This window comes from Falco peregrinus, chromosome 7, assembly GCF_023634155.1.
Source record: "Falco peregrinus isolate bFalPer1 chromosome 7, bFalPer1.pri, whole genome shotgun sequence".
NCBI lineage: Eukaryota > Metazoa > Chordata > Aves > Falconiformes > Falconidae > Falco > Falco peregrinus.
Window position 1 is genome coordinate 27,644,215 of NC_073727.1, and position 72,089 is coordinate 27,716,303.

The following is a 72,089-nucleotide window of genomic DNA, read 5'->3' on the forward strand; positions in this document are numbered from 1 at the left end:
CATGCTTAGATGGGTGTACTTTACGCTGAGGTACAAAGCTGGCTGGCTGGCCAAGTCCAAAGAGTGGTGGTAAATGCAGTTCATCCAGCTGGTGGCCGGTCACAGGTGGTGTTCCCCAGGGCTCAGTACTGGGGCCAGTTCTGTTGAATATCTTTATCAATGATTTGGATGAGGGGATTGGGTGCACCCTCAGTCAGTTTACAGAAGACACCAAGTTGAGCTGGGAGTGCTGGTCTTCTTGAGGGTAGGAAGGCTCTGCAGAGGCATCTGGACAGGCTGGATCATGGGCCAAGGCCAGCCGTATGAGTTTCAACAAGGAGGACTGCTGGGTCCTGCACTTGGGTCACAGCAACCCCGTGCAACGCTACAGGCTTGGGGAAGAGTGCCTGGAAAGTTGCACGGTGGAAAAGGACCTGGGGTGTTGGTTGACCATCGGCTGAAGATGAGCCAGCAGTGTGCCCAGGTGGACAAGAAGGCCAACGGCATCCTGGCTTATATCCAGAAGAGTATGGGCAGCAGGACTAGGGAGGTGATCATTCCCCTGTACTCAATGCTGGTGAGGCTGCACGTCAGATACTGTGTTCAATTTTGGGTCCCTCGCTTCAAGAGGGACATAGAGGTGCTGGATTGTGTCCACAGAAGGGCAAGAAAGCTGGTGAAGGGTCTGGAGCGCAAGTCTTGTGAGGAGCGGCTGGGGCAAGTGGGGTTGTTTGGCCTGGAGAAAAGGAGGCTCAGAGGAGACCTCATCACTCCCTACAGCTACCTGAAAAAGGTTGTAGACGGGTGGGGGTAGGTCTCTTCTCCCAGATAAGTAGCAATAGAATAAGAAGAAATGTCTTCAAGTTATGCCAGGGGAGGTCTAGATTGGGTATTATGAAAAATTTCTTCACTGAAAATGTTGTCAAGCACTGGGACAGGCTGCCCAGGGACATGGTATTGTCAGCTATTCCTGGAGGCGTTTTAAAACAGCATAGATGCAGTGCTTATGGATATGGTTTAGTGGTGGACTTGGCAGTGTTAGTTTAACCGTTGGACTTGATGGTATTACAGGTCTTTTCCAACCTAAATGATTTTATGATTCTATAAATCTTGCTCTGGCCTCAGATCCAGATCTTCCTCAGCTGTGGACAGGACCACTGCCAGACCCTCACCCCTTGGAGGGTGAAGAAGGGCTGGACTCCTGTGTACACTTCTTAAATCCTCAGCAGTACTGAAAGCATCATGCTAAGACACTCCACAGATCCAAAAGCGTTGGGATTGGCTTCAGCTGTTGCAGTCAGTGGCTGTGACCAGACAGTCCTCAAAGACTTTCTGAGCCACCAGAGGAATTTGGCAAGTGTCTAATGAAGTGATACTTGCCTCTAAAGCTTACCTAAAATGGAGTTGGTCATCTGCCAGTGGAGAAAGCCAATAAATGTGTTCCTCTCCAAAGCTTTTCTATTTATATATTTTCTATTTATATATTTTAGGAAATATATCTATACTCTTCTCATTGTATATGATTATTTAGATTACTAAAATACTCACTGTGATCGTAACTGGTAGCTATTTCATTATGATTCCAGATAATATAATGAAACGAATCAATGGTTCACTGGTTTGTATATACTGTATGTGGGTGACATCAACGGCTGTGAATAAGTCTCCTGCAGTTACCATAGAAACAAAATTTCCTCAAGTAGTGCAGCAAAGTGGTGTGATGTTGAGTGGGAAGTTCTAACACTTAATTTTTAAATTAAACTGTACAGATAACCAGTAGGAAACAGCACAACCACCAATTTAGTATTTAAACCATGATGAGCTCTATTTTTTCTGTATTGAACGTCACCTCAGCATTACCTGACCTAGCAGCTAGAAAGATGTATGTTGTGAGTTCTCAGCCTGCAAAGATGCAAGCTAACGAATACTTTTCATACTTGCAAACCAATCTATAGATAGATACCTGTGAGAAAGAGACCAGCTTCCCACATAGCAGTACACTAGCACTGTAAATTTTAATATGGGCTTTTTCCAATTAAAATAAAATTTTAATATGTTAGTAAGCAAGGTATTTTCAATTAACAATAAAATACAATTTTAGTTCAATATGAAGTATTTCTGAAAGCTGACGTTAAGGTATATATCATATGAATGACAATGACTTTCAGGGCAAATGGGAGCTGCTAAGTGGATCACCATGGTAACTGTGGTTATAGTATATACTTGACTACGGTATTAGTTTTCTAAAATCTGGTGTATGGGCTGGCTTGTAGATTCATTGCATAATCATTTATTCTTTTAATCAGGAAAGAAAATTGATTAGTTTTGCAACCCTTCTCCCCAGGACTGCATCAGGATTTTGCAATGTGTCAGAGAGCTTACTGAAAACTTATCCCAGGAATCTTTATCTGAATTAAAAATCTCCAGGAACTGAAAAGCAAACTATCACGGAGGAGTTTTTCTTTCTCCTGAGTTCTTCTAGTGAGTCTCTGTTCCTTTAATCACATTAATCACATTAATATCAGATGTGATTAATGTAAGGACAAATCTGGAGTGACTTACAGCACACATAACTATCTCCACATCACCGCCTCCCTGATCTGTCTGTTTTTCCCCTGTAATGGGAACTCTTACAAGAGTGTCATTTAATTCAGGACTTGATTCTGCAGCCCTGCTTCCTTCCAATAGCTGTAATAGGAATTGTCCATGTTTGTTTACTTCTGAGACTTAAATGCATCCTCAAAATGAAGTCTGTGTAAGGGGGCAGCACATAATTTGCTGTCCCAGAAACACTGCAGGGGCCGAATTGTGACCAAATGATGAAGTTCTTGCTCCATGAGACAAGTAGGTAGAAACAACTTTTCTTCAGGTATAGACTCACATTTGAATGCAAAACCACCTCTAAACCACCATAATGCACATGGAATGAAAATTCAGTCCTGCTCAAACTGTTTAGTGTTTATAGAAAACAGTGGGTGGAAGACAAACTGTATGTTAAATAGGAGAGTCTAAGCTGCAAACACTGCTTAATGGGGATACTGTCCTTCACTTTAGCTGCTCTGCTCAAGGTGAGCTTGCTGGTTAGGAAATTGAAGTAACCATGAGGAGGCACCCTTTAATTAAAATTTTGTGGGAACCATATTATTTATTTCTGTGATGGGGAAAAAAATATTTCCTCCAAGACCCCCATCTGATTTTAAGATGATTGCATATACCCCTTAAAAGGATATGCTTGCAATCAGTCGTTCCCTCCCTTTGAAATCCCTAAGGAAATATCTACCTGCTCTACTGTCTTCAGTCACTTATGAGCAACCTGATTTTACAATACATCACATGGCTTAAGCTCCCACACAGTGCAGGCTTCTGCCCCTGGGAAGGTAAATAACCCTGTGAGGGTGTGGGCTGGGGGCGGCCGGGCTGGGGAGCATCTCTGCGGGATGTGCTGGTGCCCTGGAGCGCAGCGAGCCATGCAGGAGCCAGCAGCAACCAGGCAGCAGGAGCACAGCCCGTCCTTCAAAGGACAGGGTTATACCCCTCTGCTCAGCACTCATGAGACCATGGCCAGACACAGTGTGTGGTTTTGGGCCCCCACTTAACACAGAGTTCAGTGAGGGCTCCAGGTCAGTCAGGGCTGGAGCAGTTGCCCTGTGAGGAGAGGCTGAGGGGTGGGCTGGCTCAGCCTGGGGCAGGGATGGCCCCAGAGGGGTGGGTAGCAGACCAAAACCTAACTGTAGGCAGTGGAGATAAATCTCTTTGGTATCTGAGGATGAAGCATAAGCAAGGAATCGTAACCTACAGGGCCGGGTATGGAGCTCAAGGGTCCCTTTTAGTTTGTTCTGGTTTTGCAGGAGGACCCTGTGCTTGCATTTCTTCATCAGATCTTAGGTATGCAACACTAATTTGTAATGATCCCACCAGCTGCTTAGCCAGTGTAACATCTGATGGGTGCTCAGGTTCTCATCTCAGAAGTATTGCGTATTACTGTATGTACCATATATGAATTACTGCTTTCTTGTCTGAGCTATGCATTTTATAGCCTAGCTTCCTCCTAACCTTGTTTAGGATTAATAAATTAAGCCTCACCCTCTGCCTAAGGGCCATGAATGGCAGTGGTGCATGCCCTCACAAGCATTGCTGAGCTGCAGAGAAGAGGTGCAGCCACCTTCGCATGGCCTCCTGCCAACCTCAGTGGCTCCCTGGGAAGTAGAAATTGGAGGGACCATCTTACTCGGTATGTGGCTGGGCCAGAGGGGATGCTGAGGAAAGGGTAACGAGACAGGGATAAAGAGAAAGTGCTCTTTATCACACAGTTCTTGATTACAACAAGTTGTCATGTGGCTACTGAAGAAACAAGTGCAAGGCAATATGAGGCAACATGCTGCTGCAGTTTGCTGCAAGATCCAGGCAGCATCTGGGATTTAGCCATTAGAGAAATGGCAGCAATGCTTCAGTATATGATGAAAGCTTTTAAACATTGAATTGGTTTAGGAAGACATAAATGAAAAGTAATATCACTTTTACAACTCACATCCCCTCCTTATGATAGCTGACCACCTCTAAGAGCAGTTATAATTTTAGCAAATGGAAGCAAAACAGTTTTACAAAAGCTTTCATATCTTTCCCACATTTTCAGATGGATCTAATGTTACATAAAATTGTTACTTTAAGAAATGAAGATTAGTTCACCCTATTACATGGAGAAAAAAGAACATAAAATTCAGGATTCCAGAACAAATCAAAATATAGGTATGCCCAAACTGAAGTTTTCTCCTTTTAGTTTTTTCAAAAACATTACTCTTGAGTCAGAACTTCATTTCAACTCCCATACTATTTATCTCAGAGGCATAACAATGAAGCATCTAACATGCACTTTAATTAGCAGTTCTTGAAAGACATTGTATGAGTGCAGTCAGAATGCTATTTCTACATAATCAGCAGTGGTTGCTTTTTAAAAGCTTCTCTAAATTATATCTTTTGCATTGCAATGAGGGCTGCAAATCACACTCAGAGAGGACAGGTGGCAGCTGTCATTAGAAAGTGGGATCAGGTGAAGTCACTGCAAGTATCTTATTCACAGTGACTCTCCTGGTGGTGCCTTGCATATCCTGTTACAGGTTTCAGCTGATTTTCAGTGGAGTTGGCTGCTGATTTCATTTAATTCACAAATCACACCTGACCCAGCTCCCGTTCACCTCCACAAAGATCTTTCCACTCTTTTTTGAGGCCTGGAGCAGCTTTTGCAGCTTCCCATATAGCCAGAGATGGTAAGTGTACATTATGGAGAATTCAGTCCAAGGAAAACACTCTGTAGTGTAAGCTTTGGTACAGATCTGGTCCAGCTGAGGCTGCTAAGCCTGTTAAGACCTCATAGTGAGCTCATCATCACTAATGATTCAGGCAGAAAAAAAGCAGCAGTGCAAGGGAAAGCATTGGTTGCCAGATGTGTGTGTCTTGTAGAGGTCAGCAAAGCCCAGGGCAGATCAGCAGGAGTGGAGGGGAAAAGATACCCTGGCAAACAGGGAGGGTCTGTCTGGTTGAGAGCAATCAAAAGATCCCCTGTACCCTCTGGTGTCCACCCAGTATATAAATGAGGGGAAGGAAGACAAAGGCGTGAGTGACTATCTGAACTTCTGACCCTTTGACTATTGTACATATTTTGAGGCATTTCAAGGATTTCTTTGACTGATAATGAATGTCTGAAGATATGGGCAGTATACTGAGCAAAGTGGCTGAACATAATACTGTGAGTTGTAGGAAATGTAGTAAGTCGTAAGTAAAAATAGTGCCAGTCTTTCAAGAAATATAAGGAAAATGCAGTTTTTTTTAAAAAATTTGCTCTGTTAATTTTGATGCTCTAATATGTTTTAACAATATTCTTGGGAGACAGAAATATCTAACCATCATTAGAGATCCTAGAAAGATTAATTGTGCCTTCTGATTAGGTCTGAAATAATACAATTATATCAAATATATACACCCCCACCCCCCACCCCCCAAGGAATAACGCAAATCTCAATTCTTGGGCAAACAACAAAGAAACTACTTTTATTGATGTATCAATAATCCCTGTTTTGTGCTGTTGCAATTCAAAATGTCAAATGTGTTATGAATGATTCCATTTATATTACAGGGCTCATCTATTTTAATCCTTGCAAACAAGTTTAAAACAAGTTTTTCATGACTTTAAATAGCTTTATATTTCATAATCCCTTTACTCCATTCAGTTGCCCCCTATTCAATCAAAAATTTAGATCTATATTTGCTCACTTCCAGTGTTCACATGATTCTCTTACACTATTCTTTCTTTAATGAACATTAAGGCAGAGATCCCTGTAATTCCCCCTCCTTTGTATCTATGGGTATTGCTTTCTGTGTGCTGTAGGACCAAATTTCTCCTTGAAGAAATATTGTTCATATATTTTTTTAATTACTATCATTAAATAATATCTTTTCAATCTTCTTGTCAGAAAATAAATACCTTTTTTTTGGCTTCACCTGTTAAAAAATATTGGAAGTCCATTAGATACTACAGCAGTAGATTTATTTTTAATTATTTATATCATGCAATATCATGGTGAACCTTATAACTGCTTTGGTTTACTGCATTTTAATAGATTAAAATACCTTCAGGCACTGAATGATCCTGTAAGATGTGTCTGATCCAGGCTAAGGTCTTTTTGTCTGATGTCTGAAGGCATGTGCCTCCTCAGTTTGCTTCCTATAAGTAGTATATTTAAGGTTCATAAGACTTATTTAGTGTTAGTAGACAACTGTTTTACTAGCTCTTTATTCAAAGATTGAATTTTAGTAGAGTATAGCTAAGATTACAGAGGAACTTTCATTGCAAGTCCCCTTTTTCAGACGACCATTGCAAAAGCAGAAAAAATATGATTCAGGAATGCTCCGGTATGAAATGAGTTTCCTTTGACTCATGCTATGTTCTTTTTCATTTTTGAAAAAAAAAAAAAAACGGCCCTCCAATAAAAGGCTCTAACAGTTGACAATAATGGTTTACGTACTTTTAAAAAATATTAGACTAGGAAAATTTTAGTTTAAGAATTAAGATTGTCCAGTAAGGAAGAAAGCATACAAGATGACCCATTTATACAATCCAATCAGAATAGATTCAAAATCTGTAGTTTTTACAACAGACTTCTAACAGCTGAAGTCTCAAACTAATAAAAATATATTTAGCAGAAAATTTCAGAATTTCAGAAGGGGGAATGTTTCTGAACTGAGTGCATGATGGATAGCTCCTAAATCGAAGACGAGGTGAAAGTCAATGGGCAAATGACTATAAATAATTCAATCTGCAGTTCTTAATTTATGAAAAGAACACAGCTTTGGGGTTGAAATTACTTCTGCCTGCTTTGAACTCACATTGCTAAGTGTTTTTTTTTATTTTCAGAGTTGAACCGGACTAGCTGACTAACCATTTAAAAAAATTAGAGACATCTGTTTTTCTCTCAACTCTTCAGCAAATCTCTGGGGACATGTTTTTTGCATCAAAACCCCATATGAAATTCTGTATACAAGATGCAGTGTAATATGACAGATGTCCATGTGGACAATGCTAATGAAATGTGATTTTGTCATGACCAGTGAAAACCTGGACATCAGCTACAGTGACAGAATAGATGCTGGTGTGCAGTAGACAATGTGAACAGCTAAGCATCTGAAATGCAATATGGTAACAAAGCAGGGAAGCAAACTTTGGTTTATGTATGCAAAGAGGGATTTTATAATGAATTCAGGAACAGTAGGTCTCTCTGGGCAGGTTTTTTTTTCTGTCTGATGTTTAAATATTTAGTCTAAACTAATAATCTATTCCTTCATTGTATTTCAATGAAAGAATTACGTGCCTTGTGAGTGCGACTCAGTCTTCCAATCTTAGATATGTATCTCTATGAAATAGTCTATTGAAATGTCAGTATCACAGAACTGGAGGAGACCAGCAAATTAGCACAGTCCATACCTGTCTAAAACTCTAAAATTAATCTCATTTGTGCATTTATGTCTCTCTAGGTCTGGAATACTTTGTGCTGTGAAATTTAGCTCTGCATTTTGGAGAAGTCACTTTGTTTAGGTGTATAGGCATGAATGTAAGCACTAATGTTTGGGTATTAAGCACTGGAAATGTGACAGTTTGTTATCTCTGGAATTCTCTACCTAGCTAAACAAGGTCTATGAATACAGCACATATAAAATTCTATCATCCCCTGCTTTTTTCAGGGTGAATTTCTGTTCTACAAAGAGCTGTCAAGGTGGTCATTGAAGAATTTTGGTTAGGAGCAGTCTTTTATTTGCACAACTATCCCATTGCTACTGAGTTTTCTCACTAGCATGTTTTCCAGATGTTATTTTCCATGTAGTTTTAATAGAAAGTGAATACCTTAGTAGGGATCATGGACGACATAGAAATTAATCCTGTTCCTAAGGACAATGCAGGCATATTTTTTTTTTGACATCCGTTTCTTTAACATGTGTGACGCTTGACAATTTCTCTCCATCGTGTATCTGAAGATAGATCAATGGCTACCAAGTAAACAAAATTAGGTCTGAACATATATAGAATCATTTAGGTTGGAAAAGACCTGTAATACCATCAAGTCCAACGGTTAAACTAACACTGCCAAGTCCACCACTAAACCATATCCATAAGCACTGCATCTATGCTGTTTTAAAACGCCTCCAGGAATAGCTGACAATACCATGTCCCTGGGCAGCCTGTCCCAGTGCTTGACAACATTTTCAGTGAAGAAATTTTTCATAATACCCAATCTAGACCTCCCCTGGCATAACTTGAAGACATTTCTTCTTATTCTATTGCTACTTATCTGGGAGAAGAGACCTACCCCCACCCGTCTACAACCTTTTTCAGGTAGCTGTAGGGAGTGATGAGGTCTCCTCTGAGCCTCCTTTTCTCCAGGCCAAACAACCCCACTTGCCCCAGCCGCTCCTCACAAGACTTGCGCTCCAGACCCTTCACCAGCTTTCTTGCCCTTCTGTGGACACAATCCAGCACCTCTATGTCCCTCTTGAAGCGAGGGACCCAAAATTGAACACAGTATCTGACGTGCAGCCTCACCAGCATTGAGTACAGGGGAATGATCACCTCCCTAGTCCTGCTGCCCATACTCTTCTGGATATAAGCCAGGATGCCGTTGGCCTTCTTGTCCACCTGGGCACACTGCTGGCTCATCTTCAGCCGATGGTCAACCAACACCCCAGGTCCTTTTCCACCGTGCAACTTTCCAGGCACTCTTCCCCAAGCCTGTAGCGTTGCACGGGGTTGCTGTGACCCAAGTGCAGGACCCAGCAGTCCTCCTTGTTGAAACTCATACGGCTGGCCTTGGCCCATGATCCAGCCTGTCCAGATGCCTCTGCAGAGCCTTCCTACCCTCAAGAAGACCAGCACTCCCAGCTCAACTTGGTGTCTTCTGTAAACTGACTGAGGGTGCACCCAATCCCCTCATCCAAATCATTGATAAAGATATTCAACAGAACTGGCCCCAGTACTGAGCCCTGGGGAACACCACCTGTGACCGGCCACCAGCTGGATGAACTGCATTTACCACCACTCTTTGGACTTGGCCAGCCAGCCAGCTTTGTACCTCAGCGTAAAGTACACCCATCTAAGCATGAGCAGCCAGTGTCTCCAGGAGAACGCTGTGGGAGATGGTGTCAAAGGCTTTGCTAAGGTCCAGGTAGACAACATCCACAGCCTTTCCCTCATCCACTAGGCTGGTCATTTTGTTGTAGAAGGAGATCAGATTTGTCAAGCAGGACATGCCTTTCATAAAATCATGTTGATTGGGCCTCATCCCTGGGTTGCCCTGCAAAAATGTTAATATGCAGAATATATGGCATAATAAATAATAACATTCTTTAAAGTCCTCCGAGTACAGTTATGAACAGTAGAAAAATGTTTGGACTATTTCTAGACTAATGTGAGGCTAGCAAGAATTTAAGATTAGGTATGTCATATCAATGATAATTTAAATAGGTTCTGGGAGTGTGTTTAAAAGGCAAGTTTCAAAGAGGAGGTAAGCTATGGGTTGACATCTGTCAGGGATTAACCTTAGGTTTGATCTTATTTATGTGTAATATTTCAGTGAAAACTGGCACTGATACTTAAATGAAAAGAGCCCCTTATAGGCTGAAAAAATGTATGTATCAGCATTCCATTTTTAAATAAGAGCAATAATTTCTTATTGGCAAAATGAAGTGTTCTATTTTTATCCTAATTTACCTTAAAAGCTTAATTATTGCTTTAAAATGTGTGCTGTGCATCCCCATGTATCTCATCAGAAATACTCAAACTCAGTGACAGTGCAGATCACTTATTTATAACTGAAGTGGTAGTTGGTGCTCTTCAGTACCTCCGTATGATTTCAGATGAGCTGGAAACAATATCACCAAAGGAAATAACGATAATTATTCAACAGATTGCATAGATAGGACTGCAGTGCTGAACTGCAGCTGACCTATAGATAAGCCCAACTGGTCTACTCAATTTTCTTCTGTCAGAAGAAAATGTAACTAAAAATTACTGATGGATTGAAAACATAGTTCAGTATCAGGACTATGAATTTTAGCACTGTGACACAAAAGGGCCATAGCTGGAACTATAACTGCAAGAACATTGGGGACAAAATAGTACAGTCTATTGATACATTTCAGCATTATTTTTTTCAGCTGGCCTGGTAAATCTTCTGATTTTGCATGTGGCAGTTTGACCAGATGCGATTACATTGCTATACACAATTATGCTTCTGTTATCTTCAAAATTGCAATGAGTTATCATTACATCATTTCTTTTGTAAATCCAATGTAGATACGTGCCTATAGATTGTTTATGATCCATGTCATTGTATAGATTTTATGTGATAAAACACAGCCTGGACCTACATAGTTTTCTGCAGAATAATTACCAGTTGGCATACCAGAATGAATGGTGGGAGGCCATCAAACAGCTCATCCAAGCCTTCCACCCATCTGTCCACTTGCCATTTGTGGAAATTTCTGTTTTTATCTTTAATGATTAAATAGTCCTCTATATATCAGATTTTTTGGTTTTCCCAAGTGATGTTTGTATGCAGCATTTAGTGTTCACGTAGTGTTCATTTCCCAGTGTGGTGACCTGTCGAACTTCAACTGGTTGAAATAAAAATAAGAAATAAAATATAAAATATTTCTTTACTACTTCATTTTCTTCTAATTTAAATCTTCATTGCACTGTCCTTGCTAAAAACAATTGTGGTTTATATATGTAGGTTCTTTTTTCCTCAAGGGAAAAAGCTTGGGTTAAAACATTTTTCAGGGAATCCTGTTTTGTCTGCAGTGATAATAATGTGGCTGAAGAATAATAATTTTAATGGTATTTGCAGGTAAATTTTTTTTTAGGACATTTACTTCATCAATGACAGGTAACTCAAGAATTAACCCCTGACAGAAAAACGCATTTGAACTGTTAGATGTGTGGTAATTAAAAACAGAATAACATATATCAGTGTCTTTCTCAGTATATTTGAAATATATCATTAAATAATTTAAGATCTGTACCTGTATTTACTCTTCTGCAAAAACAGTATGCATATATCCAGTGGACGCTAGAGTTATTTTGAAGTCAAGGTTAATTTTTTTGTTGATTTCAGTGTATTAACAATCCTGTGCCTTGGATGTGGCTCTGTGATTTAAAGAGTATCACTGAAATACAAGTTGAGACACAATTGCCAGGTGTCTGAAGCAAGTGCGAAACCTCCCCTCCACTCAGCCCACTTTCCTTTTAAATCTGTTTAACAGCAGTATATATATGATGTTCTTTGCTCCACAAGTCAAGCCAGACCAGGTGGAGACCCCCCCAGCTCCCCTGGGGGAGGCTGTCACCTCTGGTCATTGCTGTGGCTCTGAGTGCCCAGCATGCCAGTGCGCCTGATCCTGCAACAGGGTGTCCTTTTCACTTCTTTTTCATCTCTTTTGTATGCTTGTGGGCAGTTGGAATGTTTCAATGTTTCTATCCACCCTTCTTCTCTATTTCCTTGCAGTGATTTAGCTTATATTTTCAGGATGCTGAACTAAAGATATTAGACTCCTGACATCTCAGAAAACTAGGCCATAAGACACCATCCATTCTGCTCCCTGTTTCAAGGTAGGATCAGCTAAATGTAAGTCTTTCCTGACAGGTGTCTCTACAATGTGCTTTAAAAAAATGGTAGCATATTTGAGTATACACCTGCTTTTAGAAACTGAGATTTTTGTTTGTTTGTTTTGGGGTGGTTTTGTTTGTTTATTTGTTTGTTTTCCCCAGAAGTATAACTTTAAGTTTATAGGTGCAACAGGTTATTCTTGCCATGGTGGACAAAGGAGATGGTTTATTCCTTTCTAATTTGTACCCTGCTTTGCAATCTCTGATAACAGCCATCCTTTAGTCACCTTAACAACCCTGCTCCTTTCAGTCTTGCATCATAGTTTGCTTCCTAGACTTTGGATGTTTCTTTTTCTCCATACATTCTCTTCCACTTAATCAAATCTTCCTTGAAGTGTGATGCTCCAAACTAGACAATTTATTTCAGAGAAAACCTTCCTGATTCTGCATAAACTGGGCCAAACTTTATGTTGCTGATCCACTGTAAACCTCAGACTTTAAGGTACCAACTACTGCTTAGTCAGTGTTTCCCCACTGAATGTGTATGTAGTTGATTAAACTTGTTCTTATTGCATTATTTTTGCTTATATCCATGCAAAAGCATATAAATAGTAGACCAGGCCTCAGCAATAAGAACTATCTGAGAATCCTACTCAAAACCTGGAAGGGTTATTGCAATGACCTGGATTTCTCCATCACCAGCTCCTCCCAGAAAACCATTATTTTATGTCAGCATCTCTGTGGCTTATGAAAGTCTGGCTGAAGTTAAGCTGAAGGTGGGAGGTTGGCAGCTCATATTGCAGCAGCACCAACCAGTGAGCTGTGATGCAAAACACCGGCAAGCCAACGGTACTAAGACATCCTCTTCATCTACAGAGCTGTGCTGAAGGTTATCAAGGTATCTGAAGCAAAATGCTTGTCACAAGGGTAAAAAAGGACAGCGAAAGTTTCACCTGTTTCATTGCTTCTGAGGCCTCAGGAAGTGAGTATTTATGTGGTGAATTTATAGCTTTCCTGAATAGGAAAATATATATGCATACACACATGTGACTGCACACTTAAGAAGACAGTTATATTGGGCAGAATGCCTACACAGTCTACATAGGATAAAGATGGATTTGACATCATGCAGGCCTGTAAAATTAGCATGAAATGCATAAAATATGTATGCTTTATTTCTAATTATCTTGGTAATCGTAAGCTAATGGGAGCCTATGAAAAGGGGGAAAAAAAACCCCAAACTTTTTTGGTGGGTGAGAAAATAGCATTACTTGGTGAAGTTTTCTGATGCAGTAAGGAGGAAAGAATTTTCACAGATAATTCCTTGGCTGAGATTTCCCAGCTGACTTACAGATAGAAGGTGACATATGCAGCTAGGATTTGCCTGTTAGTTTTAATGTGAAAGTAGAGCTCCTCCCAAATTTCACATGGCAGTGCTGCAAGCTTTTGGGAGTAAGGCGCAGCTCTACTATTGTGGGGAAACATTTTGTCCTGGTAGACTCATATTGACTGTTCATGTTAATTTTTCATTACATCTGACCGATTGTTGGTGATACTGTAATATGCAGTGAAATTAGAATCGAATGCTTAATTTGAGCTATATATTCAAGTTTATAACAGAGACAAGTTACTCATGACTCAGGCATTCTTGATCAAATCAGTAAAACAAAAAGTGGTTTGTCTTTCATTCTGTGAGCAAGCTTTTCTGGGATTTAAAGGTTCTTTGTCTTATCTGACACTTCAACAAGGCGAATCATTTAGTGAATTAAAGAAAGCATGCATTTCCCTTGCAGATTACTTTTAAGTAATGAAGTTAGTGTTTGGGCAAAACAATCAGCTTTACTTAATGGTGCTTTGAAATCAAGTCTCTAAGAAGAAGCTGAGTGATTTCTGCATGACTACATTTCGTGTCATCATCTGGTATGAAAAATGCATTATACTCTCACTTCCTTCCTCTCTAAACAAACTCAATTTCCAACACCTGTGATCTGAATAAACTGTACACAGACTCCTATAAAAGATTTCAACTGTAAGAAGGTTATGGATTTTTAGAACTGCTTTTTAAAGTCTGATAAACCCAAGTTACCCAGAGGGAGCATGCGAGGCCAGTAAGCTGTAGGAAGGAAGTCTCTCTGTCCATGTAATACAAGTAACATAGTGAGTAGAAATGCTGCCTTGTGAGGCTAGGCAGTGAACCAAAGAGGGAAGGAAAGTGGTCCTAGGCAGGGCTAGCACCTTTCCCCAACTAGAAGAAAGCCTGGTTGGGAAATGTGGTAATAGCTTTGCTGTCATTCTTACCTCAGGCTGGCATAAGCTAAGCAGTCGGCTCCTCCAAGGAGGCACTGGAGTGTGAGAGGGACCTATAGGTCACTCCTCTTAGTCATGAAGAAAACCTGCTTGCTTGGCTTGACCCTGAGCTGCCTGGTGTCTGGGCACTGTGTGGTTCTTGTATTAACTCACCTCTTCTCTCAGTTTCTCTCTCTCCTCCTCCACCCCCCCACCCCACCACACCCCTTCACAAAACCTTTCCCCAATATATTTCTTTGAGTTGGCACTAAACCACATATCGTTAAGCTTTATGCAAATGTCTCGGCAGAGGCAGGATAAAATGAGTTGCCTCTATGCCTTAAGTAATGCAGCTATACAATTGAAAAGACTAGGTTTTAACTCATTATATGCATCTAATTAGTTAAAAGCTGTCTCATCAACAGCCTGGGAAGCCTGTATGACATGTGTGACATTGCATAAGTATTTCGGCAGCCATCTGCTTTCTCACATGATATCCTCCACTATACTTGTTGCCTGCTTACTGTGCTGTTCATTACTTTAGGCTTCCTTTAAACAAATAAGATGACAAAGTTTCTATCATACCAAAAGTAAGAAATAAGAATTCAAAGAGAAATGAAAAAAGGTGACTTTGCAGTTTGAATGTCTCTCTACAATTTTTAAGGCTCAATATAGAAATCCCTCATACTTGAGACTATATTGAGTCTGTACACCTATTTTCATATAGAAGTTTTTACTTATGCTCACAATAGCAATAAATTGGAATTGTATGTAGTCCCCTTTATTACATTAAGGATTGGGAACAATATCAAAAAGTGAGGAACTCTGACCTCTATTTCTTGTTTGTGGACAGGATCATCCTATTACATAGAATCTTTCAATTGCATACCTACTTTCAGTCAGGTAGATTCTAACTTAATTGTTTTTCTTTGCTAAGTGATTCAGAAAAAAATAATAATGTAAAAACATTATTATAAACTGGAAGATGGCACTAATAACCTCTGCTTCTGTTTAACTTAAGACAGAATTAGGCACAATAGCAAGGAGGCAAAGCAGAAATAAAAGCTAAAGTAGAAAGCAAATCAGTCTCTTGTTCTTAAAAAAATGCATGCATACTTATAAAAATTTTCTAATATATGCTAAATAAATTAGACTTATGAAGGTAAATTCCAGAACTGGATTCCTATCTACACATGTATTCCAACATGGAAACTGAAAACGTCCAAAAAGACAAAAATACTTTTTAAGATGTATGGACTGTGTTTGTGAACCTGTTATGTTGTGTGAGCATTCCCATTACACTTCTTTTGTTACTTTAGTAACTGTCAGACTGCAGTTAACCAATGGTTACTATTTGCTCATGATCAGTCCACCTGGCTTGTATTTATGATTATCTATGATATCTATGATTGCACTGGACTACCTGTCCACATCAAATAATTTATTTTAGATTAGCAGGATATCTTGGTTAAGGGAGCAATTTTGTTTCTTGAATTTATAGTAAAGGACTACCAGCACCTTTCACCATGAGTGTAGATAAAATTGCCTAGAAATAATGAGAAGAGAAAAAAGACTATGTTGTGCTAGAGGGACAGTGAGATGCATTGAAGGAGGGTAGTAAGAGGCTCAAAATTAATTAATTTGTTCTCTCTTTTCTGTGCAATTTTTTCCTCAGACTAACATGGACGGAGACTATTCCAACAGTTAGGTATGATAATCATGTGTATTTCAGATCTCAGATGTGACATTTCAAGTGTGGCAAAGCTAAATAACCGGGAAATTTTATTTTATTTCTATCAGTAAAGTAGGAGAAATGTCTTAGACTTTCTTTACATAGACCAAATGGACCCCAGAGATCCTGACTATAATACAATCTCAGCTTGGGAGGAAATAAGCTGTACCCAAACTATAGCTCTTACGGAAGATTTCATTTCAACAGCTTCTTTGCTGTCTGGTTACTTAGTAAACATTTTGTAGGTGGAATTAATTTTACTCAGTAAAATTCTTTAAATCAATTTTATGCAAAATATTCTAGTTTATATACAGCAATGGAAGAATTAGCTGAAGATTTCTTGTTTGATAACTTATATTGTGTATCTTTTTTTTAAACTATAGCTATCTGGTTACATTTCCCTAGAAAGATCTGGACAAATGGAGTGGCCTGAGCTAACTTTTACTAAGCTATCAATATTGTACATTACATGATCAAAGTTATTGCTTTTCTTAAGATTGGATAATTTAGATATCACAGTGCAAAAGTTTTATGGAAAACCTAATGCACTGGTCTTTTCATCATTGTATATTTCTGGCCATCTGGTCACCTCCAACACTTTTTTTTTTCTTATTCTTTTTAATCTGTACAGTAATTCATGATAACATTATGTATGGATATCTGACTGTTTTGAAAACCTGAAATCATTCTCTTCTGTAAGTGAGGAAAGAATGAATGTCTGTGTTACAGAAAAATAAGCTAAACCTTGAATTATCAGCTGATTAAAATTAACAAGCCCTTAACACTAATCAAAGTGCTGAATGAATTTTGTTAAAAATCCAATTATTTTAATTGTGTATAAATTATGGGGACCGTGTGAAAGTGCTTGTAGTTATTTTACAAACGAGACTGACATCTGACACTTACTACCATTAAATAGTTTTCCTACTTTCAGATTTGCTTCGTAGTCTCTAATTTTAACATGCATCTCCGACAACCACTGAAATTTTACTTTGTAGAACAGAATTGTTCAATCAATTAAATTACTTAATTAAATTAAACATCTCATTTCAAGAAGGGAAAATGGATGTGTTTTCTGCATTTTTACTACTCTCAGTTGTAATAAATATCTGGGCAGTACCCAGCTCAGGAATATCAGCGAGTTAATTCCAGGACACACTCTATCCATGCTATTGTTATTTCCATTATGAAAATTTGATTTCTTATATATCAGACTTTAATGCTTAGCATTTTTAAAGTCATTTTTTTTTAAGTCTTATTGCTTGCATGCTGTCATTTTGAGGCATTGTACATGGTTAGCTTACTCATTTCACTTCAGGAAGAATGGTACACCTTTTGCACTTTCCGATCTCCTTCTGTACCTGCCAAGAATTACTCCTGCATACCCTGTAATTCCTCTCCTGCACAGATCCAGTCAAGTTTCACAAACCAAATCTCTTGTGGCCTCAGAATCTCATCATGCTCAAAATGGGCATATCTGAAATAACAGTAACCATATAATATTTACTTCAAATTGTTAAGATATGAATATCTGTGTTAAAAGAACTAGCTCGCTTCAGTTTATGCAACAATCTGGTAGTTGGAACTCATGCTAGAATCAAAAGAGTATGGCATTTCTATGCTCTCGCTGTGAAGGAATTAAGTGTTTTGAAATAAAAAAGAAAGAGGAGAACCCAGGGGACACTAAATCTGTCAGTCTCACTTTGATAGTCAGCAGGACACCAAGACAACCTGTACAAACACATTTATAACTACTTACAAGATAATGAGGCAACAAATAAATAAATCAATGAACAAACTGACTGACTGACCAACCAGCAAGCACAGATTTGGCAAGCATTTCACGAGATGGGATCCTGATTTAAAATTATCTTGATAAATGGGGACAATAATCAGAAATCAACAGTGAGACAGAGAACAAATAGCAGTTAGCAGTATAATGGTGATGAAGAAAGGTAAAACTTGTTCTGTCATGTATTGCTAGAAGTCTGTTAAAAAAGGTGGGGGAGTTGATTAGTCAAGGTGATGCTTAGGAAGTCTCGCTTGGATGCTGCTTCTTGGAAGTGCTACCACTACAGATTGGAGGGGATCTATAGAATAGTGGTGAGAATGAAAAGAGCTTTGGGAAACTTAATTTACAAGGATAACTGAAGGTATTAGATTTCTAAAAATCTAGGAAATAGAAGACTAAGTAATAAGGGGGAATGTAGAAACAGTTTTCCGCTGTGTAAAAAGTCCTAATGAAGAGGGTCATAGATGTATTTCTTCCCTATTAATACAGGAAAAAGAAGTAACTGTCAGCCAGGAAGAGTTAGCTAAGGTGACACTTATAAGGGTTATGAAACTTGTTTGGAAGCTTATAGAGTTTCCTTTCTAGAAGTGTTGAAAAACAGGTTAAACATCTGTCAGGGATATTTAATGTTTATTTCATCTTGTCTGAGTGCATCAGGATTTGTTCCTACAAGCCTGACATATCTATGGTCTGCATGTTGCTGAAAATGTTGTCAATTGCATGCTGAGAAGAGTATCAGCACTATAACTCCATCAGGCCTTGTAGCCAGTGATGGGCGACACTGGCCACTAGATGAACATCTATCACCTGGTTTATTTCTATTAAGAATGAGCAGGGCCATAGTTCACCTTTATTGTTCTTGTGTAAAATACCATATGCAGTTTTAAAAGGATGTTCTTTCATTGTATCTTGACCTTATCATGCTGGGAGAGTGTGATTACCAGGTCTTTTATTCTTAGTGCTTCATATGATTTGTTCCTTTCCAACTCTATCTGAATTGCTCTAATTAAGTAGAATCAAAATATATTTAGACTGAAAGGTCCTGGAGCAGAAGGAAAAGGTAACCTCATCCATCAGATAGATAAAAACATTCCTAGTAAACTGTGAACAGTATCATTAAGTTGAAGTAAGTCTTCATTTGTGTGTGAGCTCAGGAAAGGCAAATGCAGATAGTCTTTTCAGAAGCAGATTCTTGGATCTTGACAGTGGAGAACACGTCTTGTACATTTTGCCATTGTTCACAGAAGGTTTTGACTATTTATTAGTGGCCATTTTCAAAATCAAGGTTCTAACTCAACAAAACAGATGAGCAAATGCTCCCGTATTTCTACCTGAGATTTCCTCAAAGGAGTCTGTATGTACTTTCAACATATGTGTTGCATGAGGGCGTGCACATGCATAATATATATGGTATGTTTTAAGTCTGTTGGATTTACTACCCTGACCAGAGGTACAGATGCAGCAAATCCTGCATGTCTGCGGGTATAGGACCTAATTAGCTAAGCACTACTTGGTGGAGAAAACAAATTTGCCTCACTGAAGCATATCACATTTGTTTCCTAGGCGCAGAGCATTAGTACCTCCCATTAGTGATGGAGTTTAGCTGTGAAGAAGTTATAGACACTTTTTTGGTCGTGCCCCATGTATTGATAACAGAAGCAGAGTCAGTGGGTGTGCAAAAGGATATCCTACACAGGTATCTATTGATTAGCATGCCTTATGACTTTTTTTCATGGAGTGATAAATTTGGCCTCTTAGTCCACAACAAATCTGGCCTGTAGGTTATTTACAAGTCGCAGCTGGAACAAATCCTCTATTATATAAGTAAGAGCCAAAGACATGAAATTAGGGGATGAGTGAACATCATTTGAAGTTAGTATTCAAAATGTGCAGACAGCCCGAGCGAACTCACATCTCTACCTACAGGGAGCATGTTTAAGTTCTGTAGAGGATCTTTACCCAGAAAGGCTTGGTCTTCAAACACATATATAGCCGAAACTAACCAGACAACACTCAGTGAGGTTCTTTGCACAAAGAAACCCACTGATCTTTTAAATAATCTATGTGGAAATGAATGAGAAGGTTAATTTCTCCCCATAGCTAATATACCCACATGAGTTGCACCACTGAATGGTTTTCTGTTGCAGTATAGTAGGATTATGTTCAGAAGCCTTTGCCTGTGAACACACATAGATCAACATTTCTGCCTATCATAATTAGCAGTTTCCAGCATCCACTGTACTAACTTGTGATCTCCAGCTGTTTGAAAATATGTACATATCATTAGCAAAGCTCTTTCAACTCCCCTGCAGTTTTGAGCTGATTCTTACTCAGTTTCAATTGGAAAGTACCAGATGAGACTTTGTTTTCATTAATTAACATAAATAGGTATATATCTCCCCAAGATGAGAAGACTTTTTCTTGTTTATTTGTCAAATTAAAAACAGTGTTTTTGGGGTATGAGCATAGAATAAGGTTTTTAAAAATAATGAGATAGATGTCCCAGATTGCTGAAGTGTGAGTCTTCTGCACTAAAAACTTGTCATTTCTTCAAACATGCTTGATAGAAGGTGCAGACAGAGATTTAAATGTTTTTCCTTAGCAATTGCAAATGCTCCTGAAAGAATTTAATCGGGTAATTCAACAGTGTGCAGCTTTTGAATGATTTTTGGAGAAGACAGAAGCAATTGAAGTTTTCCAGGTTCGTGCTCCAGTGTAGCCTCCATGCTTCAAAGCAGGAAGGCAGAAGGTCTGGCTGAAGTCTAGATTAAACTGCATTGAAGAAAGAAAACTTACATAACCCCAAATGTTGAGTTTTGGATCAGTATGGAGGAGGCTCTTCTTCCTGTCTATAAGTAACGAACAAATATTTGCATTACCCAATTGTCATATAGTTGCTACCTCTGAATATAGGTCAAGCCAACCAGCATCTCCCAAGTTGTGATTCTTCTATGGTAGAAATGGGGTTCTAAGAACATAAATAGGTAAAGTAGTAAACAAATTCAGCTTCTGCACTCAGACTGTACTGGGAAGATTCCTATGAATAAGTGGAAGAGAAGGAGACCGTTTACTGGAACTGCTATGATAACATGGCATAGGGTGCAAGGTAATAGGGTGCCACCAATAGGGTGGCAAGGTAAAGAATATGGAAGTGGGTAATTGCAAAGTGGGACAGAAGGGAGTAGAAATAAAATAAGAGATAACTACTTACAGTTAGGGACAACATTTATTTAAAGGGTTAGTTTAGGAGACAACTATATAATGTATTTTTTTCCAAGTATTTCACATTCAGCTGAATATCTGTAAGCTTTCATTTCTTTTTTAAGTGGTACTTTTAATACATTTCAACACATCTTTACTTCTAAACTAATTAATTTAGTACTTTAGGCTTGCAATTAAAATTAACAAATAATTTAAAGCTTAGCTTTAACACAGAAGTCTGTTAGTATTTCTTTTCATCTGTCCAAATCTTTTTACACAAAGAAAATGGGTATTTTAATTGCTGCATTTCATTAAATTTGAATGAGGCTGAGTAAACTACATATTTAAAAATACCACACAAGAAGAATGTGAACATTAAAAATAATATGGTGCTTTCATAGGAGTAATAGGGTTTACACAGATGTTTTAGAAACTCACTCTATACAATACTTGTACAAAACCAATATATACTAATACCTGCTGTTCCTCTTTCTAACCTACATGCATATTTAATTATTGTTCTTTTCCAGAAATAATGCTGCAACTGCTAAGGTCATTTGTGCTTTTATTAAAAACTTGCATTCATGTCAACATTTTTTTTTTTGTAATTTAACCATTTCTACATCCATTTTGCTATTAACTTCAGCATGTCTGGGTCAGATTTTCCAAATACGATTGCACCAGAAAAGCTTTTAGCTGAATTGTGAAAGAAAGATAAGTGGTATTCAGTAGTGAAAAAGTTCTTAACATTCAGTCTTCATCACCTTTAGTGAAATTGAGATTTGTACCTAGATATTGCAGACCTTATGCACAGAAGAAAATTCCAGTTGGTGGAAAACATTTTAGTAACGTTATAATGGCAAGATGTAGAGATAAACATCTTGGAGCAAGCAGGCCTCAACATTTCCAGATTCCAAGGATGAGAAGAGGAAATATCACCCACATGATGAAAATCCTTTCATAAATGAAGAAAAATGATAGAGAATTTTTTTATACAGATAAGGACTTAACTATGGCATTTTGCTGTATTCAGCATGTGATATGGGAAATTAAATGGATGAAAACATATGTTACCATTTTCTGTTCACTTGTAAATGTTCTCTTTGTGGCAGTGAATATGACAATACTTCTGACAGTCCTTCCCACAGTTTTTCTTCTTTGTGGTTTAACTCTTCATGCTTTAAACAATACTTGCAAATAAAAGACCTGAAGGAACCTCCACCTGTGGCCAGAACCATGGCAATCAAATTAAAAGTGAGAAATAGTGATAAAATTGAAGTGTTATTTGCAGTGCAGATGCCCATCACCATCCAGACAGCAACTGTCCATTACGTGAGAGAAATTCGACCAAAATCCCCACAGGAACATTAGTTATGGGGTGCTGAAGAAGTTACAGGTCTCCTTTGAAACTCTCACTCTGTCTTAAGTTCAAAAGGACCCCGGGATTTTTTCTGTGTGTCATGACTCAGTGTTGAAGCCTTCTGTCTCCTTGAGTCATAGGTGAGGGAGGTTAGATGAAAATTGCTAGAAAGCCTTGGGAAGCTGTCATGTTAAAAACTTGCAAATTTGTTGAATAAACTAGCTTTTTGCCATGTTTTAAAACCCTACCCTTTAGAATCATGGATTCATAGAATGGGTTGGGTTGGAAGGGACCTTTAAAGCTCATATAGTTCCAACCCCCCTGCCGTGGGCAGGGACACCTTCCACTAGACTCAACTAGACAGGTTGCTCACAGCCCCATCCAGCCTGGCCTGGAACACTTCCAGGGATGGGGCATCCACAGCTTCTCTGGGCAACCTGTTCCAGTGCCTCACCACCCTCACAGTGAAGAATTTATTCCTAATATCTAATCTAAATCTACCCCCTTTCATCTTAAAGCCATTGCCCCTTGTCCTATCACTATGTGCCCTTGTAAAAAGTCCCTCTCCAGTTCTCTTGTAGGCCCCTTTTAGGTACTGGAAGGCTGCTCTAAGGTCCCCCTGGACCCTTCTCCAGGCTGAACAACTCCAGCTCTCTCAGCCTGTATACATAGGAGAGGTGCTCCAGCCCTCTGACTATATTTGTGTTCCTCCTCTGCACTCACCCCAGCCAGTCCATGTCCCTCTTCTGTTGGGGCCCCCAGAGCTGAACACAGTATTCCAAGTGGGGGTCTCACGAGAGTGGAGCATAGAGGGAGAATCACCTCCCTCGATTTGCTGCTCATGCTTTATTTAAAAAAAAAAACAAACAACAACACACCAAACCAATGTCTTTTATATAGCAAGTTTTATAGTAAAGCTTTTTAGAAGTTTACTTTCTTTAACGCTGCTTTTGAGTGCAAAACCAAACCAGGGGTCAGATCATATTTTAATTAGAGAAGACTCAAATAAGAAGATACACGTCTGATTTTCATTGCAGGTGTGTAATTTAAAGCAATCTTTGGATAATACAAAAGAAACTTTTCTCTTTGAACTTGATAGGTTTTGCTAAATGACTAGATTTCTTCAGGCTGAATTCTGCTCTGAAAAGAAAATTTAATCAACAGTTATGTTGCTTATTGTTACTTAGAAAGGGTTTTCCATTTGTTTTCATCTTCCTTCATTTATGCGAAAAAATAATGAAAAAAATTCATACTCAAAACCAGAATATCGATGGTCATTTGTTGTATATGAAGCAAAGAAATAAAGCACAGATCTCTTAAAATAAAGCAATACCAGTCACTTCAGAGGAATAGGTGATGGAAGCAGTTAATACTGAGACTTCAGAGCAGTTAGACACTGTATACCTTACTGTTTTTCTTTTTAATTTATGAAGAGTTGGCTGAAGCAGTTAGCAGTGATGAGTGTGTTGGCAGTTACCTTGTGTAAGTAAGGCATCTCACCTCATGTGAAGTAAATAAAATCTTTCATGAGCATCAACATTATTTGTGTAACTCCAAATTTAAAAGTTTTACCAATTAGAGTACTTAAGCAACTTCAATTCCAGATATGATGTGTGACAACTCTCTCTGTATCTTTTAGTATAACTATTCTTTCCTTTGCCTAAATCTAGAACTATCTCAAGACAATAAGGTTTTTTTTTCTGAATATCAAGGAAGAAGTGATAAATTTGGCTCCAAAATGTGTATTTTTGTCTGAACAAGCCCAAGATTTAAGTCCAAATATATTTCAGATATTTACAGGCTTAACTAATTTATATTGACATAGTTCATACTTGGGATGGCTCTTAGGACAAGATGGAGTTCTTCTTTAACTTAATTTAGAAGGGGACAAAAAACCTTTTGGAGATTGATGTAGTGTAGAGCTATGGATGTAACAATGGTATTATAGCTAAGAGTTGTATTTTTTTCTTTCAGTTTTTGTACATGAACAAAGTAGTCCCCTTGTAATAAATTTCTTCCATAGATAGAACAAGAATCTTAAGGATATTCCAAGAAGGTTTAGTTAGATCACAACAAAAGTTTATACTAGGTCTTCTTTTTTTTACCTGAGTCGTTAGTAATATATCTGGACAGTTATAAAAAAAAAGAGGAGTTAAATAATTTGATTTCGTTGCCTGGGGTTTTCTCTTGAGCTCCCCTCCTCCAGCAGGTTTTGTATCAGAGTTTCTAAAAACCTTCTAGACGGCTCCACATTTAAAAAGATATCTAAGTGAACATCCCTTCCTCCTGTCAGTGGGAGTAACTTGAATGAGAATTGTCACAAGCAAAAGCATATTTCTACAGAGTGTGTTTAATGCTAAAAGAAAATTTGAAGCTGGTAAATGAAATTTTCTGTTTTAATTTCAAGCATTTTTTTCAGATTGTTATGATAAAGAATACATTTCTGCTTGGAGCCCTGGGGCACTGCCTAAACCCATTGCTTGCTGAACATTTCCCATACTTCTTTGATTTGTGGCTGCTGCTTATTGCCTTGGAAACCCAAGAGGAGCTTTTACATTGCTATGGAAACAAATCAATATAAATATATCTACATTTTATTTATAGATCAGGTAGTGCAAAGGCCAAAACACATGCCTGCACGGGTAGAACTTGATATACAGTAGGGTTTTTCTGTTGTCTTTTTTAATTAATAAAAATATTAGGTGATGCTGAAATAAGGGTCTGTTTTGTTTTGATGCAGGGGTTAAAGAGGCCATTCCCACTTTCTGTCCTGTGTTGTTTTAATTCACAGGTTTAGCAGTCAGTTGTTCAGGGATTACGACACTAGTCTAAGATTAACATTGACTTTGGTTTTGTAAGTGCTTTAACTGGTGTTGTACCAAACCTAAATTATATGCTCCTCTAACTTGCAAGAATGTAGTATGTTATGTTTTGCTATAAACATTGGAGCATTACTATCTTAATCTGACAGAAAAAGAGCATTTCAACCTGCATTAAACCACAAGCCCATGTGGTCTTATTCTTTGCTACCATATTACCTTCCTAGAATTGCTACCGAAATAATTTATGCTCGTTTGACTTATAAGAGCCTCACAAAGCCTCTCCTGAGTTTTTAAAACACATTATTCAGACTATAAAGGTATAATGTCTGGTTAAGTTATGCAAAAAAAGACTATTTTTTTTCCTTTATATTTTACTTTTATTGTTTTCTCTGACTGGTCTCTTTATATAACCTAATAAAGAAAATAAACTATCACTGCTATATTCTTCTCTGCACCTTTATAAACACCTCTGTAAAACTGCAGAATCCTGCACAAGGACCTGGTTTTGACTTATACAAAATCCACTTTACATTCAAATGGCATTTTGCTTTTTCTCAATAGCTTTTTTTTGTGGGTGTCCAAGCAGAATTTTGAATGATTGTCAAAAAATACACATGGACCATTTTATCATTTATATCTGAGGAACCTCAGTGATGTGAAAATACTGAGCTAAAAAACTAATGTATGCCTTTATCATGAATATGTAATCAGCATACATTTTCATTGGTCCTAAATTTACACATACTGAAAGGCTGAAAATATATCGAAGAGTTGAGTGATCATGGGATTCAGATCTATGGCTCCCCTTCAGCCCTTGTATCTACACAGATGTACCCTAGCTCCTTTGTGAAGCTCTACTGACTTGAAGAAACAAAGCTAGCAGTCACTGGGGCATGACATAAGTTTCAAGGTCTGTCCACAGGAATTTAATGACATATACACTACACAGCAGTTTTTGTCTTACTTCAGGCTGAAACTCAATTTCTATTGGCCTCTGATTTGAACAAGGTGGTGTAAGAGATAACATATAAATAAGGCAGAGACAGAGGTTAATGCCAGCCTGACCTAAGGCAGAATATTTTCTATTCAAACATTTTCCCTATACCAATCTGTTTACGTGGAAACTTGCAGTTTTGGTGGCACTCTATTTTCTGATGGTAGAAAACTGCTCTGTTGAAAATGCTTTGACCCCAATACCATAACTTGTTGCTAAAACGAAGCCTAGAGTGAAAAATGAGGACAAGGGTGGGTATGGCCATAAGTATTTTATTACAAGGATTATTGTACTTGCCCCTGTAATAGCCAGAAGCAAATATGGGTTGCATCTGGTAGGAATCTGTCAGCTCTCAAAACATTTGAGAAAAGAAGCACATGTTGGCAGTATCCAGATATAGGGTCATTTCAGGAGTAAATAAAGTAATGAATGGTAAAGCAGATGGTGCTTCTTATCCATTAGTTCTGCTAGGGCCCACAAGTCATGGACAAGATGAGTGCATTGTCAATGTACCAGACATACCTGTAGAGAACACTCGTCCCAGAATGTTCACCTATGGAATCAGAGAAGGAATTATCCTTAAATTTTGGGAAACAAGGAACACAAATTCCTGAGAACATTATAGCAGGTCTGAGGAAATGGAATCCACATCAGGAAAGTTCACAGTGAGTTGTTCAGCTTCCCCTGCCTCCGCTTTGAGCTTCCACTCCCATTTCACATTGTCTAATTGATGTGTTTATTTCACGCTTTCAGAAGCACCAGGCTTTATCAGCCATGGAAAGGTGAAGTTGTTTGGCATTTCCAGGATCAAGGTTAAAGCCGTATAGCCCAGCTGAGTAGAAAAAGATGTTTCCCATTCTATTAGCATGTGCTCCATTTCAGAAAAGAAAAAAGTATCTCTATTGGAGTTGCTGAACTGCTCAGCTGGAGTAGGGCTTCTGCTGTTCACTCTGAATGCATACTCTTGGGAATGAGTGTAAGTTTATGCAACTCAAATCTAATTTGAAATCATGACTTAAAGTAATATTAGTCTAATATTTATAATGAGATTCTACTATTTGTTTTTCATGTGTGTTTTCTGTTTTCATAGTTCCCTTAGCTTTTACAGAGATTTATCTTTTCTGTTCTTGCTGCTGGTTGTCAGAAGGAAAGGAAAACAATTACTGAAATTATCCTCAAAAACGATCTATGGTATGAAATGTCATTTATTGGTCACCAACAGACAGGGGCATTTTATTTCCAGTGACCATTGAAACTAAAGCACAACACTCCTGGAAGTGTAATAGACATCCTCACAAATACTGAAATTCCTCTAATCAAGTAAATTTAATTCAATGATGGTGAGATGCATAATGGTATTGGCTATTATCAGATACACAAAGGGAGATGGAAAGAAGCCAGCAATACTTTTAGGACCTGCCTTTTTTCTGATCCTTGATTGCATGTAATTCACTTTGATTTTCAGTCTAGCTTAATTTAATTTGTGTTCATTTGCTGTGTAGAGTGGTTAGTTATGTCTCCATTTGGCTTGCTATACTTTTCTTTCTCTGGGTGGTCTTTATTTATTGGATAGTTTGTTCTGTGATCTTCATCTCATTTAGTTGTCTTGAAAAGTGTGATTTGATATTTAGGACTACAAAGTGTTTGATGATCTGTTTTTATTTGTTTTTAACTCATTTCTCCCTATCTAAGGATTGGGGGGTGGCAAAACATATTCTGCTACTTGCATTTTCCTAGCAAATAGGATATCCTGGCACTGTTAACTTTCCTCGTTTAAGTGGCTAGATACAGTGGAGTTCAATCACTCAGCTTGTAAAAGGTGTTGGTATGAATGAGGAAAAGATGTGATCCTGCATATTGGGTTTGTCTAAAACTTTTGGGTCTTCCCAGGTGGGGTTTTAGTCTGGCCTGATCTTGAGTGTATCCACATATGGAAAGCACATTGATGGATTATTCCTGTGCATTACACATCAGTAAAAATGACCAGAATGTTAAAACTGGTCTACTGCCTAGAGTAGGTTAGAGTATTAGTTTATCTTGCTGGTTGATTTCCTGAAGGCAAGGTACAAATAGTTCCACCTAAAAGTGAAGAGCACAAGTCTTTATCATCACTTTGTGTTAGAGAGGACAAAATGTCAGATGACTGGGCAAATCCATGGAGCCTTCACATCTGATTGCTGTCAAAAAGTTTGAAACATGGCTTTGGCATGTACCCACAGCAATGTTTCCCTGTATCTATTGTGTGGAACGTAGCAATGCAGTGCTAAATGTATTCTTTGTTATGGAAATAAAATATTTTGCAGACTTCCACCTTTTGGCTTTTTATGCAGTAGAAAGAAAACCCCAAGAAATCAGAACATGAAAAATTTGATGAAATCCTGACTACCCTGTACTTAGTTATCAAGATATCTAAAATGCAATTTTAGAAGTAGACAGAAAAAAACTGTAAAAAGTGAGCAGATATTTAGAAATTAAAACTGCTGTTGCAGCCAAAAGAACAGATGCTTCTTTCTGAAACAGGACAGACTTTACAGGGGTTATCTGAAAACAGTAATACCGTAACATAATATGCAATCTGAAATGAGTTCATGTAACGTAGAAAACCATACAAGCAATAATACGACAAAATGTCTATATAAGAAAGTCATACCGAAACAATAAAGCATAAAAGAATAACAATATAAAGTTATTTCATTGCATAACTGTACACATTGCATTGATTTTAGTAAAAGTAACAAGATTCAAGAAGGATCTGTGACTTTCAAGATGACACTGGGTCTTTAAATAAAAACATCTTTCACAATCACTTTCTTGTGCCTTGTTTTTTCACAAACTGAAACACTCTGACACTGAATTTTTTGCTTTAGAACCATTGCTTCAGGTCACATACTGTGTCCTAATTGATCCGGCATGGCACAGTAGGGCTCATTTTCAGCACAGCTTGCAGGAGAATTAAACAACTTAGATCACTATTAATAGGAGTCCTGCCCCCTATCTCTGCTCAGTGTACGCTGAAGATTTGCCCCAATGTCAGGACATATTTGCAATACTTACAAAAGCCTTTGAGAAAAAAATCAATGTTTTTTGCAGTCTTGGAGGGCAAAGGTGGGGGCGGGGAGAAGAAAGAAACAATTTTCTATTTGTAAAGGTCACATCTGAGGTATTTTTGAACTCTGTGGTGTTGTAGATAATCAGGTGAGACAATTCTTGTGTCGACTGATGATTCAGCCTGACCCATGTCTGCTTGGGTTATAAGGACTGTGTGTCTGGCATGACATCAATGTATTGTTCTTATTTTTGCACAGAGGGACCTCAGTAAACAACGTTTCTTTCACTGTAAGACAAGCCTTACTCTGTCAAAAGTTAAAGTCTAAAAATCAGCTGTCTTATGGCATGAGTAGTAGATTAGCAATTGAAAAGTATCCTTCAGGAGCTGGTAGGAAGATGCAACCAATGCCTAAAAGATAACTCACGTTGAGATCATAGGACAGAAAGTACTTCATAAAAGACTGGAGAAAATAGATATATGGGAAAATAAGCAAGAACATTTACGTGAACAGTGAACAAACAGCCCTTTTGTGGTCTAAGGCAGAAGCACTGAGCATCAGAGACACCCAAAGAATTGCTGATAGTCACTGGAGATGGTATTTTTCACTGTAGGTGAGCTACATGGTATTTTATCTCTATATTCACTTCTTTTGATTGCTATTAAATGAGAAGTAAAGAGCCCAGTAACTCATGTAGCTGTTTTATACTTGTATTTTCACTGGGGGCTGGGGGGTGGGGTGGGGTGAAGGGGGGGGTGGGAGGGAGCAGTTTTTCATCTCTGGCTTCCCCTCCTCACACACCCCCACCTCATCCCCACTCTCGTCCCTTATCTTGGGAGTTTGTACATATAGTTGCTATAGCTTGGATGGCATGTTCCTTTCTTTCTTCTCTGATTTGCACCCCGACCTGGACTAGTCAAAAACATGAACCGTCCTCATTGCCAAACCAGTTGCAGCGATTACCCATGCTCTGCTTGGTCATCATGTCTACTCCTGCCCCCTACTAGCACCAAGTGTTTCGGTGGAGTCACATGAAGGACCAGCCAATACAGAAACTGGATGTTGACCATGAGGAGAGAGCTTTGGGCCTTAATGATCTCTAAGCAAGGACTGAAACTTTTAGGTTGTTGTAAGGAAAGGTGCCGGGCTGGTATATTTGGGGGAAGATAAAAAGGACTATGGCACAGAGACAATCCTACAGCACAGATGCCAGAGAAACTAACCAGAGGGTGGCAAGAGGCCCTTATTTTTAAGCTGAATGCACCTTTTAATTCCAGAATTTGACCCCAAGCATGTGCCTTGTCAAATGTCACTGAAAAAGTTGTTGTACCTGAAGCATTAATTGTTTTTTTTCTTTTTTTCTTTTTTCTTTTTTTCTTTTTTTTTTCTTTGTTTTTTTTTTTCTTTTCTTTCTCCCTAAATCACTGAAGCATGACTTTACTCTAGTTCCTGTCAGGAAAGATCACATTTGTCATATATTAAGTTTGGGGAAACTGCCATAATTTTTATTTCATCATGGAAACTCATGTCATAGCTGGACATCTGTTATTGTCCCTGCTGGCCTGAGGCTTGTATCACACACTATTAGTTTAAAGAATATGACTGAAATGCGCCTAAAATGGGAAAGGTTAAACTCTGTAATTAATGCACGGCATTGTGTGAGTTGCACACACACACACACGTCTCTTTGTGACTCTGAAGTTCTTTCTCTTTTTGTCTCTCTCTCTGAAACTGCCAAGATAGAGCCTTTTTTTCATGCAAAACTTAAGGTCCAATTGCTAGTTTTTAATTTGCTCACCAAAAGAGTTTTTCTTTTTGGTTTTTTTTTCTTTTTTTTTTTTCCTTTTTATTTCAGTAGAGGGACACCTATAATCTCTAAATGTTTCTTATTTTTCAGTACTTTACCCAGGAACTTTTAGTCTTCAAAGCCTTCATACCATGGTAGCTCTGAAAGTGCTAGCGTCTTAAGCTTCTATGTAAACACAAACAGAGCTGGCTCCTGCACCAGCCTTTCTTATGCTGCTTCAAAGAGAAGCTCTTATAGCCCCAGTCTGTTCCCTAGCCAGCATAGTTGCAAAAAAATATTAGGTGACAATTTTTTCAATAAGGTATTTTCACTGAAAAGATATGGCTGTTTACAGGATACGGAAAAGATATATTTTTATAGTTACAGCAGCTCCAAATGATAGGAGCTTTTATAAAAGTTGAACTACTTTACACAACCAAGTGTGTTGTCATGTCCTAGAAGAAACTTTTCAACATTTTCTTCAAATTAGTTTAGTTCTGCTCAACCGTTTACTGAAAATAGAAGCCCATGTAGATTGAGCAGAAAGGTTAAATAACCCAAAGCAAAAACCCAGCCCCTCTCTCCAGATGTTACCAGCTGGTTTCTTTCTACTTATTTTTCTTTCTACTTATTCATTTCTCTGAAAATCCTTCCTCAAATCCCTTCCCTTTCAACATCACTGCAGAGCTCCAAGTGGGACAGAGTAGGCAGCATGCTTTTGTTTTGCTTGGAAAACCATCACACCGCCACTTCTTTGAAGAAATGGCTGTGTTATGACTGACAGTTTTTGGGGTTTTTTTCTGCATTTGTTTGATAGCAGCCTTCAGCAGCTGCTGCAGCTGGAAGCAGAGGCTTGCTGCAGTCAAAGCCAGCCTGCAGGAACCCAGCAGGGCCTTGGAGCACCTGCTTTAGCCAGAAGATGGGATAGTGCACCTCTGCACACTGACAGGCCCAAGAGCAAGGACTTCTGCATGGGGAAAGTCACACTGCACTGTTATGTTCATGGTTGCTCATGTTGCTGCAGATGTGCAGACCTTCTGCTCTCAGGTATGGGCTGAGAGGAACGCCTTCTCTTCCACTTCTGATTTTGTGGACTGGTCAGTGACATGCAACATCTCTCTGGTACCGTGGGTACCCCTCAGTTCTCACTGATCTACCTCATCTGCAAGCTGAAAGAGGTTCTGGCCTGCTGCATGCCACAGAGCACCACAGCACTCTCCCTGTACTCATGAACAACACTCCAAGTTTAATACCAGCTGGTTTATTTGCTGTGTTTTTTTCCTCACATTTCTTTCAGTTATCGTGTGGTTACACACGGTAAATGAAAACTGCTGTATGTAGAAAGCTCTGTTTTGCTATCAGTTAAACTCACGCAGCTTGGCTGGCTCAGAAAGAAGCCAGAAGTGGTGGCAGTGATTAGCTTTCTGTTGGAAAATTTTCCTTTCCCTCAGGGAAGTGTGCAGGGAAATATGTTGTATGCAGCCGTACATTCACCACGTAAGTCATCACTGCAAGTCAGTGCTTGCTGCCCCTGACTGCTTGCAGCAGCTTGCCTGGGTGGTTCAGCTTGGGCCATCAGCTGACAGGAGACCTGGATATGCTCCTGAAATCACTTTCTCTTTTGGATATAAACATCAGATCAGAGTCACCCTGTCTTTAATGGGTCTAATACCTTGAGATCCTAGACATAAAGGACTTGAAATTCCAGTTTGGAGATTAACTTTCTTCAGGTTGGGCCAGTTGTGAGATGGGCACAAGTTCCAGTTTCACATATGAAGTTTGAATGCCAGATTTTTCTCAAGCACTTTGTGAGTCCTTGAGGAGTTGTGCTGTAGTTTGTCAGCTGTCATACTAAAAATGTTCAGCCACTGGGGACTTTGGACAGCAATATAGACAGTCTTCACTCTTTTTATTTATTTTATTTTATTTTATTTTATTTTATTTTATTTTATTTTATTTTATTTTATTTTATTTTATTTTATTTTATTTTATTTTATTTTATTTTATTTTATATCTTTGTGAAGGAAGGCAATGTCTTTCTCTCTTGTCTCTGGCCTTACTCCCACTCCATTGCAGCAGAGGGCATGACAATACTGCAGCACAGTTACTGTTCAATTTGACTAGTACTAGGGGTAAGGCATTAGCATTGCAGTACAAAAATCTGCCAGTTCCCTCACTTTCTGTGCCTGCATGTTTCACTAGGGATCCAAAGAGTTAAAGATCCATGAAGGAAAACTGGATCTTGTACTGCTTTGGGGGAAAACATCAGACTAGAGGAGCTGTTTCAAGGTGATGGGATATCTCTGCCAGTGGAATGGGAGCAGAAGAATGGCTCCGGGGCCCATGTGAAACCCATTGCACTAAGTAGAGATTTTTGTTTCCAGCAAGGGCATTTAATCATGTCTGAAATGCCTGTCTAAAGGGATCTGTAGCCCTGAGATTATTTCTGTAAATTCCTGTAATAATAAAAATGGCTCCTATCCAGAACTGTAGGCCTCTGTGATATAAATCACAAACCAATATGGAACAGCAATTAATCTACCAACAAAACTGACCCTTTTTTTAAAAGAGGCAACACAGAGCTGTTCCTTCTTCATGGAGCCCCAAACACCTTTAGACTTGCCCCTTTGCATCGTTATTTAACAGGAGTGAGTCAAATTGTGTCTTACATAGATCTAAACATTTCTATGCTTTGACACAAAAAAAGATTCACCCTAGATTTGGCCTTTTGCAATGTATAACAAATCTCTGTGACAACAGTGCCTAGGTGTTACGATGATGTGGATCACTGAGGAAAGGTTCAGACAACTTAGTTAATCAGTAGATAAACTGAATCAAATCTCACCACTTCAGAAAGTCAAAGGAGCATTTCAGTTTGTTTCTCCAAATGTATAACCTGACTCCAGACATCAGACTTGCCTATTGGATTTAAAAAGTGAGCAGTCCTCTGAACCAGCTATGTGGGGCATTTAATCAGACAACAGGACTCCAGATAAAAGCAGGAGAGGCTGAACTCCCACAACTTTTTCCATCGTCATTTGATACAAGCTGCCAAGAATGATTTATTTCAAAACGTGTGAAGTTTGCTTTCGGCCTGAGAAATGTTGGTTTTTCATAATGTCACTGTGAAAACTGTTGACAGAACTGGCAGAAAATGATCCACTTATCCCACAACATTCAGCAAAGAGCAGTCCAACACACCATCCATGCTGTTCTTGGTTGGCATTCAACAAGACTAATTTCTAGGGGTTATGAATACCGGTTAGCCCTGGTGATGTGGCTGTTAACAGTCAGCATAGTAGTCAATCATACAAATCTTATTAAAACATATATGAGATTTACGCAGACAAAACTCGTCATTGTGAACAAAATGCAAAATCTCTCTAACAGAGACAATAAAGACTGATAAAGGCATTATGACAGTTTACATTGAGACATCATAATTTAATACAGTAGGGTTAGACTGGAGCCAAATGTTGTATGTCATTAAATATTGAACACAGCTATCAGCTGAATTTGTAGAAAGCGATTTTCATTTCTTGCTAGGTTAAAGCTGCCTGATCACAGGAAACTGAAGGTGTAATTATGACCACTTCATTTGTTTGTGTTATAGCTTTCCTAAAGAAAATACGAAAACTCAGTCTGATAAGAGCCAGCTCAGCCCATGATGGAGTTGGCAATATGAAAGCCATCGGGAGTTCAAGCTGCTGTCTACGTGGATGATAGCAGAACTTTCTCAGCAACAGAGGTATCTGTGGTATATAACCATGTGATGCAGGTGGAGGTGAGCAACCAAGCTTTGGCTAGAAGATGCACAGCAGATGCACACTCACACTTGAGATACAGGAGTGCCTGGGGTGCTGGGGCTGAGAATGCTGTTCAGCATACTATTTCCTGATCCTGAAGGAGCCTAGATGTAATTGGCCCCAAGTATTTTAAGATAACACCATTCCCTGAGCACTCAAATGCATGGTGAAAGATCCCCACATTCTGCCAGCGCGTGGACAATATAACCCAGCAGCGCTTTCGCAGCACTGGGCAATGCACTGAGAACAGACAAAGTTGGCCTTAAATTTTAAAACACTGCTACAGGTGCTAATATCTTAGTGGATGCACATAAGTTTTGGTCCTATTGCAAGGAATATCTTTGAATTTTACGATTCACATTGATTTTAATATTGATTTAGAAGCAAAACTTTTGTCACCTCCTCCAAAACATGTACTCTAACCACTACCACACAGCTAAACATTGCTGGTACCAGATATCTTTTATCTTAATTGTGTGGTGATCCACCGGCAAACAGTGCAGAAGGTTTTGCCCAACCTAGTCGCTATTTTGTGCTTTCTTCTGAGAGGTGAGAACTGGTGTACTGAATCACCATTCAAATTGGATTTGTAAGACACAGGCCTGGACCACATTTAAGCATGACTGCACTATAAAGTGGGTAGACAAAATCATAGACTGTCTCCACTTCTGTGCATACATGAAGACCTTTATAGAAGCAATAAAGTTATCAGTCAGTTTGCATATGTTTGCATATCAGTCTGTTCATGCTGTGACCCATCCTGGTCACAAGCCGTAAATAATACCCCTGCAAAGAAGGCTTTAAATACTCTTAGACGTTTTGTCCTCTCCTCTCAATTTTAGACTTCAAGCAAGCCTTTCATACTTATCTGTTTCAGCACATCAGTTTTGGAAACTGGCAAATGTTGTTTCATTTTAGTTTTTCTTAATTACATTATCACTGAGAAACACATCTAATTGATTTGTACAATTTTCTCATCTGCTAATGGTAACTGAATCCAAATCAATCAATTGTTGGGTTTTTTTTGTTTTTGTTTTTGGTTTTTGTTTTTTTTTTTTTTTTTTTTTAAATATGTCATTTTTACCATAGTAACTAACTCACAAAGCTTATTTTTTTGGGGGGGGGAACCCCAAAACATCTTTTATGATGTCAAATATTTTTGCTGTTAGGCTTGGATTTATTCTAAAGCCAGGTCCAAAGATTTCTAGATTCTGTCTGATTTGTCTGAACCTTTACCTGTGTGCTTACTTTTTAACACTGAACTGTGCATGGAAAGGCAGCAGGTATTTAATCCTGAACAGCAAAACACTCCATCTGCTCAACAGTCTACTCAATTCAACCTGGCAGCGATTTTGCCAGGAGAGGTTGCCAGTGCTCTGTACACCCTGGAAACTAATTGCAGTTTCACCTAGATTAGATGTTTGCATGCAGTGCACCGCAATAATAAAAGCAACAGAGAAGGGTAATGGGTCTCAGATTTCCTGCTTGTTGGAGCCTGAGTTACAGCAGTGGTTAGAGGCAGGCATTACAGTATGTCTCCCAAACATCAGTGGTTGTATGACTATTTAAACTGCTGCTCCGATAGAAGCCATGTCCTGTTCTGTTGTCTGGAAGGTATTAAAGAAATAAAAGCAGATATGAAGACTTTTTTCAACATATGGCAGCATTTTTTCTGCAAATCACATTACAGGTTAGGCTCTGTCAACGTGCAAAGCATTTATGTACCTCTTCTTACCACCAGTTCATCTGTCTTTTAACCCCTTGGGGCATTAAGTGAAAAATCCCTGTTACAGAAAGGTTAAGGGTGAGCTTTTGCGGTATAAAAGGCAGGAAATTCAGAGTTAAGAGTCTATTGTAACTTTGTAATAAGTTCCTTCATTATGACCCAAGGGCAGTGAAATGTCTAAGCACAAGCTTACCTTTAATCTTAAAGTTAGGTGTCTTAAACTTAAACTGCTGAAACAGGGCCCATGTGGTCATCTGGATCAATTAGTTCCTTTGTAAAAGCACCAGGATAATGCTAATCCTGAAGTACATTTCACAAGGACTATCTTAGAACAAAATACGAGAGTGCATTGCTATTGACCATAGGTGATAAAAGTCCATTGGATGTGTCTAACTCATATCTCGTGACATCCATAACTGCTGTCACCTTCTGGACAACTATTAAGACACATTCATACGCACATGAGTGACAGAAAACCCACAGTGACAGGAAAGTGAGTGGAAAAATTGAATTTTGTTTGACAGGTGAGATTTAGCATTGAGACACTTGTATTTGGAAGTGGTCACATTTTATTGCAAGAATGTAACAAGTACCTGTGAAAAACATCTCTTAAAGTTGGAACAAATACAGTACGGACCTGAAACAGAAGAAAAAAACTGTGGGAATGCTAGAAGTTATCTCCACAATGATAATGATAATGAAAAAAAATACATTTTCCAAACAGAAAAATGAGCTATATGTTCCTGGAATAATTTATATGTCATCTTCACTAGTATAATATGTCACAAGCATTCCTATAATTACACAGAAGTAAAATAATTTGTTTCACTAGAAGTTGAACATAATTATTGTAAATGGCAAAACCTCAGATTTTTTTCTGTTTTAGAGGGAAAATTCTAGTTTCACATTCCCTCCCTCTACCCCTTTTATGAGGTGGGAAAAGCTAGAGAAAAGTACAATTATTGTTTCTTTCTCAGCACAGTCAGTCAATATTCTGGACATCATAGGCTGCATCCTTTAGGAGATGACATCGATGAGATATGTCAGGTATTTCTTGGCTGAAATCCAGCTTATTAACCAGAAATGTGCACAAGTGCATGTTTCACTCGGCACAGAAGCAAAATGTCAACAACAAAGTGCTTTCTTTGTCCAAATATCCAACTTTTCTCTAACAAAGTATTGGGTCCATTTAGGTCTCAGATTCTGGTTTCTCCTGGACCTATTCAGTATTGTAAGTCTGGTGTATTCCTGCCTGGTAGTTACTCTTTTTGTCCCTTATACCAGTGCAAGCACAGGCTGCTCCAAACAGCAAATCCCTTTGCTCCGCAGGGAAAGCACCTACTCTCACAGATTTAGCTTCTTTCCAGACATCAGTGTTACCCCAGGCCAAGGGCAGTAGCTGCCACTTTCTGTACTCATCCTCCTCTATGAAAGGAAAATATTTGAATCTACCATTGCTGTGGGTTTGGGGTTTTGAACATATCAAAAGTTCTTTAAGTAAAACAAAGTATAACAAATATATTTTTATAATATATATTAAAAATAATCTTTAAGTAAATCTTTAAATATATCAAAGTACTTTAAGTAAATCTGTCATTATACAATAAAAACCCACTTAAAGACAGTCACTGTAATCTTTTAATATAATAAAATGAAAAAAAAACTTCTTTACATTCTAATATATATTTCACTCCATCCTTACTAATGTGGACTTGTGAAAGTTGAAAATGTTCCCCCACAAAAAATAACCAAATTAAATATGTAAAATGATTTTTTTTAAAAAAAAAAAAAAAAAGAGAAACAAATAGGTTTTCAATATTGTTTCCAAAAAAGCTTCTGAAACTTTCTGGAAAATTATTTATTTTTAAGTTTTATTCTTTCAGAATTTTAACAATTCCTTTAATATTGTTTCAATGCATGCTAATTGCAGTGACACTTTAATGCATTCTGCTACTTCTGACTTATATTATACATAAATAGTTAAATATTATAATCTTTCATTTTAAACCCAGTGATTTATTTTTTCCATTTTATTGCTTTTAAAATTAAAGTTAATAAAAACATAAAAGAGAAAACCACAAAGAAAGTCTGAGTACAAGTAAATAAATACACTTTTTTAAAAGAATTGTCTCTTCTGGAACTTGCGTCTTCAAAAAATTCCTGGAAAGTGTTATTGTTTGCCCAAATCTGTAAGTGGACTACCTTTTCAGTTAAAGAGCAATTTTGAAGTGTGCTTAAACTCTGAGTGGATCAAGTCTTCAGAGAAAGACCAAGCAAGCCTGTGACCATTAAACTGTGAAACCAAAATAAATATCCCTTTAGGAGAAGATTTTCTAATTTAGATATACTCTTCTCTACATGCAATTAAGGTTTTTTTTTAATTCTTTTTGTTTGTTTTGTCTGTTTGTTTACATATAAAGTACAGTTCTGTGAATGGACAGGTTCTATAGAGGGCAGAAAAGGAAAAAGCATATTTGAACAAGCCTGAAAGATGGATTTTTGTTGATTTTTTTCTTTCATTTGACATCTCTGCTGGGTAAGTCCCTGATACGGCACTGTGTGCTTTATCTTTGAGCATGCAGTGTGCACATGTGCATGTTGCATATGCTCACACAAAAACTTCTCAGAGCATTTGATACCACCTTTGAAGAGTAACTAGAAGCTTCTTCCCCTAGAAAACAGATATCATTGAGTTTTATGACTTGTTGGTCATTAAATCTGTTGATAATTAAAGGATAGTCAATTTCAAGTTAACATAAAAATACCTTTTTCATTTGCACTGGCATTTTCCCTATCTATGAAACACACAAAAAAGTAAACTACTGTTTTCTCTGCTGAAAGAGTCTATGAAGTAAGAAAAGTCACTCTGCTAGCAGACCATTAGCAGACTCCATGTTTCATTGTCTGTTGAAACGTTGTCATAACATGAGATCCTGCTCTGGTGAAGAAAACAGGGTAAAATTCACCATGCGCAAAACCAAAGTGATGCAGATGTGTGGATGGAAGGTCTTTAAAAGACCAAGCTGGAATACCTCCCTCGCCTCCTTTTGGAGATAGTCTTCCCAACCAGCTTGCTGACTAGGAGAACCTGGATGGCCAAATATAATCAACAGATAAAATACCCTTCACTTTCCAGTCAGTGATGAATTGCCAGCTTTCTCTTTTAGTGAAGAACAGGGTTGTTGTAACACCTTGGTACTTCCTACTGAATTATTAGATTTCATTATATTTGCAGTGGACAACTAAGTCAAAGCCACTGCTTCAGCTAATGCAAAATGTGGTTGCCTGCCTCTTCACTGTTCTGACAGCTCTCCTGCACTGAACTTGCAATGGTAGCTTAAAGTTTTGGCTTTAATCTCCAACCTAATTGGTGAATAGAGTCTATCAGAGGCCATAAATCAATCGGTGGAAAACTAAGACCATTGCAATTTCTGCAGCTATCAGATGAGAGAGAGAAGAAGGGCAGAAAGGTGTTTCAGCTGATGTGATGCTGTTGTGGAGTGCTTTGCCCCAGTAAGCCAGTGCCTGAACATCATTGCAAAGCAGTGCAAAGTATTCCCAGCTGACCATTTCCTCAGCTGTACACAGAGCAGTGTTCTCAGCATCAAGTGTCCTCTATTTACTCATCTTCGCTGCATACAAAAAGTCTTTTAAACAGAACTTTGTGACCTATAAAAGGACATAATGCAGAGGCTCTGTGGAACCTAAAGAGATGACTTTGAAACTTAAAAGGCTTTTCTGACAGACTATGGAGTCAGTGAGTCTCAGAACACTAATCTGGACACTGAGTTTCAATGTAAAAAGACAGACACACAATATTTCAGCTGGCACCTACAGAGATCACCGAGTCCAAGCGCCTGAAAAGGGTGTGATAAGCACGAGATCTGTATTCTGGGAATGTATGGACAGTGTAAAGGCTCAGGGGTAGCACCAAAACTTGGTTTTCTGTCCATGGGCTTAAATCATCCAGGAGATCAGCAACTGAAGCATCTTTTAGTTGTGTAAGTGGTGGTAGACATCATCACCTTGTTGTTTAGAGACTCTTTAGTTAAAAACACAAGTTTTCTGCCTCATTAAAAAAAAATAATCACATTTAGTTTAATGGGAAAGTGAACTGAAATAGGAAACATTTAAATGCGTCATGGCATGCTTTCATGATCTTTAACACTGATAACAGTCTTGGTTAATAGTTTAGAGAATAACAGATGGCCGTGTCTGTGGGTAACTAACAACTGAGTGTTAAATAAGTTGCAGTTTAACACTCAGAATTTGATTTATCATTTCAGCATTTCTGCAACATAATGCTGATGTGGATACCAAGACATGAAAAATCCAGCTGACATTTTTAGTGTGTTTAAAAGTTTGTCTTCATTAAGTGACCTCAGCAGGTTTCAGATAGATCTTTTATCAGAAAGCTACTTAAAATTAATTACAAAGATCATAGTATACACTTCATGAAAAAGGAATGTGGAAATCTCAAATGCAAAAGAGGTTAGAAAGGTTATTTTCTAAATGACAAGATTTGTATATCCCGATGTTGTAGAAAGCTCCACTCTTGTATGGCTGATTACAAAGTATAGAAAAAGGAACTTATCTTCCCACTTTCTTTCCTGCTAAATTGAGGATTCAAATCTGTATTAAAAAGAAATTGGACTCTGATGAGGCAGAGCAATTGTCTGGTGCAAACTTTGCAGGAATAATTCGTCAGCAAACACAAGGCTTTCTTTATTAACCTTAATATTCAGTGGAGCACAATAAACCTATTAGAAAGTCTGTAGTCTGCTGAGCAGAGTATTTATACCAACATACATACTTTTAGTTGCCATGAAGCTCTGGGAGCCAGAAGTGCCTTTAATGTAAAAGTCTATGTTTATGCAAATGAATTAATTTCACTTTTTTTTTGAGAGAGAATAGACACTACAATTGAATTTTGTGGTTCTTTTTCTTCTTTAGCATAGTGCTTGCTTGATATAATTTTCAATACTTCATTGTCAAAATTATTTCCCAAGAAGACATTGCTTTTCATGGCATTCTTTCTGTTGGAGCAACCAGGGGAACTTGTTGAAGAGACACTGCCTCATGTACTGAAGAGTGTGGGATTGCCAACTTGGTTACACAGCAGTGCCTGCAAGATGGACTGGGTCTGGAGCAGCAATAGCGGTGTGATCCAAAGTGTCCTCCTGCAGGTCTGAGGTGCCCCCATGTGATGTGACCCAGAATACAAAGTGGAACCAAGAGTGTTGCCCTGACAGTTTAAACAGGTCATGCTCTTAAAGCATACATACAGCAGTCCACGGGGGATTGTTTAAAAGAGGTGTAATTTTTAATTCCTCATGGAGGCTCCTGAGTGACCCAGCCTGCTCTCCTCAGCAGTCCTCTTCATTTAAAATCTAGGTTCTCCGGGCTAAGGTTTTCTCCCTCTCAAGGTCAATACCTTCCAGTATTCCCATTACACACAAAGATGCAAGCTTCAACACAAAATTAATCTTTACATGAAATGACTGTTCCTCTGTTCTGTTGTTTCCAAGGCATGTTTGTATGTGCTTAGCAGTGAGAGAGGATTTTAACAACTATGGCAGAAACTGGACATATTGATGTGTGGTACCCACACGTTTCCATGAATTTGTTATCTTTTTTAAATGGGGAGAGAAAGGATTTATTGCAAAGATTTAGCTTCGTAGGGATTTTTTAATGAGATAGCAAAATTGGTGCCCTGTATAACTTCAGCAGAATCCTCCTGCCATCAGCAATCATTCCCTCTTTAAGGCTATTATTTTTTATAATATATGGAAGTCATTTACTGTATGAAAGGTTGTATATGATGCTGTAGTGAACACCAGGAATTTATTATAATGCTGCAACTGGATAGTCAAAGTTCTGATGTTACTTCAGGGACCAAATCTATTCATTTAAAAAAGAAAAAAACAACCCTACATAACAATATGTCACTTCAGAGGTCCATCACTCCCTCTTCCATTTGTTGTGTTCCCACAGGCATGGGCTGAACTAGATGAACAGGCAGGTATTTTCTCTTGCACACATTTCTGCAGTGGAAGAATGAGGAATTCACTAGAGGCTGACAGCATTTTAACCTCTGCCCACTTTCCTCTCATTTGGACTAGGCGACCATGCAGTCCCAGTTTAACACGTACCAGCCACTGCCCCCCCCCCTCCGCCCCCATTTCCCCCCCCCCCCCCAATATCTAAAGCAACAAATTGTGTGTGATTTATTGTTCATTATGCATGTTTTCAATAAAGTAGAGAACAGATTGACTTCAGGTCTTTAAAAATATGATTGTATGTTTGGATGTGCAATAGCGGTATCTTCCAGGTGGTTTGCATAGAGACTGGCTTAAATCAGCCCCTAAGGATATTTTGTTTTGAATATGTTTGTGCTCTGTTGCTGAATACTAAGGCTAAAATATATTCATTCTTTGGAGGCTATTTTTTCTTATTTATTTTCAGGAGTGTGCAGTTATTATAGATTAAGGTTGTCAATTATTCCTTCTATAAGTAGATAGTGTTAATATTAGATACTTAGCACAAACACCATGCTCATCTTTTCCTAAATATTTAGAGGAATAAATGGTTCTTTACTGAATATTAATGCACCTCTATTAAGTGATATGAAAAGTATCCTTGTCAGAAGAAATTTTAGTAGTAGTATTCTGCTTTGTGTCCATTTATTGTGTAGGTAAAAATATCTAATGATCCATCCAGCTAAATAATATGCAACTACAGTGAAACATTTATCAACATTTATGGGTATAAAATATGCCAGGGCCTATAAGTGGAAGAAAAAAAACCCAAACCAACAAAAACAAAAACAAAAAAACAACCAACAACAAACAAACAGAGAAACCCAAAACTGAATTCTCCTTTCCTGGCCTTATGACTTGTGGTTCAGCAACTAGGGATCTCAAAGTCAACAGGGTTTTGCTCCTTGGTGGCTCTGGTAATGTATCACTGTAGTACATCACACATGAGTTCAGAACAGAATGTCACAGTAATGCTGAGGGGCAGCTATGAAATCTTGCTCAGTGTTCTGCTAACAAAAGTACTACCCCTGCTGTCTGAGAGGCTTATATTTATGTGAAAAGACTATCAATTCACTCTTAGGGTTACTATATAAGAAAGCTAGCAATTCACTTTGACTCTATCAGTCCCTGTAACTGATAATTTTTGCTAGTTTATTCCATTTGTGATGATAGAAGCCATCTGTCTCTCTCTGCTTTGCACATCCTCAAGTGGGTTCTTACATGTTAGGGAAACCTTTCCCCTTCTGCCCTTAACATGCAGTTGCCATTTTGATAGAAATTATAACACTTTCCCTTAAAGAGTTCCTTTTGAACTCCACCATTTTGAAAATCTCTGCTTTAATGGGCTGCTTATTTCTGGCTAGAAGCGTGATTGGAATGTTACATATTTCTCCAGGCTTGGAGTATTAAATAATTGATAGTTGGGAACAAATTCCTAAGCTGTAATTTAATCACTAACATCTCAAGCTGCCGTTTGTATTGGCCAAATTGCTGAAGCACAGCTTTTTATTTAATCAGGACATAACATATTATTTCCAGAACAATTGCAATCTTGCTCCGTCTCATGAGACCCTTATCCCAGAGGCTTGGCTGTTAATGGCTGAGATGTGGTACACGTGAGAAAGATCTGCCATAGGTTGACCTCTGGAAAGGAGGAAAGCATTTGTATTTTGCTGGCTTTCCTGTGTAGGATTCTTTGCCTGACTTTGGCCTCTTGTTGACCAGAGCCCCTCTTTGTGTGCAGCAAGCTCACTCCCACCCCTCTGCAGCTCACACCCGGTGCGTCCCTCAAGGGTGGAGTGCTCTGAGCTGTAACAATATGAGGTTGCTGGCACTCTGCAGGTCACTGTTTTCTTTGGAGGCAGATGGTTATTGTAGTTTCCAGTATAGCAATGGAGTCCCTCTCTGAACAGCATGACCCTGGCTGCTGGGACTTCCAAAATGCTGTCGAAAATATTTATTGTTGTTGTTGCTGATGCTGCAGAAAGATAGAAGGCATGTTGCTGAGGAAATGCAATGAAATAACGAGACAGATACCAGTGGTAACTCACACCTCAAAAGTTCCAGAGCTCAAAACACGCGAAGTTTGGATACTTAATCTGACACACTTCATTTGTGCTTTGTCTGATTTCTTACAATGCCTCGAAGGGTTTCTTCAGAGATTTCTGATACTTACTAGACTGAAATTTAATAAAACTGGTCCTTATGTGATTCTACCTAGAATCCAAAATTTCTAAAAAACACAAGCATGGAAATAACTTTTTAAAGCAATTTGCTTTTGTTTTGTGTGTTTAACTTGTTTTGTTTCAAGAGCAAGAGCTTCAGCCTTTGGCTGAAAAAGCTATCTTAGTGGTGTTTCTAAGAAAATTTAGCCATTCTTATAAATGTTACATATAAGATTGAGTGATTAATATGCAGAAAATTGGAACAACCTATATTTATATTAGATTAGAACAACCTACAGATGCAACACTGGAATAATGTAATTGCAATGGGCTGTGGAAATAAGGGAAACATATCTAGCAGTATCCTTGAATACTCTTGCCAGGGAGCTTTAAGTATTTACTGTGTGTTGTGAATTAGCCAGTGTACACATGGACCCTTTAATTTGCTGATAGGAAGGTGGTTGTTGCAGACAATTCGCTCTTGAGTGCTGTAGAAGGAGCTTTTGCTTCTAAGAAAGATGTGTGTCCTGTTCCTGCTGACATTGGGAAACCCCAAAGAAGTATGAAATGGAAGATCTTGTCAGGAATTCCTGTGCACTTACAGAACTATAATAATAGTATGATGCCAGCATGGATATTAACCTGAAACACGACAACAAGGTAATAGTATGAGGACATGAGCCTGAGAGACACTCAATGAATTTAAATTTGATCTCCACAGAATATGACACCCCTGCGTTTTCATCTGTTAAACTCGGATGTCTGCAGGATTAGCACAAATTCTTTCAAAGCATATTCTTCATGTCTGTTAGAGTCAGAAATTGGTACATCATAGGGATCCTTGCTCAGATGTGCATGTGCCAAGCTTACGTTCATAGGCTTGAACATTAATAATTTGCCTAATTTGAATAATATAGAGACACACAGGTATAAATATTCCCCTGTATTGTGTTTTGACATTTTTTTTTAAAAATATACAGAACAAAAAAAATATATACTTGCATTCCTAATTTTTCTGTGACTGTCTTCATGCAACCCAGGAACAAATGGAATGGATTACCCTGGTCTGGGTTGCTGGAGGGTGTGAATAGCTCTTAAAAGGAGAGTATTTATTGGACCGTGTAGTCTCTAGTTTTACAGCAGCGTTGACTGTAATTGGTAAATGCTCCTTGTAACTGGGAGAAATTTGAAAACCCATGCACCCACTCTGAAAAAACAGGCTTGTGATGGGGAACATGCTTATTTTGGTGTGCTGGATGCTGGCTGAATAATATTCCTAAATAGACCAACTGGGAAAAGAAAAGGCTTTCTCTGCCAAGGGGAGAAAAGGATTCAGTTAAACATAGAGTAGATCATCAGTTGTTGCTTGGTAATTTTTAGACTGTCATGATAAGGCTGTACCAATCACACATTTTTATGTTTAACCAAACTTTTGGTTCCACATACCTTAAGGTCCTTGGGTCAGCGAAAGGTCTTCCTTAGTTCCTGGTTCACCAAAGGAAGTAGATGGTTGCTCAAAGGAGTATTCCAAGAGCAGCAGGATACTTCTTTTCAAGAATATACTTTCTTGCAAAAAAAGTATGACCATCTGTGTATCTAAGCCTCTGGGGGTGGAAAGGTGGAAAGCCACTTCTCATGGCTGGCTAATGCTGAAGTCACAAATGCAGATGCCTTCTCTGGCCTTGGGTGACTTCCATACATTTCTGTACACTTTCCAGAGGTGGATGCAGTGCTTAGCTGTTGTCGTGCATAGACTGCCTAGGTATCCCGTATCTGCTTCAGCAGAAGGAGTTCACTTGGTGCCTGCCATTTTCCACACTCTTCTTTGGAATACGGCTGGTCACAGTTGGCAAGGAAGGTTTAGAGTACTGGTCAGTGAGGGGAAGGAATTATGAGGTGAATGGGGAGAAGGGCTACTCTGTTTCTCATTCACCACAAGAATGTGGCAGGAGAAAGATATATCTACTGACCTTCATCTATGTAATGTGTGTGGGAAGGAGCAAAATTAATTTCTATTTAGAAGCCCAGCAGCCTCCCAGCTCATGCCAGCTCAGACCAATGCTTGGCATAAGGCAAGGAATTTTCTTTTCCCTGAAGCTCAAAACAAGCAGCAGATGCTAAGTTTGACTGTGTCCCCAAGTCTCCTGACACGCCATGCTAAACCCTTTCAGCCACGCTTAGGCCTGTGTTTTGGCACTAGGAGGGAAGGACGCTGTAGCATCAGCAGGTGTTGCTGCTGCTGCTGTTGGGAAAACAAACATCATCCTACTGTGGACTGCAGATGTTTGTCCTCCTCACCTCCCCCTGGCATCCTACTTCGAACATGTTGGGACAGACCACGGTTTTCTGCCAAAACTTTGTCAGATGTTTTAGCATCCTTGGGATGGGAACATACTGCTGACATGCAAGATGATGCGTTATTTATAAGTTTGCCTTTGTCCCATTAATCTAAAAATACTTAGATAATGTGACAGAGGTTTGCATGGTTTGCCAACACACTTGGCTGAAACATCAAGTATCTGCTGGAGAGAACTGAGAATGCAGCCCTGGGAAGGACTTTTCTGCTGGGTTCAATTAGTTGAATCCATAAAATATTTTATTCTAACACTGTTACAGAAACCCAATATTTGAATTCTAAAAAAGCCTTTGATTTTGGGGTTAGTTTGTGGCATTCTGCTTCTGCCCATGGTTAGCCAAACATATTATTGCACTGCCTGGGAGCAGCCTGGGAGGAAAATTCCTACTTATAAGATCAATTTCCCTTTCACAATCATTTTACTCTCAAGGAGGGCTAGGGCTATTGCTGTCAGAGCCTGGTTTTGATGTCTGAAAGAAGTTCTGGGTAAAAATAGGAGGGTATGGGAAATACTGGAGTGGAGAGGCACCTGGATCCATCCTGAATGCATCACCCCTTACTGCACATTTGTGTAGTGCACAGCACCACCTGCCCATGTTTTCCTCGGGATTTCCTAGGTGTACATAGAGAAGTTTACTTTGTGACTAAAGTGATATATTAAGCGACTGTAAGTTTATTCAAAATGCTTCAGAGTTACTGAGTGTGTATTGTGCCATGGACCTCAACATGTGTTGTCACTTGTCAGAACTATTGCCAGATGTCCAGAAAGCTCTGTTGGATGGCCAAGTACAAGAAAAGGGGAGAATGGAGGAGTGGGATGTGTTCATTCCTCAGTTCCCAGAGTGCTGACTGTCATGGGAGATTGCAAAATACAAAGACAAGGGAATGTCATGTCCTTTTGCACTGTTAAGTTTTTTATGGTACCCAAACCACTTTGCATCATCCTCTTACAGGCTCTATCAGTTTTGAAAAGATATTTCCTGGAAATCCTACTAAACCGATGTTTTTAACAGCACAGAGCTGATAGCAGCAGTATTTTAAAACAAGCAAAACTTGGATCCTCAGGCCAGTGGCCTTGCCACTGCCACAAGCACACGGCTTTGATAAAATAATGGATGCCATATGTTGTTTCTTAGAAATGTCATGCAGTTTGAGTAGGAGAATCATTTTTTTAATCCAAGAAAGCTCATGGGAAGCAGAAAAGTCAACAAAAAGCTCCTTAAGAAAACAGTAACAGCTCCTTACCAATAAGCCCTACACTTACTTTCCATTTAACTGAAAAATCCTTGCAAAAGACATTATCGGGTAACCAAACTCTAAATTCCTGTCAAGATTCTAACTGCATAAAATCTCTACCTGTTTCTACTTTTTATATGCCATTTCTGCAAATTATATAGATTAACAAATTATATGGGTCCTTACAGCTGTTGCTAGGTTTGCAAACGATTGGTGTACAGTTTCAGCATTGATTTAAGCTGACAGTTATTTTTTTCAATCTTTGGTTCAAAAATATAATCTGGATGTGGAAGGTAAAATGCTCTGTTTTTCTCATGAAGCGTTTTACAGGTAAAAACATTTCATGAAAAGAAAAAAATCACTGGTATGGAGCCAGTAGATCATAGGATTATGGCCATTTTGAACAGACATTTTTGGTCATTCTTAACATCAATGGGATCAGTGGTACCTAAACAATAGAGAATAGAAAAACTTTGGGTATTAGACCAAAACTCAGCAAATGAAAAATTATTGTTTTTCTTTACCTAAAATCTATAAAACATTTCTAAGCTCTTTAGAATGAAAACGGTCTTGAAATGTCATTTTATCTCCACAAAACTTTATTTGTCTTCATTTTCAGACTGTTTCTTTTTCTGAACTCTGTTCAAGCTTTCTTCCTTCTCCCTTCAATACCGTATGCTTATTGCAGAAAGCCGGGATATATTTTTGTCTTTTTACACATCCATGGGAGTTTTTTGTTGTAGATAACAGGGCCTGAAAACACTCCAAAGACAAAATAAAGTGCTTAACTTTAGATGGTCAAAGAACTTCTTGCCGAGACAGAGATGACCCTGCTGATTTAGGAGATGTAGTGACAAATTCCTAAAAGCTCTTTTCAGCCAAATGGATAATTATTTTGGTTGGGATTTCTCAGAAATCAGGGATTAAGATGTAGGTAAATGAGATCATTCTTCAGGATGAATAAGGCAGTGGAGATAAGGAGAGCTATACCAGTAGATACTGTAGGACATTCTTTCATAGCTCTTTTCTCTCTAGTTAGAGACTGCACTGCTTAAAATCTTGTGTGTGTGTTTATGTTTCTCTGCTAATGTTTATGATGTGAATGGGAAAAAATCTTACTTTTTTACACATACCTCTGGAGCTGAACAGAGAAAAATGCAAATTACTTACAGACAATAAAATTTTATAATACATTTAGTACTGTGTAACAAGCAATGCTTGCCCAGTTCCCTAATCACATAACTTGTACAAAAAATATCATATGCAAGAGAGTGTAGAAGGAATTGCAGAGGGAAACAGCCTATTTTTTAGAGTAGGGATGGCAGGAAATGTCATATTAAGGCCTTAGTTTGGCTTGATTTTCATACATTAGTTTGACCATTATGTATATATATAAGAACATATGGGAGAATAACTGCTTGGGGCAGATGGGTCATGTTCCTCTGGGACACTATGCGTGCAGAGTGTACTCTTTCAGATCATCTAAGACTGCAGCAGCCAACGTGGATGTGCTTGAAAAGGTTTGTCTCCTGTAGTGCATTTGCCTGAGTAATTCTGTTATGCATGAGATTATATCTTCATGCTGTCTGCAATTGGGCCATTCTTTTTTGATAGACTTAATAATAAATGACATTTTTAATATAGACCTGGTGTAGTGGGGAGCCTATATTGTTTTCACACCAGCTGGGGGTTGCCTCTTTACCGATCTGTTTCTGAACTGTGTTTTGAAGACTATAGTTCTAAAGTAATTACTGTTTTCATATTAAAGACAAAGCAGGTACAGTTGCTATTAGAAACTTAACCATGTTTTTTTCTTATGTGCCAGGAAAACTTCTAAATAGATGTTAAGAAGTGAGTTAAGAAAGGGAATATTTTTTTCCAAGTTATGTTTCTAGTGAGGCAGAAAAGATGGAAAAATACGTGGCACTTTCTTCACAAAAGAGTTAGGAGGAATCAGGAGGTGCATATGAGAATAATGCAACATAAACTGCTATCTTAGGAGTAAACAGTAAGTCAGAGGAATGCTGCACACCACTGACTCTATAGGAACAACTTCTATTTGCCTGTATTAAAATTGTCTATGACATAGAATATAATGATTCTAATGTTTCAAAAAGCATCCCACTATGTAAGGTCTTGATTTCTGCTAAGTGCTTAGCACCTTTCCACATGAAAAGGCCACGTGTCTTCTTTACATTGCCCTACATGCCTGTAGCACATTTGTTCCATCCTAATTTAGAGGGAAAAGTCTTGATGCCTGAATCACTATCAAGTGAAGTTTGCTTGATTATGTCCCTTTCATGTGCTGAGTGATTTCCTTGACAGGACCATGATATATGTTACAAAAGGTAGGAGAGTGTAGGGTTAAGCCTCTCAGATAATATATGGGTATTCAAATAAATGTTTTCACTTAAAATATGTTAAAAAGCCATAAACCTGCATATAAATTAGGGAGAATTTCTGTATGTTCTAGGTCCAGGAAAAAAAAATACATTATTCATACTTACATGATTTGGGGCATCACTCTTGAAAAGCCTGTCATGAAATAGGTGGTGCAAGACACAAGGAAGCATCTTGTGTTTCACCACTGAATGGTCAATGGTTAATGGTTTGCTGCTGCTTCTGCCCTGCTAGTTTGCTTGTTAAGCCTTATTAAGACAAGTTTCTGATAGGACTTCTGTGAGCTTGCCTTCGGAAAACATACAAGACTCAGCATTTATGAGAGCACAGCTGTGAGCATTGGATTCCATCAGACTCCAAGCATGCATGCATTTTAGAGACTATAGGTGACAAAAGAAAATAGCCAGGACTATATGAAAATTCAGCCTGGAAGGGACCCTAGGAAGTTTATCAATTAATGTGATGCTGCTACAAAGTTATAGTAAGAAGAAAATGCTAAAAAGCTAAGTGCAAAATCTTGGCAGATAAATAAATTAATGGTTGCTTCATTAAAAAAAAAACCACACACACACATTTATTTCTTAATTGATTTATTAATTTATTTGAAAATAATTTTGGTTGTTGATCTCCAGTAGAATCTGACCACCAGCTGGCTCTGTCCATGTTTGTAGAGGGTCACAGGTTAACAGTAGTTGCAAGAGATCCCAAGAGGACTACAGCTGAATCTCTTGCTACAAGGTTAGCTGTGAGATCAGACCAGGTCTGAGGTGAGACTGCCACATCAAATGACACCTTTGCAGTCAGATCTGGAAACCCTCCAAGGATGGAGATTGGAAAAGCTCTCTGTGCAACCTGCTCCAGTGCCTACTGTCCTCATGAGAAAAATTATTTTTCAGGTATCTAGTCTGATTCTCTCATTTCAGCTTATGTTTGTTATTCCTCATCCTGCTGCTACGCACTGCTGAAGAGCCTGGCTCCATCACCTCACCTACCTCCCTGTAGGTACTAGGGGCTGCTGCTAGACTCCTACAAAGCTGTCTTTCCCCAGGTCGAGCCAGACCGTGTCCCTTAGCCTTTCCTGGCAGGGCCACTGCTCCAGCCTGTCAGTTTGGGGTCCCCTCACTTAACTCATGCCCATTCATGAGTGTCTGTTTTACACTGAAAAGCCCAAACCAGGATGCTGTATGCTAAATGTGGTCAAAAGCACGGAGCAGAGGGGAATAACGCTGCTCCTAAGCCATTTGTAGGTTCGGGTTCTTCATCTGGAGATTGGTTTGTTTTTAATATATAAGAAAGTAGTTTCGTGTATACTCTGGATTTCAGTATTTCAACAATTAGCCATGTGTCTACATATTGACATTCTCATTAAATATGTACAAATGCCACTTCTGAATAATAGAAGTCAGACTTTGATTTCTTTTTTTGAAAATGGTTAAAAAACCTAACAATTTAAGTTTCATGACCTTGTATCTTTTTAAACAATGAAAAAGCTAGATTGCCTCTTTTTTTTTTAGTTGCTCCATTCAGTGATTAGCTAGCCAAAAATGTCTACTGCTTGTATATGGCAGTTATTGGATAAAAATTTGAAGATATTCTGCAGAATTTATTTGAAAATCTGATTTTGCTGCATTTTATCTTGGAGACATACTCTAGTTTGATTTAAATGAACTCAAAAGCCAAATATTTTAAGTATCTTCATGGATTTCTAACTAATTATATGTTAATTGAAATTTATTTCTGCCAGTAGAAGGAAGTTGTAATATGAGATAGTTCCTTTTCTATCAAAAATGTTATTTTCTAGAACATGCTACCATCTGAACACATTATCTTTTTGTTTGATTCATTCTTATTACACATTACTTCCACCAGGAAACTGAGCAGCTGGGCATGATTTAGCTTAGATAAAATAAGAACTGACCTGTACTCCAGTTGAAAGTCATATGCCATTGAACTATGGTTGCTTGAGAGCTTGGAAATTTTTATTAGCTGACATGTTAATAAAACCCTCAAATGAACAATTAAAAATAAAATAATTTAGTGTTCATGAATGCTGCTAGACTGACAGTTCTGACAAATTAAATTTTGTTTGTGTCAAAGGGGAGACGGTTATCATATGCAAAGTGATGACACAAACAGACATCATCAGCTAATATGCCTCAAACCTCACCTTGAAGAGGAAGAAATAGTTCTGTTTACATGCCATCCTGTCTACATTATACAGTGAAAAAAGCAGCTAATTTTGGTGGCCGTTTTCATAATCCACTAAGAAAAAGTCTATTAACTAGGAATGAGCGAATAACTGATTTTTTGTTTGAGTGGCTAAAAGGAGACAAATAGTTTGGATGTAATAGAAATAAACCAAGTTATTTTCATCAGAAAGGTGGTTGGGTTTTTTTTGGTTTTTTTTTTAACCTCAGAAAAACATAAACATATTCTCTTTTGGAACTGGTAATAAATGACAGAGGAATGAAGATCCACATTCATAATGTCTATGACCAGTAGTTTTATGATTAGCCAGTTCACCTATTGAGAGACATAAGTTCAGATTTTTCCTTTGCAAAAATGGAGTGAGGCTGTGTATCCAGGATAGTTTCTTATTTCCTCCTGTGGCTTGGGGAGTAAGTAGGCTAGAATTCAATTTCCCATGATGTTTCAGTGATTTAGCTCTTGAGAGTCGCTGATTGTATGCAAGTAGTCCACACAAGGAGATACAGAGCAACACACCTCAGTACTCTCCACACCATGGCACTGGCAATAGCAATCACTGGAAGAGGCAATAGCCTGAGAAGAATACTCTACAACCAGAATTAAGACCTAAGTTTAGGCTCTGAGCCTTGGAAAGGCTGTTCTATCTAAAATGCTGTTATAATTAAATATTATAAATCTAAATAAAAAAAAAGCTAAATAAATCTACGTTGGCAGTATCTGTGAATACAGCCCTTCATTTGTCCAGCTTTTATTCCAAGGGACTTAAAATAAAATGTTCCTGAATTACTAAGTCAGTTTATCTCATAAGGGCTGGAGCATCACCATTTTCATTTTGTCCACTACTGCTAGGTTAAACTATATAATTTTCACACCTGCAAGCAGCATTTTTTCCCAAAAAAATTTTGCACACCCCCCCACCCCCACCCCTCCCCCACCACCCCTTGATTAATCTCTACCATTAATGCATTACTTTCTAAATTTGGGGAGAAGGTATGAGAAATATTTTGAGTCACATGACTCAAGTACTTCTGTTGTTTGACATCTGTGGGCAGGGAGTGCAACCACAGGCTTTGCAGCCTCCCATTCTACTTGTCAAAAGAAGGATACAGAGCCACTCTCAGCTTGTGTACAGAAGCGCTACAAGAACAGAATAAATTAATCTGAATGGAAAGTGCCACTCACCTCTGGAAATACATCCTACTTTGACTATCTAGCTTCAAATGCCAGAATTCAAAAATTTACAGCATGAGTTGGTGAAGTCTGTGTTTACTTCAGGCATATAACCAACTGTGAGCCATTGGCTCCATGCAACAGAAATCAATGACTCTCTAGAGAGTAATGCAGTTGCTCTTTACAGAAAAATCCTGTATATTTTGGGAAACATATATCTGATATAACCTTCAATGCAGAAATGCACTATTTCATTGCAAATGAGAGTTTATGTCGTTAAAGTAATTTCTTATATGTATATAACATCTATATAGTTTAATGACAGAACATCTATGAATAGCTCACTTGAATGTCTACTTACTAATATTGCTTGCATCTTGAGGTTGGTATATTGTGTTTGTTTACATAATTTTTGGCACTTAAGAGCTAATCAAGTGTCTTGATACAAAGAATTTAATATCTAAGGCTCTGAGGAGAATCTTTGATGAATACCTGTTATGTGATTCCCACAATGGATATAAACTTGATTAATGTACTTGTATTTTGCAAGCAACATTTTCATAACATTTCTGACAAATTAACCTTTAAAACAGAATGCTAGAAGTACACATACTTATTTTTATTTATTTTTCTTAAACAGTTATAAAAACTCAGTTTGCAGGAGAATTATAGGTATTTTGTGTAGAGAAGGCATTTAGCAGAGAACTGAACCCAAACAACATTTTACATTCTAACTTCTATGATCTTCCCACGGTTCCTAACTCTCCTGTTTTTGGGGGGTTTTTTTTGGTTTGTTTGTTGTGGGTTTTTTTGTTGTTTTTTTTTTTTTTTCTCCCATGAAAGTCTTTCTTAAAACTTCAGTTTCTGGAGGGATATGAATAGATGAGGCCATAGCTTTTATGTTAAAAGGACAAAATATATTAAAAAAACCCAACAAACAAACAAAAACCAAAACCCCAAAACACTTACATGGTTTTCAAGCATCTACCTTTTCTGAGATTCACAGACTGTCTTACAATACGATGGTAAATGGCAGCGGGGGACACGTTGCATTTTCTCATAAAAGACCTCTTGCATGTCTGACTTAGGTTCACAAATAAGTGCAACATGGTTGTGCCTTGGGCTTCCCAGTGCTTTCCCTGGTGACCTGTCCGTGCGTGTGAGCATCTGCACACATGTGTGCATATACATATGGTGTATTCTGGAGGCGGAACTTTCCTAATAGCTGTTGAGTGGTGTTTAGGAGAGGTGCACCAGAGTAACAGGGTTTATAGTTCCCAACTGCCACAGTGACCAGGTGTTACTAGTACCTAACAACGTAAAAATACAAATTAGTATGTATGCATGTGTGCCTGTGTCTGGACTATGAGTTGTTGTGTGAATAAGTGCTTTTGATTTTAGGGCAATGAGACAGATATGATTGCTGACATACTCCTTTGGTGCTTCTAAACGGCCTGTTTTGGTGTCCTGCCCTCTGTGTACTGGGTGTGGTGAAAGCACCTCCAGAGTGCTTGGCACTTGCCCAGTCCAGATCTAAACAGTTTTGGGCACCCAGTCAAGCTTTGTTCATCCCGCTCCATGAAGCAGTATTTCCTTCTTTGCTATTGCAACACCAAACGTTGAGAATGCTAAACCCACCCCCTTTTGTTAAAATCCTAGCATGTTTGGTCATTAAAAAATGACCCGAAGGTACCCTCAAAGCCCCAGTAGTTAAATAAAAAAGTTTGTACAATTTCTGTTCTCCCAGTATTTTTAAGACTTCTAATGTTTCTTCCTATCTCATAACTGCCTGTCCTTGAGGGGCGTTTAGGGGTATCTGACAATAATGATATTGGGGGTTTCCAGGTTTGCAGAATCACTAGAAACACTGTCTGCAAACCTCTCTGTCAAGGGTCAGCTGCATGACAGTTTTGACAAAGCTCTATTTGCTGCAGGCGTCTAGGCAGATAGCATGGTTTTCTTTGGTCTTGTTTGCTTGCTTGCTTTTCTTTTTTGTTGATACTCACCCACTCTTTTCTCCCTAATTTTTTGTTTTGTCATCTGTGTCCTCCAGAACGTGTGGCGGTTGACAACATAGCAGTACAATAGTATAATGCAGTCTTGATCACTGTGACTGACTGACCACATCTGAGTTCTGGGCTCATACATACTGAGCTATCTTGACCAGTATTAAATGGAGGCTTCATGACCTTAAACACCGCTTAGTCCCCTCCCAAGTTTCTGACTGCCTATCACTGTTGTAAGCCATGGAGGGGCTACCAAAAGGCAAAGGAAAACAGAAGATGGGCATTTAAATGATGGGTTGAATAGAACTTATCTTTTGGGACACTGCCATTTTTCAGAGTCTAGACACTGACCTGTACCACTGTACTCTCCTTGGAGTTCTACCCTGCCTCCCTCTACAGACTCCCAACAGTGAATTTCTGGAGGGGAGCTTCCAAAAAAGAGAAATATCTCCATTTGAGTTTAGCCACAGTTGCCACTGTGTTTCCCAACAGCACTCCATCTGTTCTGCCTCTTTCTTTCAGTAAGCTTGATTTTCAGTCTGTAGAGGAAGTCTGCTATTGGCTTTGGGTGAAAATGCAATATACTCCTATTTAAAATGGGTGTTCATAAAATCAGTCCAGAAGCAGCTGCAGTAGTTTCCAATGTCATCACCCCTCCAGTTCCTCTTCTGTAGGGGCTTGTTGCAGCTGAACATGGTAAAAGATCATAACAGTGATTCTCATGCAAAGACTCAAGACAGGCCAGAAATTATTTAGTTTAACTTGGCTGACTTTGTATTGAGGTGAATGAGCAGGAATGGCTCTGCTCCGAGGATGATAACTTCCTGCAGGAAGGTAAAATGTAGTATCAAACATGGAGAGATTGTAACTTCTTACAGTACTCCAGCTATATCCTCATACCTTGCCTGCTCCTGACTTCTCAAGTCTTCTCACATTGCCAAAATGTTGTCAAGGGAATTTAGGATTTGTGTGGGGGAAGATGCATGCAGCTGTGCATAAGCTTTACTTACAGTCTGACCCAGCTCAGGAACAGGATCTGTGCAGGGTGTCCACAGGGAGCCCAGGTTACATAGTTGGCAAAGTGACCTCTGCCTTGAGTTTTTGTTTCATTCTTGGTGCAATACCTTGCATAACCACTGTCACCAGATGAAAACAACAAAGACATAACCTTGTGCTGTCCCCCAGTGCTGTGGGAATCAAAGGTTTCCTGGTTGCTCAGTACTTGTACACAGAAAGTCCATAAGTGGAAGTTTTGTTATAGTTTAATCGCCTAATCTAAGCAGCCTTTGAAGTTTAAGATTTTTTAAAATAAGAAAGGAAATATTTTGGTGAGAATTAATGCTTGCATTTTTCACTATTTAAATATAAATCTATGTTTATATTCTATAAGTTAGAAAAGCTGAGAAGAGAGGAAGATGTGTGTGGGGTTACTGCTCCTCAGGTGAAGCCATGTTGTTCCCTTCCCGCTTTCCCTCTCTCTTATACACAAGTTACTGAAGCCAGTGCCAATTTAAAATTTTCATGAGTTTCAAAATTGCAACTAATTTGTATTTCTGAGTGTGTTAAGTAGAAGTGAAAAAATACACATCAAAGATCGAAAGACCCTTCTCATTGAGGATAGGAGGTAGTACATAGGATGCAACTTAGAAACAAACTGCAGCAGTCATCCCTTTCCAGGTGGGATTGGACTGATTTCTGGTACCTTGTATGTGGAAGACTTTGACAGTGTGTCACCACAACTATTCAGAGTTCCATGTGCTGTCATTTGGGAGGTGGCAGGAGTTACACTATTAGCAGAGCCTCGAAGTGGCTACGGCACCATGGTAATGGATATAGATCCCAGCTGCAGTCAAGATCAAATGGAAGACAAATGGGCTTCTGTTATGCTTAGCCCATTTTCCAGGAAGCAGAATCGACTCAAGTTTGACGTACACTTTGATGAGAGGGAGGTTTTGTTTCTTCTTCACAATATGCTGGTACATACCATATGTCTGTCCCAGACTCCCAGGGAGAAGAAAAGGTCCAATACAGTGCTTCTAGGTGGCCTGGACCTGGTGTCCCCAGGGGGCATTTACAGTGTACTAGCTTTGCTCTTTCTGAAGGGCTGATAACAGAGTAATGTCTTCTATAAAAATGCTTTTGTGACCACATAGAAATAGCCAAGCACAATGTTAACATTTAATAGCTTGTAGAAAAAAACCAAACCTATTACTTCTTAGAAGCAAGGCTGACTTGTTAATTTTATACGTATGGTTGAACAAACGATCAAAAGTAGTCCCATATTGATCCTTAGGGAGAAGCTGATAATTAAAATTAATAAAAGGTGCTTTTGGAATGAGTATGCTGCTTTGCCTTGTAACATTCTTTACCTGTTTAATAGTCCTGTGCCATATGTAAATTTAGTTTTCTGAGTAATATGCAATCTTTTCAACATAGAGTACAACTCAGCAAATCAGACTTTGATTTTCTTACTTCAAACTTTGTATAATTTAAAGATTAATAAAATCATATATCCCAAGACTTTCACTTTCTAAGAAAGATGCCTAGTTTGGAAGTAAAACAAAACATTTCTAGAAATATTCCAGAATTTCTATCTATCTGCCCCAAAGCACAAGCTGAATCCCCACAGGCTGAGAAATAAGAAGGCACCTCTTGCCTGCTATACAAATGGAAAGTTCAACTCATAAAGCTATTATGCATAATTTATATGGATGTTCCACAAAGCCTGCCTGGGAATAACATAGAGGAAAAATTAATTACATGCTTTTAATATTCATTAAACCTTTTTTCCCTCTGAGCCTGTGTTGCAACTTCAACAGTACATTTCTAAAACTGCATAAACCCAAGAACAACAGCAAGATGGGGATCACATATCACTGCAATAGTACAGTTACCTGTACTGCCTCCAGGTCAGCCCAGCTCCTGGCTTTGGACTTATGGGTGGCAGAAAGGATGAAGCAGCTGCAACCACTGTCCACATGCATCCTGGTGTATAGGAAAGGAGAACATTCCCTTGCTTTTGCTTTTAAGGAAAGATGCATCATAACTTGTTCCTACAGGTGAATGAGCTCCTGTCTTTCCAGAAGGGACCATTTTGAGACAGTGGTACTACAGATATCTTGCAAAAAATATGTTCAGATCCTCAGGTGTTTTAATCCAATGACCTAAACCAAAAATATCACTCCTTCTTCTAGATTTCCCTTTATAGAAGAAGTGGATTTGTTTAGAATAATAAAACAGCCAAATACACCAATACACTGATCTAAGGTAGTCTGTAAACATGACAGTTAAAAGAGAGCTTATTTTTCATCCCTACTCTTTGGGTAATCAAGAAATATGTAGCTCATCACTTCTACATTCATCATGTAAGCAGAAATACTGCAAATCATTATACCTGCTTTTTGTAGTTTTATTCATTAGATTGGTTTCATACCTTTCAGTTCCTGAAATTCAGAACAAAACACACTTTTGAGGAAGAGAAATCAGAAAGCGTGAAGAGCGTTGTAAAAACTTTTTAGAAGATACAGAAGAAATATTGCTGCAAGACTAGCAATACTTCCAAAGGATTAGATGGTTGCAAGAACAGTCTTATACTTCAGGTTCAGTTTCTGGGTCTGCTAAAAGCTTCCTGTATAAACACATGCAAGCCACTTGGTCTTTTTGTACCTTATTTCCCAATGTGAAGATATCACTGTTTTCTTCTTCTCAGACTTTATCTTGTTTGAAAGCTCCTTAAAGCAATGGGAATTTCTGTGTAGTATCTGGCTATTAATTGGTCATAATTTTGTATGCAGGGATGCTGAGAAAAACAGGAAGAAAAGGTGGGTTAGATTTAGAAGTACAAAGTCAGAAAATATTTTGCTTTGTGAACACATCAATGTATTTTCATTCCTCAATCAGGACATAAAGTTTAAAGATAGAGTGTTATTATGGATAAACTGCCATTGAATCATTTCAGTATTACGATGCATTATGGTACCACATTATTTCAAGGGTTTTGAAGTATGGATGGACTCCCCTTGCAAGGCTGGATTGAGCATCTCATGACACTCTAATAGTCCCATGGCTTTCAGAAGACACTATCTTACTTAGCAGAGAAACAAGTTTGCATCATAGGATTTGCCCACCATAGACAGACCCTGCTCCATACAGCAGAGTGGAGGGAACCTGAATTACAGTTTTCACTGTGGAATGTGAGTGCCAGAGGGTACCAACCCAGAAGAAACTGATAAAAGACAGTATCTGGCAGCTCCTTCAATGAACACTGTTCTGCCCTAAGCGCTGACTGAATAAGGCAGGCTGTCATAACAGTTTGCTACTGTGTAGCTAATAAAAACTATAACATAGTACTCAAGGCTTCCAAATTAATGTTGTGCATAAACAACCTGTGGCATCCCCTCACTTTTAAGATAAAAGTATTTAATACCTTAACATTTTCCAAGGCATCTTTAATTTTTTTTTATCATTTCTTTCTGTCTTTCAGAGAGAAAAAAAATTACATGGCTTTATTTTTTAATCTGTTCCTAGAAAAAGCTAATTTATGTCTTCAAAGTTCATTAAAGGATTCCTTCTTCAAGGACAATGTTCTTTCGATTCTTCTTTAACCTTTATAGCAAATTTAAAAAATAGAATCACTTTCACACCAATACCTGAAGTTATTTACAAATACTTAATTAATTCACAATCCATTGTCTGCTGAAAATGCTAAGACTTCCTTGATCTCATTGAGATCATATAGGTATTACTTCCGCATAATGCTGTTATCTCATGTGTTGTTTACATTTACTTTTTTTTTCTTTTCTTTTTTTTTTTTTTCTGTAATTGTGGTCCTTTAAGGTAAAATGAACTGAATGAAATGTGAAATCAGTCTACATTGTCCTGACTTGAAGACATGAGGTTTATAAAGTAAAAAATATGAGATTTGTGAAAAACTGATGAGAACTCACAATATTCAACAGAATATATATCCGCAGGATATTACTTGGCTTGTGGTAGACATCCTTAACTTTAGGACAGGAGTTAGTCTTTGGATTTTTGCATGAAACCTGCCCATTTAATGGAAACCTGATCTGAATGGCAGCTTGATCTGCTTTGGAAAATAAAAATTATTAATAATCACGCTTGTGAATGGTGCTGTTCTGCATTTCTGATACATTAGTCTGCAAAGCTGTAAAGAATTTAGACAGATCTCTGTTTTCTTCTCTTATTGACCAATGTACTAGCTAAGAAAATTTCAAATAAAAACAAATATGAGGAGGGTTTGATAGCATCTTTAATTTCAGTCATACACAGCTGAATTCTTCAGTTGACCCTGAACTGGTTGAGCTTAATTTGCTGAAAAACAAGTTGCTTGTACTTTTGTCTGAGCCAAACCTTTTTAAACAGAAAATGAGGGCTTAGTGATTTATTCCGTTTCTTAGAAGTTGCCAGCAGCAATGCATCTAATGAATTCCACACTCCAGCAAATGTGCACAACCATTTTCCTGCTGAGGCATAGGTAGGAGATCCTTTTTCCCTTTATCTCTACTAGCTAATCTTGGCTGGTAATAGAAGTGACCTTCACTTCCAATTGAGAACAGATGCAGAGAACTGAGAAGTATGCATGACTGGTTGATGCTTATTAAAAGTGTACCAAACTTTCAGAGGCCTGCTTAAACTTGACCTTGATATGCTTCAGCTAAGTACCGAAAGCTCATTGCCTTCAATTCAAAACAATAAGCAATATCACATTGAGCTTACAGGAGAATTCGTTTGTTTGATTTTTTAGCTGAATAGAAAAGACTAGAAAGTTCAGAAACAGGTTCAGTTCTAAGAGGAACAATATTTATCTAAATCAGTCTGGGGGGGGGGGGGGGGAAGGAAAGAAAAAAACCCTAGTCACCTTTTATGGTAAGCACCCATATTTCTTGTTTCCAGTCATGGTGGAGATAAAAGATTGCAAGCATTCCCATAATTAGTTATTTCTGAACTTGAAAAGGGTCAGGAAAAAATGGTAATAATGAGAAAGAACATTTCTGAGCTGTTTCATAATGAGCTGTGCAGATGTCTTGATATTTAAACAAGACTGTTCCTACAACTGTGTCCCAAAACACTGCCTTAGTCACACTTCCATGTTTTAATTCCTTGCCAGCTTCTTCCTTGACCCTAGAGAGCTGTAACTTTACGTTGTCCTATACCAGACTACGTGCTTTTCCTCTTTTGAAGGGATGCAGATCCTCTGTCACAATCTATCACTTTATTGTAGAAAAGATGAGGGGACACACTTGTCCCCATTCTTCTAAGCAGAAAATGCTGACAACTATTTTCTTGTTCATCTTTTTCATAACATCTTGGAAAACAAACAAACAAACAAACACCACCCAACAACTAAGCTAATGGTGTACTTCAACATGCCTCTGAACTGCAGGTGTAGTTGGACCTTCTTAGAGTCCCAGGTGTGTGACACTGTCTGGGTTCTGGGAGGAAGCTCTCTTTCTTCCTACACAAACAGCATTTTGGAAGACATCTGTGGCAGGCTGATGGTAGTTTCCCTTTGTATCAGAGTAGATCATGAGAATCATAGAACCACAGAACAGCCCAGGTTGGAAGGGACCTCAAAAGATCATCTGATCCAACCTTCCATGGGAAAGGGAGCCCAGGTGAGATTATTTAGCACCCTGTCCAATCACATCTCAAAACCCTCCAGAGATGGGGACTCTACCACATACCTGGAGAGGTTGCTCCAGTGAATGATTGTTCTTACAATCTGTAAAAAGTTTCTTATGTCAAGATGAAGCTTCTCCCAGTGAAATATGTACACATTCCTCCTTCTCCATGTGGCTCCTTGTAAAGTGAGAGCATTCTGTCCTCTTTGTAGCTGCCGTCTGTGTATTGGAGTACTGTGAGAAGGTGTCTCCTGAGCCTCCTCTCCAGGGAGAAAAGACCTAACTCCTGCAGTCTTTCTCACAGGGCAGGTTCTCCAACATTTTGGTCATCAGATTGTAGTTGAATAAATAGATGAGCCAGGCCTGGAATATTTGCCCTCCTTGTTGCGTAATAATAAAATATGATGAGCCCAAATTAAAATTTTATGGAAAAAATATATGTAAGATTCCAAGAAGAGCTATAATTTACTGTAGTTGCATTAAATATAACATAGATGCATTAAAAAGGATCCCTAAGTTTACCCCCTTATATTTTAGTTAGTTATCAATTGTCAACATGTGAACCATCACCAGGTCAAAGCAGGAAAGTCAATGCATAAAGCAAACATTTAACAAAGTGCCATAATGACTGGGGAGGAAAAAGTAATTTGCCTAAAAAATGATTGTTTTATGAAATCAGGTGGATACGTCAAGGGAGCTGCTGCCATTTCACCCCTGTAGGTCATCCAGATCCCTTGCTTTGCTGTGGAGATGTTAGTGACGTGGCACAGCGAGGAAGAGAGCAGCTAGGGGAAGGAACTATCTAAAATCCCCATTGGGCAACTTTGCAAATACCCTGTGACTGAATTTCTGCTGGTGCGTTTAATGTGGGTTGTTTTGGAAGTGCTTTCTATTGAAAACAAAAAGTATCACTTCAGCTAGCGTAATCCCATTAGCCCAAGAGGTTTCTGAAGATGGAGCTGTCAGAAATATGTTTCAAGTCTGTTTCAGCTTGAGAAGCAGCTGGAGCACATGAGCAAATACATCAGAACATGGAGGCACCCACTGATTTCAATGTACAATGTATCATTCTGTTAAAAGACTTACTCAGAGGCATCCTGAACCAACTTTGTTGGTTTCAAAACTGCAGCACTAAAATGGATGAGCAATCCATAGCAGAGCTTAGTGACTACTGCATCCATGACAAAATATCGGGACATAAGTACATATGGCAGCTCCAGGAACACGTCAGGCAGATGCTGTGTGAGAGGAAGATATAGTCTTTTACTTGGCAACTGGGGATTGTGGTTGTTCATCAGATGAAGCACGAGGAGGAAGTATAAGAAACATTATGTGATGTTACCTCCCATGCACCCTTTTTGCAAAAGCTCCAGAGAAATACTCCCATGCACACACATTTAATAGTATCTAGAGCTAGGGAACTAAATGTGAATGTAAGAGACTAAACATGTAGCCTAATTTTCTAAAGTCACCCACAAGCTCAGTTGGATGTCTGCATTTATTTACCCCCCCATCCATCTGCTTGTGGGTAGTCAGCACCTCCCCGCACAGAAAGACCTAGTGATATGTGTGTTCTGCGAGGCTCTCTGTTGGCAAAATATTAGTTCAGGAAATGTCACAATTATTTCACATAGTAATAAGCATGGGAAATGAAGATGGAAAGAACCTGTGATCAATCTAGTCATGAACTGGATGGTAGCCATTGGAGTTAATCACAGTACGGGAAAGGAGATAATGCTCGTGAATATAAATGGTAAGAAAAAGAGGAAGAATGTTTTTCAGCTGTGCTGAATTAATTCATAGAACTCACTGATGCAAAATATTATCTGTGTAGAAATTATAACGTAATCAATCCCAACACTCCACAGCAAAAGCTGGCCAGTAGATGAGGTCTGCAGGAGCTCTCTTCTACCCTAACCTTGTAGTTCCGTGCTTTGGGTGCATTGTGGAATGTTTAGAGCCTTACTTACCAAACCAATAAATATAACCTGAGGGCACCAGGTTACATTATCCTTATGATACTCTTTATGCCTTTCATTCCAGAAAGAAGTCTTTACTCTGTGGGGCTTATATTTCTGTTTAATATTTTGTTGTGGTTTTATTTTTTAATTTTTTCCTTCCCTCTACCTGCATCCCAGACACAAAGCCAGGTTCACTGCAGAGAAGAAACAAACCTAAAGGTGTTCACTACCTTTCTTTGCTGGCTTCTGCTAGTTTTTATCAGGCATATAAGAAAGCAGAAACCTCCTGTGCAAATCTTTCACTGACGCAGTCTTTGTGTTCTGTGGTCTGTGAACCCATTATACAATTTGTAGAACTGTCTGCTGGCAGGGCATGTCATGGCCAGCGTGGGCACTATCTGCTCACACTGGCTCCTCAGGTCTCAGCTTTTCCACGTGCTAGGTTATGTTTGGCCTTCATGATTACCAGCACACATTTCAATAGTTGGTAATCTTAAATTTCACTTTCTGATGTTGGTTAAAGAAGAATTATGTACACTTATTTCCCTAGTTATTAGTCACATTGTGGATGTAAAATATTTCGTGCTTTCTTAAAAAGTCATGGACTGATGCTGAATGGGGTGCTAACCTTTCAAATACTGTCTGTGAAAGCTGATTATGTTAAAAATATTCTTTCTGTCCTTGAATTTATTTTGAAGAATAGCTTGCAGCTTTCAAACAGAAATATTTCAGGACTAACATGTATGTTCGTTCACAAACAACAGGCAGATTTAAAGCAGTTGCAGGCTCAGCTTAAGATGAAATTACAGTTCCTCAGGTGGAAGGCAGTGACGTCTCAGCTAATAAGCATGCTTCTGTTCTTCAGACAATGAGAATGAACAGGGGCTACACAGATCACTGGCTTCACCAGCATGTTGCTTCTATCATGGAGCAGTTTCCAACTTGTGTGACTAAGGTTTACGAAAGATCAAGAATCTCTATATGCTCCCAGTGATGTTTGCTTGTGCAAATGAACCTTACTTAAAAGTAATGGCATGAACTTTTAGCAGCCGGTCCCCAGTACTGAATAATCCTTGATACAGCAAAATGAAGCAATATGTTATCCAACAAAATTAAAATATCCGCAAAACAAGCCCACATGGCCAAAAAGTCTTTTGATAAGTCACATGTTTTTTAGGAGAGTTTTGAAGGATACTTCAGCTCTTTGATGATGTCTTCTTTTCAAACATGTCTATGTTAAAGATTATTATCTTACAGGAAAAAAAAAAAAGAAACCAAACATACCCTGTGCGTGGTTTATTTTGGGGTGGTGTGTTTAATGACAGTTTCAGTACATGTCTTGAGGCCTAGTGTCCCCCTCATTTCTGTTCTTGCTAATCTCTGCAGAAATGACAGCCTCGGGGTATGCTGGTAAAAAAATGAGAATTCCTAAGTGCTTTTGTCTGTGCACATTTACACAGCTATTGTCTTCCCATAGCTTTTCTTGCAGGTATTCTGTGGCTGAAGCAGTTTTTGGCTGAAAGAAGTGATAGGGCCTGATGTAGGCAAAAGCTGAGTTGGGTTCTGTGTTGCAAGTCCTCATGCTTTGCAGCTGAGCCAGGATCTCACGATAAACCCTTATTTTCTGTGAAAAAAAGCAGAGGTGTCAAGTGTAACTGATTAAAGAAAAAAACGCATACTGCACTAGTGTTTTAGGAACTGCACTTGCTAATTAGCAATAGATCTGTCATTACTGCTGTGTTATGACCTGCCTTTAACTGAACTAATTGTCAAAGAGGGTAAGAAGTGCTTATATTTTGAAGACTATAGATAGCCTTACACTTCCTGATTCTCCAGCGCTGGAAGACAGATCTTTTAACCAATGAAATACAATTCACTATATCTTTGTGACACTGCTGATGAATGACACTGCATGACAGATCAAGAATAAAGCAGTTGTGTTACTCCAGTCCTTCTTTCCTTTGTTAATCTTACTGCTTCTAGTTACAATTCTTCCCAAGTCAAGATTTCTTCTGCTTTGGCCACGTCACTCTTCAGATAACTATGAATGTGGATCATATTGTTCTTGGACATGTCTAGAAAAGCAGTATATATTTAGGATTTCATTCTTGAATTTGATACATGAAGATCATGATGCCCTTCCTTTACAGAAACCAACCGGATTGCTGTGGCACAAAACCAATATAATAGAGCAAAGATAAGTTCTTTGATTTTTATCCTGTTGTCTTAGGAAAAAAACCCTTCAAAAACGTTAAGAACAGTTCTGTGTGGACAAGGAATTCTCAGAAGAGAAATCAGTGGTCCCAAACCACAAATAGCATTTACTGTAAATCTATGAAGAACATTCAGATTTCAGGGAATGAAGAAATGCCTGTTACTGTTTCTTTCAGTATGAGATGCTTATTTGGTTGATCATGATGATGAAGACCAAAAGCAAAGTATTACTTAAAAGAGTTTATTGTTTCCTATCAAACCCTCTGATCCTTTGTATCCAAAGTATTCAAGTTCCAGTTTCAGATATTTCAAGCCAGGCTCTGATCTTAGTAACTTTACTGTAAATAGGGTGTAACTAGACTGTCCTGTCCTTCCCCCATAACATCTGTGCTATTAAAATCTTACTTTTTCACAAAGATCGCATTCAGAAAAGTGCCAAATACAAGTGTGATTTCATCAACTAGAAATTTCTCTTTGCTCACAGCTTTGGCCCTCACACAGTTGAGCAGAGTTGGGCATCACGTAAACAGGGACACTGTTCAGTAACAGTCATGACTTCTTTTTGGGACACCTCCCCAAGCAGCCCGACACATCTCCTCAGCAAACTGTGACAGCAAACAGGAGCCTCCTTCAGACATCTTCTCTGATGTGATTAAATGTCTGATAGTTTCTTTTGATCTCAGCACTGGTGGACTTAACCATGGATATCCTACTTTGTGTAGCCAAAGAATTACCATTAGTGGCTCTGTAACAGAGCAATTTAGATTTCTGGTTCAAATTTACTGGCTTATAATGAACAAATTTGCTTTAGTTCTTGAGGATTTAGAGGATTTTCCTTTTGCTTTATTCCCTGCTATTACATTTCTCTTAGCCAGGGTGGTGTTTTATGCTATTTAAATGGTGCACTTTGATTTAACAGCCTAAATACCATTATTATGTCTTTGCATGCCAACAACTGATATAAAATGCTTCTTAGACTTTGTCCTCTTTTTTGTATTAGCTAGGTTTCTTCTGTGTGACCTTGATAGCAAGAAGCCTACTCCCTGCCAAGAGCAGAAAACAGGTTATAGCAATTGCATGAAATACTATGGTAGTGCAGAAAGGTTAGCCAAGTTTATTCTTTCAAAAGATGCATTTTATTTTTTTATTTTTTTTTGAGGGGGGGGAGGAGGGGCAGGAAAGTGCAGAAATAATATAATTAGCTTTGTGCTGTTATTTCTCTTGTGGTATAAATTTGTATCCATTTAACCAAAATTACGCTTCTTAAATTTTAAGCGTAAACAAATAAGACCACTATTTTAGCTGTCACCAGGAATTATAGGACAACTTGCAGTACTGTACCTCAGGGCTGCCTACACAAAAAGGATTTAAGCCTCAAGGCTGCCAGCAGTGTTTGTGATACCTAAATTAGGTACTGCTGTCTATGCTGCATGGAGAGGACTACATGGCCCTTGTTGCCAGCATGATCTCTGGCACCATTTCATGGAAACTCAACCAGGCAGGCCTCCTTCCATCGCAGTCATCACCTGGGGGCTTTGACTGAGAGAAGCTAACATGAGCTGGCTTGTGGGTTGTGCTGAGAGCTGGAAGTGAGCTGGGCTACAGCTACACAATGTCAAGACTAAGGCACTTCCGGACTATTGTGGAATGGAAAGGTTTGGTGTTTGGGGAAGCTTCATGTCAAAGGCACATATCAAAGGTCTATACATGGAATTTAGGTGCCTAAATCCAGCACAGGTCCTTTTGTTAATGTAGCCATGGACTTCCACAGCCTGAGGTGTAGCATTAAAAGCTGTCAAGAGAAAAATGACAGTGTCATAACTTTTTCCATGCTGACCCAGGATATGACATGCTATCCATGCTCTGAGACTACCCCAATTAGTACAGAACTTTACTCTCCACTATTCAGTTGATCCCTCTAAAATTACACTGCCAAAAACCCCTGGTATGGCACTGAGTGGGACCCAGCCCTTTGTCACTGGATAAATAAAATAAAAAGATAGCTCTTAGCAAACAAATAATGAGATGATGTTGTTATAGTGGTTTTCACTGGCTCAGGGTAGTTCTCTGTCATCTAATTGAACATTTTGGGGAAAAGTAATATGACTTGGAAGAGGCAGAAGGTGTGATGATCCACTGTTGCAGAGCCAGGTTTAGTGGCGTAACAGCAAAATCCCAGGTGTCATGACTGTCATGAGTGTTAATATCTCTTAAATACGGGAATATATCTAGGTTGTTTGTGCTAGTAGATATTATTCAGTAGGAGTTGTTGTTATTGTCTCTTCTTAATTTAGTAATGACTGTCTCACTCCCAGTGAATTCTTAGTCAGAAAATTTCCTTTCATAGTGTCACTTCAGGCTAAAGTAAAATCCTTTTCCCAAAGAGAGCATTTTTACAGCAGAATAGGTACAATGGCCTATTCAACTGAATTCTTTGACTCTGTAGTTTCAAGTCTTAATGTTCCTTTTCTTATGATCTCCTCCTTTTCATTTTAATATTGTTCTGCTTTTCCTTTTTTTGTACTGTGCGTATCCTATTTTGTTCCACTGAAATAATTTTGTAAGAAATCCTTCATCGGGATAATGCTGTCTATTCAGTCATCACAGGCACAGTTTTGTTCTTTGAGCTTTGGCTAGCTTATATACACACTCCTACACTTCCAGTGATTACTTCCAGTGCCAGCTGGGATACCTATTGGTGAATTCAGAGCTGATTAACTGAACAAGACAGTTGTTGCTCCAATTAACCTACTCCATGTTTCAAGGGATTTCATTTTTTTCATTAAGGAAAGAAGTGGAGGGACAGAATTTCTGTAGCCAAATTGCTCCATCCATCTCCCCACAGGAAAAAAAAAAAAAAAAAAAAAAAAAAAAAAAAAAAAAAAGGTCAGTTTGGGGAACAAAAAGCAATCATTACTGGACATCTGTGGCTAATAACTGGGATGCAACAGAAATCTGAGGACTGGATGCCTAACAATTCATTGTAGGTTTTGTTTGCATATACAAAGCTCCTTCCAAGCAGACTGTGAAAAAAACATTTTATTCAGCTGTTTGAGGTGGAAATTGCTAGTTTTCTACATGGTGAACAAATATGTTAAATAATTAACGTAACCATAAATGTGCATTGCTTAAACGCCAGTTTTCAGAATCAATGTACTTTTGCTTCACAGAAGGGCTTACAGCACGTAATTCGCAAGGTAGGACTGTGACTGACCTCTGTGGGAGTGCACAGAAAGAAATGTTTTCGTGAGTTTTCCCCCCTTGAACCATTTCTATAGGAAGAAGTAGACAATTGCAGTCCTTGTCTCATAACATAATGCTGACAGACAAGCTCTGGAGAAACTTGGGCAGCGGCACAAGATGTTAATACACCCAGAGGTTCACTTCAATCCTTTGCTGGGTGTTTCTACTCTCACAGCTAAATCAGCAGAAGGAAGCACACATTCACACCAGAGAGGTCCTGGGAAGGAGAGCACAAGCATGCCTAGCACCTTGCTGTAGATCCAGGGTCCTATTCAGGTGGCCTGGAAAGACCATAGGTAAGCAGCATGAGCTGCATGAAGCTCAATTAAGCCTCACAAGCTCTTCCTGGGATCTTGTTATGAATGTGCTGTGGCTGCAGGGTAGCAATCAGCTGCCTGGTGGAAGAAAAGTAATACACAAGTATCTGAATTTTATGATGGTGTTGCACACCCAGAACTCATAGAGTCCCTGCTTTATCTTAAGATGTTGCTAATGTTTAAGTAGTAACAAAGGTACTGCAAGGTTTCAACATGATGATAGTGATAAAAATAGCTACTGGTGTCATAGGAACCTCTCAGCTCTTGTTGAATTTATATTGCTTTCCTTTTAGCGGAAAAGACATTGATCAGAAGCAATATAAAATAAAAGCTTTATTTGCTAAAGAAGTATGTTGGTGTTTCATGTTAATTCATACAGCTGGCCTGAAACAGAGGATTACTGATCCAAGGAAAATGCTGAGGTTTCAAGATCAGTTTTTGTTCTGATTGCAAATACAATTTAATAAAGAAATAAAATCTTAGGACTTACATAGCTTATTTTGGTGTCAGCTCATAGCTGCTCTGTTCTGGAACATTTTTGCACCTTAAGACAGGAACCAGAGTGCCTTAGGTCTCCAGCTCCAGAAAGCTTCTTCTGGGGGCTTGTTGCAGGGGACAGAGATGCTGTGTCTCCCAGGTTCCTCTTCGGTTCGCTCCCCAGCACAACTCATCTGCCTGTGGTTTCCTGAGATTTTACCAAAACTGAGATGCCTCCATACATTTCAGTCTTTTATCTGAAATTGTTTCAGCGGAACATTTCCTAACACCTCTATTTATTGACAGATGAACTCTGCTTATTTATTGACACACTGCTGTTTCAGCTCTGGCTACAGTGAAGAATATAAACCAGTCAATCTGAAAGTACCTGTATTTGTATGTTAGAAACATACAACTCCACCAAAACCCCTCCACCTAAAACTTAGAAGCAAGTAGCTTACATGCTGTTATTAATGAGTCAGAGCCTCGTATTCTGTAGTTGATCCTCCATAAGGCTCCTCATTTAAACATAGTTCAGGTACGAGGTCAGTATCCCGAGTCCTCTATTTTTGGTGGCGTCTACTTACATACAGGACCTAGATTGCTAGATGGGACCAAAACAACAACAACAAAAGCTGCATTATATTCTTAATTTTTTCATATCAAGAAAATTTTTAAATGGACCATTTTGATTGTGAAGCAGGTGGCAAAAGGCAATTTCTGTCCTCTCTTCTACAGAGAAGGTAGGGAGTTCCAATATATATTTCGGAAGCTGGGATTCCTCAAATTCAATTCTTCTGTCCATAAGATTTAAAGCAACGAGGTAATATTGGGTTTGCGTATCCTAGCTGATAGCCTCAGCTGTTACTGAACAGCTTTGGGAAAAGTAGAAGAGCACTGGTCAAAATCTTTTCTGAAAGCATCTCTCATTGTAAGGCTATTCAGTGTTAGAAAGAGAAAAGGAGGGAAAATGAC